This window comes from Andrographis paniculata, unplaced genomic scaffold (genome assembly GCF_009805555.1).
Source record: "Andrographis paniculata isolate CXL003 unplaced genomic scaffold, ASM980555v1 Contig70END, whole genome shotgun sequence".
Classification (NCBI taxonomy): domain Eukaryota; kingdom Viridiplantae; phylum Streptophyta; class Magnoliopsida; order Lamiales; family Acanthaceae; genus Andrographis; species Andrographis paniculata.
The window spans coordinates 426,371-498,459 of record NW_026137607.1 but is presented as its reverse complement, the minus strand read 5'-3'; the positions used below and the strand labels follow the sequence as shown (position 1 = coordinate 498,459).

The 72,089-nt window shown below is 31.3% G+C and overlaps 5 protein-coding genes across 5 annotated transcripts; 3 read left to right on the top strand and 2 right to left on the bottom strand.

Moving 5' to 3' along the window:
- The first annotated feature begins 11,751 nt into the window (after positions 1 to 11,751).
- On the top strand, positions 11,752 to 20,893 carry LOC127264422 (elongation factor G-2, mitochondrial-like). Its single transcript, XM_051293952.1, has 20 exons — positions 11,752 to 12,228; positions 12,547 to 12,768; positions 13,897 to 14,018; positions 14,093 to 14,243; positions 15,097 to 15,168; positions 16,843 to 16,938; positions 17,031 to 17,119; positions 17,246 to 17,312; positions 17,505 to 17,543; positions 17,710 to 17,770; positions 17,927 to 18,036; positions 18,129 to 18,203; positions 18,302 to 18,370; positions 18,455 to 18,576; positions 18,803 to 18,928; positions 19,209 to 19,329; positions 19,469 to 19,569; positions 19,706 to 19,766; positions 20,191 to 20,244; positions 20,331 to 20,893. Exons 1-20 carry the CDS (start codon positions 11,818 to 11,820, stop codon positions 20,433 to 20,435), a joined length of 2,274 nt encoding a protein of 757 aa, XP_051149909.1. The 5' UTR covers positions 11,752 to 11,817; the 3' UTR covers positions 20,436 to 20,893.
- A 4,652-nt stretch (positions 20,894 to 25,545) lies between these two features.
- LOC127264439 (low-temperature-induced cysteine proteinase-like) lies at positions 25,546 to 28,310 on the bottom strand. Its single transcript, XM_051293976.1, has 5 exons — positions 27,830 to 28,310; positions 26,631 to 26,866; positions 26,409 to 26,549; positions 25,881 to 26,330; positions 25,546 to 25,789 (listed from the first exon to the last, which is right to left on the bottom strand). Exons 1-5 carry the CDS (start codon positions 28,296 to 28,298, stop codon positions 25,703 to 25,705), a joined length of 1,383 nt encoding a protein of 460 aa, XP_051149933.1. The 5' UTR covers positions 28,299 to 28,310; the 3' UTR covers positions 25,546 to 25,702.
- A 17,848-nt stretch (positions 28,311 to 46,158) lies between these two features.
- Positions 46,159 to 47,484, top strand: LOC127264539 (probable WRKY transcription factor 7). Its single transcript, XM_051294120.1, has 3 exons — positions 46,159 to 46,850; positions 46,958 to 47,083; positions 47,170 to 47,484. The coding sequence occupies exons 1-3, from the start codon at positions 46,216 to 46,218 to the stop codon at positions 47,327 to 47,329; spliced, it is 921 nt and encodes a 306-aa protein (XP_051150077.1). The 5' UTR covers positions 46,159 to 46,215; the 3' UTR covers positions 47,330 to 47,484.
- Positions 47,485 to 55,221: 7,737 nt separating this feature from the next.
- LOC127264340 (uncharacterized) lies at positions 55,222 to 56,935 on the bottom strand. Its single transcript, XM_051293821.1, has 2 exons — positions 56,275 to 56,935; positions 55,222 to 55,724 (listed from the first exon to the last, which is right to left on the bottom strand). Exons 1-2 carry the CDS (start codon positions 56,933 to 56,935, stop codon positions 55,222 to 55,224), a joined length of 1,164 nt encoding a protein of 387 aa, XP_051149778.1.
- Positions 56,936 to 64,661: 7,726 nt separating this feature from the next.
- LOC127264295 (ethylene-responsive transcription factor RAP2-1-like) lies at positions 64,662 to 65,457 on the top strand. The gene has a single exon (XM_051293753.1). It carries the CDS (start codon positions 64,901 to 64,903, stop codon positions 65,363 to 65,365), a length of 465 nt encoding a protein of 154 aa, XP_051149710.1. The 5' UTR covers positions 64,662 to 64,900; the 3' UTR covers positions 65,366 to 65,457.
- The last annotated feature ends 6,632 nt before the right edge of the window (positions 65,458 to 72,089 follow it).

Here is a 72,089-nt window from a genome sequence, read left to right as displayed (position 1 = left end):
TGTAATAATAATAATAATAAAATATAAGGGTAGTTTTATAGTGATATGATTATTTATGAAAATGAGACTATTGTTTTGGGACGGACAAAATTGGCAAATATGACTATTGTATTGGGACGAAGGGAGTACTATTTTTTCTACTTTTTTTTTTACCCAAAAAAGTATGAATTTCTATTTTTATCTATTTTTCTTAAAACTTGTGTGCGGTCAAATGAGCACACAATTGAATAACAAATAGAGCATAATATATTAATATATTATAAATACTTAATTTATTTATAAAATTTCATAATTTAAAGTAAAATATTATTATATTTATATATTACATACACAAATTTTTATATTTAATATAAAAAAAATTCAAAGTGCACACACAAAATTTATATATATATTTTGTTATGATATAGGAACTCTTAGTTACTACTCCTTCGTCCCACAAGAATTGACGCTATTTTCATTTTTGTCTGTCTTGTAACAATTGATACCTTTTTAATTTTGGTAAAAATTATTAAATCAAAATATATTTAACAAATATAAATCAACTTAATTAACTACATAACATACAACAGGACTCACTCAAAACTTCTTTATTTCTACATTTTTCTTCAAAAAATAAATATTTAAAATTACACATCTTTTATAAAATTGATTTATGTTAATTATAAATAAAAAAAATATTTTTTTATTTACTTATATTATAGAAAATTTTATTTTCTATAAAATGATATTTATATTGCATATATTTTTTAATTGCTATATAATTTTTAAATATTTAAACATATATTTTAATTTTATAATCATATATATTAAATGTACTTTAAAAATATAAATATTATTAATCATACAACAAAATAATATAATAATATTATAAGTAATTATTATTAACTAATTAAACATCATCACCTTAAATACTTTGTTCATAATCAAATGATTCAATTTCGGTGGAACGGAAAGAGTACTATTTTTCAAATATTTAATGGATAAATTTCGGCCGAATTTAATGACTTACAAATTAGATCTTACAAGATAAATCGGATAAAGCGAATCATAAGTAGTAATAAAAATAATAAATTTGAGATCGAGCTGTTTAGAAATGATTTTTTATTTAAAAAATAAAAGGAAAATATAAATGGTCGCCCATTATAGTCTGAATAAATTATTGAAGTCGAAGTTCCAGTTCCCTATTCCTACTTTAAATAAATAAAATTAATTGTTAAGAATAAATGAATTTTAAATATAATTTAAATAAAATATAAATAATTAATTAATGCGTGGCATGGTCAATGTACTTTTTACTCTGCAGGAATCAACCGGCTCAGAAGAAAGTTTCCCATACTTTCACTTTTTCTACTCTTTCTCTGTATTGTACGTATTTCCAATCAATATTTTTATTTTATTTTATTTTATTTTAGTTTTTTAATTGATAATTACGTAAATAGAAATAAATTTGTCATTTTGTGTTATGGTATTTAGATGGGGATAAATAAAAAATAAAAAAAAAAAAAATACTGTGCAATTTTTATTGTCTATACATTAATTTTGTCCGGCTATAAGGGTGTCATTTGTTTTTGTATGTGTTGATCTTTGGATATTGATTATTATATCTAAACATAGTACAAATTAAGTAAAAATTTAAAAAATACTTTCATTAGTGTCTTATAATACTAATAGAATGACATTTGTACATAAAATCATACAAATATAAAAATATTTTTAATGTTAAGTACAATGACTCAAAATGTAACGTGACCCTTAAAGGTCGACGGAGAAAGTATATTTAATTATTTACCTTTATTTTTAGCTTTCATTCAATTTATGAAAAAAAAAAAAATACTCTCTCAATTCATTACTAAATTTTTCATTTTTCATTTTAATCTGTCCAAATCAAAATTTCTCATTTATGTTTTTAGGAAAAGTAACTATCAACTAAATATCAAAGTATTCATACCTTTTACTTTTCAGCGTTACTTTTTAAATGTAAAATACACGTTACATTATTTTTAACACTATATATCTATAAAATAATAATTTTCTTTAATTCACTTGCAAAAATCAAATGAAAAAATTACAATTGGATGGAGGAAGTATATACATAGCAAGTAGCCAAAAGGTAAGAATAAAAATTTGTACTATTAAAATAATAATTAAAAGGGTAATTAGTCATTTATATACAAGTAATAGAAGAATTTTTCATTTTTTATTCAAAAATATTTATTTTTTATTATAATAAAAATAATTATACATTAATATTAAAATACATTTATTTTTTATATGAATTACAACATATTATTTTTATGATTTAATAGATATATATATATTCAATCTAATATTACTGAAATAACTTTTGGAGAAAAAAATCATTTTTAGTTTCAATATAATCAAAATTCATCAATTTTGGTCTCAATATAAAAATTTTATCAATTTTGGTCTCAATATAACCAAACATCATCATTTGTATCCCAATATAAAAATTTTATCAATTTTAGTCTTAATATAACCAAAACTCATTATTTTTTGTCCCAATATAATCAAACTTTATCTTTTTTTGTCCCACCGTCAACAAACCGACAGAAAATATTGACGTGAAAGAAATCAAACCTTATATTTATATTCGAATAAATTGCACAATCTTGCAAATCCACGTCAGCATTTTCCGTCGGTTTGTTAACGGTGGGATAAAAAAAAATAAGGTTTGATTATATTGAAAAAAAAAATGATGAATTTTAGTTATATTGAGACTAAAATTGACAAAAAAAAAATTTATATTGGAACCAAGAATGATGAGTTTTGGTTGTATTGAGACAAAAAACATGATAGAGTTTTGATTATATTGAGATCAAAATTGATAAAATTTTTATATTGAGACTAAAATTGACGAATTTTGGTTATAATGAGACCAAAATAATTTTTTTTCCCTATATTTTGTTTTAAAGGAAAAAGATTAATGTTTCTTTATATTTATTATTAATATTGTTATTATTACATTTAATTTTAATTTATTTAGTAGTGAGGTTTCAACAGCTACGTGATGGCTGCTGTTGTACATACGTAACTGCTGCAATTAATTAGCCCTTTTTATAAGTGTATATGTGTGCATTTTTATTTATTTATTTTCAGTTGGCCGAATTTAATTTGGTAGAGATTTGCTTTATTATTATTATTATTGTTATTATTATTATTATTATTTTATTTTTTATTTTTTTATTTTTTGGTATACATTTATAATTTATTGATTATAATGTAGATGTGTGTAGAGTGATGTGATGCACTTTCACATATTTATTGTTAAATGAATTAAGAAAAATATTTTATACAATATAACACTTTAAATTTGCCTTTAATTTGTGTAACACATTAAACCATATTTTATTTGGGACCCAAAAAAATAAAAATAATAATAATAACTTCAACTATATATGTAGTTATTGTAACTGTGTAACAAGAAAGCATTTCAATCAATTCATATATTGTACAATATTTTTTTTTGTAAAATTTGGAGTTTGTTATAGTAATTTTAAATTTAAATTAAAATTTTTCAACTCATCTGCCACACATGGTTCACCTAGTGTGACTTTTTTGTCGGGTCTGATTTGCAAGGTATTAGATTCGGTCGGGGATTTACCCGTACTTTCGAGTAGCGACTGTGGGTTCCCACGTCATCAAAAAATATATATATTTTTTATTTAAACAAAAAGATAAAACTAGCACTTCATTTCAAGTCAATTTCAAATCACAGTTAAATAAACTTAAAAAATCTATCATAATTTTAAAAATTGTATTTAAATTCCCTCAATGTTGGATTTGAAATTATTGGGTTTGTTTAATTTTGTTTAGAATTTTTTTGATAGTTTATTTGGTTAATGGTTAAAGTTCGAACATAAATTTGAAATTATTTTATATGTTTTGAAAAAAAAATAAAAATCTTAATAGATTAAATTAAGTAACAAATGACTATTAAATAAACAAGGGTTTATTATTATTATTATTTACAATACAAACTAGGGTATGTTCTTTTTATTTTAGTAATACTATTGTAATTTTATTTTTGTATATAAAATATTAATTTTGTATATAAAAAATAATAAAATTTTATAATTTTTTTTTAAATATAAAATTGCATCATAAATATAAATATATTTGTTAATAATGATGAGTTGGGTGTGATGATGGAAGGACAATTATTATACTTTAATCTCTAAATAAATTTAATGCCCAGCTGGAAAATGCAATCCAAATGTAAATGCAAATGTGCAAATAGTGTGCTTTATATTTGTTTTTCAAAAGTATCTCCCTACCATATTTAATATTTTGATTTAAATTAATATATATTTTTAAAAGTATTTTTAGATTTGAAATAAAATTTAGTACATATTTATATAAAGTTCTCATTTTTTGTTATTTTCTAATTCTTACAAATATTAAATTAAACTTGCACTTTAATATATTAAATTAAAATTAATTTTATATTTAAAATATTATACTCCCTCCGTCGTATTGAAGGGTTATCATTTTTCATTTTCGTCCGTCCCAAAACAAGGTTACCATTTCATAATTTAGTAATTGTACTACTACCTACTCAACATAATAAATAGTCTTTCAACTTACAATATATTACACAAATATCATTACTTTTATGTTACACCATATGAGTATTTTTGTCTTTTTTACTACAATAAAATATAATATTAATATTGAAAAATTTACGTACAAAAGGCAAACGTCACCCTTTCAACGTGACAGAGAGAGTATTAATATTTATTCATATCAATAAACAAATTTTTATTACTATAAAGAATTAAACACACCCTTAGGGTTTGTTTAGTTGTGATATAAAATAAAAGTACTTGAATTGAACTATTATGTAAATAGTATTTTAATGTGATATTTCGTAAAAAAATAATTATATATTTTTATTGAAAACAGTTCAATGTGAATAATACTCCCCCATTCCATAAAAGATGTCTTATTGGAAGTGAACACGAGAATTGTAGAATAATAATATTTAATTGAAAGTGGATATAAAGCAGAAGACAAAAGACTAAAATACCCTTACTTTTTGAATGATTTTAAAAAGTAGGTTAGAGTAATAATTAGAAGTTGTTTGAAAAAGTAAGAATAATTTTGTTATAAAATAAGGACCATGATTACTAAATAAAGAAACAAAATAATTATTTTAAAATAGACAAAAATGAAAAAATAAAACAACTCTATTGGGACGGATGAAATATTGATTATAATTTGAAACCTCAAATAAACAAAACCAAACTTTCAGCCATTTGTGGAGAAATTAAAATGGAAATATAAATGTTTATTTTTTTACTATTTTAAATTCAAATCAATATTATTCACCTCATACTATTTATAATTAAACACTTCATCGGTCTACGTTTATATATTTCTATTTTGGGACGTACAATTATAAAGAGAACATTTCATTAAATACTTTTTTTTTCCACAAATACCCTTACTTTACATCACATATTATTTTTTTTTAAAAAAAAAGTAAGGGCAAAAATGTCATTACACTATTTTTAACTACTCATTATAATTAAAATACTATTATTTCTTAAACATCGCGCCAAAAGTAAATATAAACATTGTAAGTGAACGGAGGGAGTATATTTTTTTATCTCACGAAATATTATATCAAAATATGATTTTAAAAATATAAATTAAAATTTTATTTCAAATTATTTTCAAATCACAATAAAATATTCGGTTCAAACGACCCAAATTGCACAGTAACGATAAATTATTTGTTAATTGCTATTAAGTTTGACCAAAAATTTATAGCAAAAATATTTATAAATAAATATCTATAAAAAATGAAATTGGGATTTTCCAGTTGTAAGAGATAGACAAGAGACAGTGAATGTGGTAAGGAAATTAAATTAAATTAAATTTGTCTGCGTATTTATGTAATTATGGCTGCGAGTGTACTCTCTCTATCTTTGTCTTTATTATGATTAATTAACTAAATGGTAACCTTAACTACCTCGCATTAATTAATTCCCAACGTCATCATCAAAACCCTAAATCATTATTAGTTATTAATTATTAATTAATTCTCATCGTTCGGATTTTGTGCTGACTTACTGTAAGTGCAAATTTTCTTTTTTTTTTTCTTTTCAAAAAAAAAAAAAAAAAGAAAAAGGCTCAAATAGTAATTGTTAAAATGATTGCGTAGCTTATCAGGATTATTACTTCATCTGTCCTAATTTAAAATATTTATTATTTAAAAAAAAATAATTATACACTAATACTAAAATATTTTTAAATTTTATTTAAATTACAAATATATCATTACACAATGTACATACAATTACTTTATACATAAAATCAAAAACATAAAAACATAAAAAATTCTTAAATATTTTAACTAATTAATAAAATATTATTATGTTTTAATGTTCTACAAAAACTCAAAATATTGTTATATTATTATATTTTCACCAACTAATATTTTTTTTACATGAACATTCTTTAAACACTATTTGTTTAACAATATTCTTTTAATATATATATATATATATATTTTCTTAGTCCTTCAAATTTATATAAGTTTATTTGAGTATGGAATCAATAAATAATAGTAATATTTTTATATTAAAATAAGATAAGCGAAAAATAAAATAAAAGTTTATTATAAATAATTTTATAAAAGTTATAAAAAATCTGATAAAAAAAATAGTTTGATGAACATAGAAAAAATGATAATAAATTTATTATTATTTTGTTTCATGATATATAACTAGTTTTTCTTTTTAATAAGTAGGACAAATGATATATTTAAATTTATCAATTTTAAGTATATTTAACGAGTATAAATTAATACAAAATTTACTTAAAACTTATTTATTTTCATTTGTCTTTTCAATAAATAAATATTTTATTTATATTTAAAATTATTTTTTTCTATAAAACTAGTTTATGTTATATAATAAATAAATATATTATTTACTCTCTCCGTCTCAAACATCCTACAATATTTCTTTTTGGTATGTCCCAAACATCTTGCAATATTTTCAAAATAGGATATAATTAATTATATCTAATCTCTACTCCACACTTTATCCCCTCACATAATCCAAATTAAAAAATAAAATATATATTTCTCTCTCCGTTACATCACCTAATTTCTAAATTATCCCACTTAATACTACCCACCTAAAAATCCGTGCAAAAACAATTATTCCACCTTGTTTGGAACGAAGGGAATATTATTTTGTATCATATAAAATTTTATTTTATACGAAATGAAATCTATAGTGTATAGATATTTTACTGAAATATAAACATGTATTCCAAATTTTTTAATCATATATTAATTCATATTTTAAAAATATCAATAATACTGCTCATATAAAAATCGTTTTGAAAAGGATAGAGTGGCTCCATTCACCCAATATTTTTACATTTGAATTAATTTTTTATGTATGATATCAGAAATTGTGTCAAAAATATAAAATAAATTATTTTAGTTTGAATATTTGATTTTTTGACCTTTTGTAGTGAGTATTCAAAGTGTTTTTTTTTTTTTTTTTTTTACTTTTGTCAAAATATTTTGTATTGTTTATTATTATTTTTGAAAAATCATAATTGAAAAATAGTGTTGAGGTATAGCAGTATTTGTTAAAATATAAGAATAAAAAATATAAATTAATAAAATTATTTACTACAAATAAATTATGTATAAATTTAATAAAAAAACAGTAACATAAATTTGACTAATCGAAGAAATATTACATTAAACATATACTCTCCTATCGGCTAAATTTATTCTTATTTTTTTAATCTAATCGTAAACTTTACATTATTGCTAATTTTGACAAATCAAAATGTTTGTATTTAACTATTAATTTTTATTCAATTTTTATTTATAACAAATGTTACTACTATTATTTAATATTTTATATATTTTTTTTCTTCATTTTAATTGTCAAATTTATACCTCCAATTATTTTATACTTCATCTGTCCAACAATTAATACTTTATTTAGTTATTTTAAATATATTTAACGAATATAAATTAATTTATTTATACAATAAATTTCTGATCCGTTGTTTCTTCTTTACCGTGTCCCATCTCACACGTGTGTAACTATACACACATGTGAGAAGGGGCACGATTGGGACGAGACAATAGATCCCTTCCAAACCAAAAGACACTTGAGGGTGTGTTTGTTCGGGGGTTTAGATTTTAAATTGGGATTTGAATAGTAAAAATTTTGAATTTGAATAGTTGTATGACGTGATATAAATAGGTGTTAATATGATATTTTGAATGTAAAATTTATTTTTAGTATAATATAAAAATAAAAAAATAAGTATTTGATTTGATGTTTTTTTGGAAAAAAATAGAATAAATAGTGAAAATTAAATCCAATTCCCCAAACAAACACACCATTTGTTGTTCATTTCTACTTGTCTCTTCTCACATACAAGTCTGATTCTGGCTTTCAAGGGTCCCGGACAAAACAAAAATATAGGTCCTAAATATATATAAATAATATTTTATATTTATAATAAAAATTTAAATAATTAAATAAAATATTTCTTTTTTTAATATTTTTAGGTGGAAAAATAGCATTAAAAAAAATCCAAAATTTTGTAACCATGTAAATTAGAACCCATGACATCCCCATTACAAAATAACATCACACCACATAATTACATTCCTTCTAATTTTAAGTAAATCAAATAAGTTTTTATATAATACTCCCTCCGTCCCATATACCGTGCCTAACTACAGTGTAGACACGGTATTTTAGGAGGGGTCTGTTACATTGTAGATACGGTATTTTAGAAGGGGTGTAATTAGTAGATAATTAAGAATGTATTAGTGAAAATAATTATCCTATAATATAAATAATTATAAATTAAGATTAAGATTAAGATAACTAATTAGTTTAATTAAAAAATTTAAAAAAAAAAAAATTAAAAAGTTTAAAATGAGATTAAAGTGTATAGTCATTTTTCAAAAAGGAAAGTAACATGGTATGTGGAACGGATAGAAACGGCAACGTGGACATGGTACGTGGGACGAAGGGAGTATATACATTTCATATTGTTGGCTAAGGAAATCCAACGAAACAAAGTAGCAGATATTTTGAATTTGATGAGTGGGCCTGAGATTATATATGAATTCTTAAGCTCTAGAATTGCTTAAAAAAAAACTCGAAACATAAACAAGAGACGAGGAATTAAAGTTTAAAAATAGATTAGGACTTTTTTTTATTATTATTTATCTTAGATCTTTTTTTTTTTCTTATCTACTCCTCTTATCCTTTCATCTGCGCCGTTTTCGAACGGTTGCATTCGGTTCCTTATTTGCCGTTACCTCATGAACCTTAAAGAACCGGAGTCGGTTACTGTCAAATTATGCATCATTGCAGTTTTCGGGTAATCCACCATCCGCTCGGCACGATCTGGTCCTACAATCGTTCGGCCTAGCACAATATGAACGATCTGTCAGGCCATTGAACCCTCATGCTGTTTTTGCCGAATCCAAATCCCCTAACCTAACACTACTGACCTGCCTTGATCCAGTGGGCCCATGAAGCGAAACCTTAGCCATCATTTTCTATACTCAAATTTCTTGTATCTTTTTCATTGTGTATTTTTCACATATGTGTAGACACGGTGGAGAGGACAATGAATATTATCCTAACCACACGACACTGGATCTATTGTCTTCTTCGAGTGTATCTCTATACACACATGTGAGATGAGACACGAGAGATTTAATAGAAAATAACACAAAGGCTCCCATCTCTACCAAAAGAACGCCGTGTCTCCTCAACAGTGGGAATGAGACAACAGATCCGAATCTTTTTTTTGGTTACGCTTAACTTTTATTATTTTAAATATGAAGTATTTATTCTTTAATAAAATGTACAATCTTTATATATATATATATAAATATGTTAAATAAGAGGGTCTGTTTACTTGTGGGGTTTTTACTCTAATTTTACTATTCTAATTTTTTTTTTTTTTATTCCAAAAAAATCAAATAAAAAAATTATTTATTTATTTATTATATTACACAAAAATTAATTTTACCTTCAAAACATAATTATTCAAAATCAAAATCCAAAATCATAATCTTACAAATAAACACATTCTATCTGAAGTTAAATTTAAAATCTCATGTTTTAAAAATTATTTAAAATGAACAAACCCATCTATATATTTAGATGTAAAATGGGTTTTGTTTGATTTTTATTTAAAATTGGAGTTTTAATTTGAGTTTTTTATTTGAATATTATTTTTATTTTATATTATATGAGATCAAAATAATATAAAAATAGTAACAATTGAAAAATAATAAGAAAAATAGCAATTAAACACAAATTAAATAGTTAAAGTTAAATTATAAATATATATATAAATAAACACACACTCACTCCTTTTTGCATATGAGAAATGAATACTAGATAATTGATTAATATTTTAATTCACAACTTTCAATGATATGTCTCAATAAAATAAAAGAAACAAGAACATTTATATATTACTATCTCTATTTCTACGAAGGAGGAATTTTACTCTAGAGTTTATTATTATTATTTTTTTTAAAAAAAAATATTAAATCAAAATATCTATTTTTATATTTAAAATATTATGTTAATGTATATTTAACTTTTCAACTAGATTGTCATAATGGAACGGATTAACCCACAATTCAACATAACTAGTAAATAAAAAGGGTTGTTTGCGGGCCAACCTACGGCGGAGCGGATCAAAATTTCATCAGCCCAACTCAACCTACCGGCGGGTGGCGAGCTAAACGGGCTAGTCCACGGGCTTTTTAAAAATATTAAAAGAATATTAATATTATAAATATTTTCGTAATTAATATTTAAAAATAGCTAAAAATAGTTTTATTGTAAAATTTAATAATAAATATTTTAAAATAAATAAAAAATATAAAAATTCTCAATTCTAAATATTATTATTGGTGTATTTAAAAAAATTAATAATAAGAAATACTTCATTTTAAAACTAAATCATAATTAATTTTATGAATTTGTAAAACTATAAAATAATAAAATGAAAGACGAACAAAATAAATGATGAAAAATCAAAACAAATAACAATGTCATGAATAACATAGTTAGAGAAGAAAAATAATGTGTAGACAATATTGATAATTTATTTAAGCTAATGATAATATACATTTTATTTTATTCGTTTTAACTTATTTATAATGATATGTTAGTAATTTATAAAAAATTAAAATATATTCTTATATTAATATTTGATTAGTTTTATTATAATTTTTTAATATGACAGTAAAAAATGATAAAAAAATACATTTAGTTTAGACGAATGAATACTAATTATTATATTTACTTGACCCGCGGGCTAACCCGCCCGACTGCGGGCTAACCCACTCTCAACCCACGGCCCATACAGGTTGGTCTATTTACACCGGCATTTTAACCGACTTAAAAAATCACAACCCAACTCTCCTTGAAAAGTAAGGCGGCCGGACGGGCCAACCAGACTGACTCTAACCCATTTTGACAGCTCTATTTTCAACCCCATATCCTCTTATTTTCTTCAATTTTATTTCTCTTCGCACTTTCCTTTATATATATATTTAAAAAGAAATTAACAAACCGCCGGTTCGAATAAAACACCGGCGGTTCACAATTTTGAGAATAAAAGAACTGAAACCGAACCATAAAACCGGCCGGTTCGGAACCGATTGGTCAAGCCCAGGCAGCAGCACACTGTTTCAAAACTCAAATTCCGTACTTTGATTTAAGGCTTCAACCGGGGAGGGGGTTTTAGGATAAAACCCTCGACAAAATGGCTACACGCGCCGCCCGTTCTTCTACCACGCGCCTCCTCTACACGTTCTGCACCACAGCCATCAATCCCGCGCACCAAACCCCTAACGGCGCCCTGCTCTCCGGAAGCTGCCATGTTCGATATTTCTCCGCTGGCAGTGCTGCCGCCGCGCGGATTAGGGAAGAGAAGGACGCCTGGTGGAAGGACTCCGTGCGAAAGCTTCGGAACATCGGGATTTCGGCTCACATCGATTCCGGTAAAACAACTCTGACAGAGCGTGTCCTGTTTTACACGGGTCGGATCCACGAAATTCATGAGGTCAGAGGGAAGGATGGGGTTGGAGCGAAAATGGATTCCATGGATTTGGAGAGAGAGAAGGGGATTACGATTCAGTCTGCCGCCACTTACTGTACCTGGAAGGATTATCAGGTCGTAAATCAAATTTATGTGTTGCTGCAAGTTGATTTCTATCATGGAGATACTTCGATTCAACAGTTTAGATTTTGCAGTTTGAAGGCTATAAAGTTTCTGTCTCAGGAGTGAGAAACTGTTCTTGATTTGAATTAGGCTATGAAGCTGATAATTAACTAGTTGAAGCATCAATGATAGTTTCTATATTGCATATCTAACGTGAAAGTCTATTTTTAATTTAAAGCTTCTCAGAAATTTGAGGACATGCTTGAGGAAGTTTTGTGGATCATAGCATTTGTTCCCATCTTTTATTCATTATCTTGTTTGTTGTTCCAGGTTAACATAATCGATACACCAGGTCACGTTGATTTCACAATTGAAGTTGAGAGAGCTTTACGAGTACTTGATGGTGCCATTCTCGTCCTATGTAGCGTCGGTGGTGTGCAGAGTCAGTCGATCACTGTTGATAGGCAAATGAGAAGATATGAGGTTCCAAGGGTGGCTTTCATAAACAAGCTTGATCGAATGGGTGCTGATCCATGGAAGGTTTTGAATCAGGTTAATTATATACCATATTTCAATTCCCTTAGTATTTAAGAACTGATCCAAATATATTTTATAAATGATAATGAATCAATGTATATTTTTCAATAGTTAGCTTTTGGATATAGAATAAATGAGGTTCCGCTTAAGAATTACTAACAAACGGATGTATTTACTCGGTACAACTCTCAAAAAGGTTATTGAAATTGAAACCAACTACTGGTCTTATACCATCTAAAGTAAATTAACACCAGTGGGTTCAATGCTTCCTCAAAAGTTTCCACGGTGAGGAATAGCAATAACCATACCTAAGTGAGTATATGGTCTCCACCAAAACGAGGAGTGCTATATGATGAGTTGAATATGTCAGACAAGGAAATTATTTTTTCTTTTGTGCTAACTGTGAAATTATTGTAATTAGAAGGTGATCAATCTCATATATATTGAGCTGTTCTTCATATCAAATGTGTTGAATAGCGACCTCACAGTTTATCATGTTATATTTGTTTGTCTTTATACCAAGCCGCATGTCCATCATGTGTTGGAGATTCAAAGATGAGATACCCTTTCCCTTGATAGCATGTTAATTGAACACCTTATTGAAAGTTATCGTTGAAGAATGAGACACAAATATAACTTGCCTCGGAATAATATGGATGAAATGTAATTTTTTTTTTATTGAATGGAACTTATAATCCCATTGCTTTTTGTTTGGGTTGTGATATGAAGCCATAATTTATGCCCCCTGATCCACAATTGGTGGTTTCTTTTCTGATGGGCTCAGTAACAGGCCATGCTGATTGTTCCTAGGCCATCGGACTCAAGCTAGTGGTATTAGGGCACAAAAAGAAAGGTTTCTTGTTCAAAATTCTATTTTTACGATGAAGATTTGTTCTATAAGCAAAACCTTATGGAAAAAGAACCACCAGTTGTACATAAGATGGTATTGGAGGAAGTAAAATAAATTGAAACATCTTTAGTGTTTCAACAAAGTGGTTACTTTGAACAATGCTTATTTGTTTCTTCTGTTTGAACTTACTTTTAGTTTCCTATAGTTTTTTGTCATGTTGACAATTATTTCATTTTGATTGAATAAACAAATGGAAAGTTCCAGGAAAAAGCTTCTCATTTATCTCTGTACAGGCTAGATCCAAACTACGACACCACAGTGCTGCGGTTCAGATGCCTATTGGTTTGGAGGATGATTTCAAGGGGCTTATTGACATTGTCAATATGAAAGCTTATTACTTTCATGGTTCCAGTGGGTCTGTTTACTACTTGCAACTGATCTATGGATGCATATCTACATATTATTTATATAGCTGCACTTTTCTTGCAGGGAGACTGTTGTAGCTGAGGATCTTCCTTCTGCGCTTGAAGCACAAGCTCTAGAAAAGCGGCACGAACTGATTGAAGTAGTTTCAGAGGTTGATGATAAGCTTGCTGAATTGTTTCTTAGTGACGAGCCCATATCGGCTGCTGATCTTGAGGTAGATCATGGCATTGCCTTGACAATGTTCGGGAAAACTACTTAAAGATCTGTTAATTACCCGTTTTCATTTTATTTTTCTGTTAATTACCTGTTTTCATTTTATTTTTCACAAGGAATTTGCCATATTTTCTATTAGAGCACACCAAACTTCCGAGTACTGTGTTTTAGTGTTTACATATGATAATGCATAGGAACATATATGATTCTACGAAAAGATTTAAAAGGTCTACCCTATCTTTTGGATCTGGTAAATGGTTTTATTTTATTTCATTTTTTTATTTTTTCCAGGTTCTGTTACCAATGCCAAAAAGTGATCTACACTTGTTTTGATCTTGAACCAATGAAAATTTCAATCTAGCTCTTAAGGCTGCTTATGAGTCTTTCACTACAAGCAACAGTGAACACATTTCTCTAATTTAATCTCATCTCTCAAGTCTTAACTAAGTTGAAATGTTGCTCACTGTTCTATTGGCTATTATTATTTCCGTTCACAGTTCATCATCATGAATGTTGTGGGTTATGAAGAGCGATTGTGGTTGTGCAATGGTTGCTCTTTATAATGTAGGATGGCCTCTATAAATATGATTTATTACATATTAGATTGGGTATTTTTCAATCAGATATTAGATGTGGTATATATTTCATTATAACAAAAACATGATACAGTTGTATATTTGCTGATATATTGTAGGTTGAAATGTCTTTACAAAGAACCAGTTTTTGTTGTCATGGGTGTACTTGCATTTATGTTTTTGGCTTGTCATCTTTGTAGAATATTGCATTCCTTGTGTTTTACTTTAGGACCTACACAGCTGCCTCATTCTTGTTTACCCAGCCTCTTTTTTCAACAGGAGGCAATTCGAAGAGCTACTGTAGCACGGAAATTTGTGCCTGTATTCATGGGTAGTGCATTCAAGAATAAGGTAAATTTATTTGGTGCTAAGGTCTTATATGCCCCCTGCATTTTATGTTCCAGTGCTAATCTAGATTGTTTTGGTGGTTAATAAAGTTTATACTTTCCTTCGTTGAAGTAATATTTCCCCTTATCACTTATAAGATGGTGCTGCATTGACTTTAGAATTTGGAACTATTATTTTTATGCTAGAATAAATGGCAGAAGGTTCTTAACTCCTTAGATGGATTTTGTGATAAATGATATATCCTACCAATATTAATCCAATTGAGTACCAGTAACTTAGAGCTATTCAATTATTTGATGTTCCTATTATGCATTGGCCATAGTGATCAAGAAAGGAGGGAAAATGAATTATCCTGGATATCCTTTGACACCACAATATATGAATATATACACAACCTAAAATCTGAAAAAAAAAAAAGAACAAAGAAAGAAAGATTGAGAAGAAACTAAGGGGCACTAAATATTTGTAAATATCTAATATTCGTCCTCACCTTGAGCTACATATCATAAGCTCCGTTTTGTCGGTTGTCACATATGTATCTCACTTTTGAATCTCCCAAGACACATGTAACCAAACCAGCAAGTTGATTTTTGGATTAGATGTATGAAAACACTTGAATGAGACAAGTTTACTAACGCACAAAATGCCATCCTCCTCAATATGCTTAGTTCTTTCATAAAAGTCGGATTGGAAGTTGCAACTTGATTGTTAAACCTTCATTGTGTTTACTTGCGTTTTCATTTCTAGTTTCGCAGAACAATCCAAACCTAAAAAAAAAATCAAAACGTGATCCCATAGGAGATGCATGTTGTAAACAATTTCTATTAGATTTGACCAAACTAGGTCAAAGGGGATTATGCAATATGTTCTTGTTCTCTTGAACAATTTCCTCTATGAATATGGCAAGTTGTTTCAACGATATATTGAAATTTTCTTTTAGTCACCCAATTTTGTTGTGGTGCATGAGAACAAGACTTGATGTTGAAGATATTAGAGAGTAGAGTGTTTTATTTTTTGCATTAGTAAATCAGTAGCAAAGGCAGAAGTAGGATAATACAACAAAAGGATAGTAAAAATTTTATTTTCGATTCTTTTGTATCATTTAAACATGAAATAGCATCAGATTGGAATTAGCATGACAACTTTGAGCTATCCCTTCTGACCTTTGTCACCACTGACTTCTGGTGTGTGGTTCTCATGTGCTGGTGTATGGATGTATTTCTGTTCATATTATTTGGTTTATGAGTTAAGACATTGGAGATGGGTTGGATGGAGAAGAGAAAAGATAACATATTGCTGATTTGGAAACCACTCGCAAAATATTGCAAGTACTAATTGAATTATCCATGCAGAAGGTGACTGGAAATTTTGAGATGGAAACAAGTGTGAAGCTGTGATTTTGAAGGAAATCTATTTTTTTGTTTGTTTGTTTTGTTATGATGATAAAACTAATGTTTCCCATTTATCTTTCCCTGAAGTATTTGATAAGTAACATTGATCTTATCTGGACTCAACTTTCTCTTATGCTTATACTTGGCTTTTGGAATTTTACTCCTCTAAACTGGCTCAATAATATCACATTTCAAAGAGGATAAGTAAATTTAGTTTTGTTGGCAATTTTGGTATTTGCCTTCTGAAATCACAGGATACATGCTTGATGTGATTGTTATTTGCCAGGGGGTTCAACCACTTCTTGATGGTGTACTTAGCTACCTGCCCTGTCCGACAGAAGTCAGCAATTATGCTCTCGACCAATCCAAGAATGAGGAAAAGGTGTTATTTTACTATTAGAAGTTTGTATCTTGTATGAATGTGTTTCATTCGTATATCTAGCAGCGATCTCTTGTAATATTTTATTGTTTCAGGTCTTATTATCAGGAAGTCCTGCTGGGCCTCTTGTTGCTTTGGCTTTCAAGCTGGAGGAAGGTCGATTTGGCCAGTTAACATATCTAAGGTATTTTTTTAATAATTCATTATTGTGTTTGCTTATTAATCACCACAATTTGTATAGTGAACACATGTCTTCATATTTTATAGGTTATTAACTTTTAATACTTTGGTTGAATTGTTCATTGTGCAGAATCTATGAAGGTGTAATAAAAAAGGGCGACTTTATAGTAAACATAAACACGGGAAAGAAGATCAAGGTAATCTTGTTTATAGTCAATTTAATCTTATGTCATGCACTTTCAAGATATTGAACAGATGTATGCTAATATTAAACTGCTATTGAGTAGATTTTTTGACTTTTATGAATTTACATTGTCCCAAGTAAAGTTCAGTTTTGAAGATAGTGGTCAAATGTTTGTGATCTGATTTCCTTTCTGACATTGTTATAGGTTCCTCGATTGGTTCGGATGCATTCTAATGAAATGGAGGTTAGTCCATGTACAGATGCAATGTGACATTGTTTGTTTGTAATAAAGGGCTGTTTAGAAAATGGACTTGAATTTCCATTAATACTTGATGCATGTAACCATTCTAAAGTTTATGAAACACGTAAGGTGTAAATATGAGAAGTTTCCATCAAATTACTTTATACAGGACATTCAACAAGCTCATGCGGGACAGATTGTTGCTGTATTTGGTGTTGATTGTGCTTCAGGTATTACTGCAAATCCATGTATATCGTTTTCATAATGCTTTAGAGTCTCTAAGGATGATTCAGAGTGTTTCACAGGAAGTCCCGTTTTATTCATAACTAAATTATGACAGTTCTTGAGAATTTATCGAGTTTACTATTTTTGCAATTTATTCCTAGGTGATACATTTACGGATGGATCGGTTAGATATACTATGACATCTATGAGTGTGCCTGAGCCAGTCATGTCATTAGCAATATCTGCAGTTTCTAAAGATTCTGGTGGAAATGTGAGTTTTTCTTTCCTTTGTCATACAATTTAGTGAGATGATTGGTTTTGTCAGTTTGTATATTTTCAGAGCCTTATATCTTTGATTGACAGTTTTCAAAAGCTCTGAACCGCTTTCAGAAGGAGGATCCAACTTTTCGTGTTGGTTTAGATTCCGAGAGTGGCCAGGTATGATTTATTTTTGTATTTGTATTACAATATATATGCCAATCAATTGTGCTGAATGTTTGTGAGGGTAATGTTTTCATTGCATGGTTGCTGATTAGACGATTATTTCTGGAATGGGAGAGCTTCATCTGGACATATACGTGGAGCGTATGCGAAGGGAGTACAAGGTTTGTTGTTTTCGATTATAGTTGCCTATATAAGGTTTTAACAAAAACAAATTTTGAAAATCTACTCCCTCTGTTGTGTTAAAGGTTGATGCAACTGTCGGGAAGCCACGGGTGAACTTCAGAGAGACAATTACTCAGCGTGCTGAATTTGATTATCTACATAAAAAGCAGAGTGGAGGACAAGGTCAATATGGAAGAGTGATCGGGTAAACTAACAATTTTATCTTCACTGACAAGTTTTTCCTGTATCCTCCCACCCAGTTTACTCCTGGTTTTTCTTCAGTGCTGCTTGGTTCAACAGTTGTCTTTTGATATTGTTTTGCTGAATTAAACTTTTGTTATGAGTAACAGGCTGCCATTAAAATGAATTCGCAATGAATCTTATACTAGACATCTGGGATCTCGATATTACATCTTTTCACTTCATGGCAGGTATGTGGAACCCCTTCCACCAGGCTCGGGGACTAAGTTCGAATTTGAGAACATGCTTGTCGGACAAGCTATACCTTCAAATTTTGTGCCAGCTATTGAAAAGGGATTCAAAGAAGCTGCCAACTCGTAAGTTGTGATTTTTTTTATTTTAAATGTCAAGTGGTTCCCTGGAGTTCCTAAAATCTGTGGATACCCTTCCTTTTTAGCCTTATCTTGGATTTTCTGCAGTCCTTGTTTACTTCGACTATGATAAGCAACATTTAGAGGTTTCTGTGAATGCCGAGTTGTTTGGTATAACTAAAAGTTCAAAAATCATCCTTGATCGAGCACTACACGCCTCTCTGTTCTGAAAGCAGCTTGAATTTCTTCTATATGGTATAATATTTATGAACGATTGTCACTGCAGGGGTTCTCTTATCGGCCATCCTGTTGAAAATATTCGTATTGTTTTGAATGATGGTGCGGCTCATGCTGTGGATTCAAGTGAGCTTGCTTTTAAGTTGGCTGCTATATATGCTTTCAGACAGGTAACGTCTTTTTAATTCCATAACAACTACAACACTTGCATGTTCTCTTTTTGTATTGCTTTTGCCCGGCTTCTGATGTTGAATCCTCTATCTTAAAATTGCTTAATTTTAATATTATTATTTCCCATGAATCCTATAGTGCTACACTGTTGCAAAACCTGTTGTATTGGAACCGGTGATGAAGGTTGAGTTAAAGTTTCCGACTGAATTTCAAGGCACAGTTACTGGTGATATTAACAAGTGAGAATTCCTCAGATTTTGCTCTCTTGATTCAAATTGCGAGTCATAACTTGTTCAATTTTAGAGTTTTAAGGACATTTTGGCATGTGATACGAGAAGCTAAATGTGAGTTCGTGCGATCTATTGTCACTTGCAGGAGGAAAGGCATGATTGTTGGGATTGACCAGGAAGGAGATGATTGTGTAATAACTGCACATGTACGTAAAATTTCTTATACTCTGTATACTTCCTCTGGACATTTGCTATTCATTTTTGTCAAATCATCCATCAGTCAGAATGTTTTTAAGACTAATAGAATTCTTTTAAAGTTTGGTCATTGTTGAATTCTACGCGGGGAGGTTACTTTAGTTTTAATTTGCATCTATATTTCAACGGCCGATGCATTTCTTTCTTTATTTTTTAGTTATGTATTGGTTGTGGCTAGTATGTTGTTAAATGATTTCTTTCTGCTGGGATGTTTTGCCTTCCAAGTTGATTTATTCTACCGACCTAATTTTATCTAACTAAAAAGTTCCTTATCTGAGAAAATATTACCTTTTTTTTTTTTTTTTTTTTTTATCATCAATAATCGATGTTTCTCTTTTATCTCACAGTTAATTCACAACTCTTTTTTGATTCCAGGTACCTCTCAACAATATGTTTGGCTACTCGACCTCCCTTAGATCAATGACACAGGTGAATCATTTTAAATCAAATGTTCAAACTAGCCGAAACTTGATTTAGTTTTTAGATTGTTGGTTAGATACGGAATTCTTATGCAGGGGAAAGGTGAATTCACAATGGAATATGTAGAGCATGCTCAAGTTTCGCAAGACTTGCAAACGCAGTTGGTTAATACTTACAAGGCTACAAAATCAACCGATTAGCTACATCACATTCCTCCAAGGCAAGTAACAGTTCCCTATGATTTATTTCTTTACTTGTCCATGGCAGTGACATTTTTTTTTGTTGGGAAAGCGGTATAAGTTAATCCTTCATTTTTGGGAAGCCTGTAATAAGGCTTATATATATATATATATATATTTTCGACAAGAATAATCAGAAGAGGCGTTGTAGTGTGTGTTTATCGGTTTTACAAAGTGAGTGCAAGCAGAACTAAGACAGCTATAGCCTTATTAAAGTCAGAGGCTGCAAATCTGATCAAGTAAAACTCTTCTTTTTTTCTTTTTTTTTTTTGATCTGAAAGTAAAACTCTTACTGTTTGTCGAGGTTCTTATTGTTATTTGATTCACTAATCGAATTGCTGCGGTGCTTGTTAAATTAAAAGATGCTGCAGAGAGTGTTTGTTGTAATAAAATTTGCTTATTTTGGGATTTTGATTGTATCTTCATATATGGTAACATTGATCCTTTTGATTTGGTTATATTATTGTATTATAACTTGTCTGTCCATCAACAATAAGTATGGAGAGGGAAGATATTTGTATTTAAGATGTGGATGCAACAGAGAAAGTAAGGGTGTGGTTGTTTGGATTTTGAGTTAGAATTTGAATATTAAGATTTGAAATCTTGATCGATTTTGGCTAGATATAACCCATCTAAAAAATAGATGGGTAGAGTTTTTTAAATTCAAATAAAGTATCTAGAATGAAATTCTAGATTATCTTTTTTATTTTTCATTCAATAAAAAAGAATGTTAATACTTAGTATATATTTGTATGATTAAATTGGTTGCTTGAAAGAAAAAGTCAGAAGTTGAAATAGATAAGATTTGATTTAGATACAATACAAAGAAATGGAATTTGATACCCGTAAGCAAACAGCGAATCTGTGGTATTTGAACCTGAGTATCCAGGAATAAGCAAAATATTTGATGGAAGGACAGAAATTTTAATTGAAATAATTATACTCCTTTTGTTTCAATATAATATTTTTGTTTGTCGTTTTGTCCGAGTCTTATAATATTAATATTATTTAAATTTAAATTTTCGTGTACAACTCAATTAAGATTATATTAATTAAATGGAGAGCATATCATAATAGATATTGATGTGTTCGTTTGTCATATTTTATTGAAATTTAATTATTCTAGTCAAAGACTTTACCTACTGATCTTAAAGAAACCAATCTTACTGCACCTTGCTTTTTTAAAGTTTTCAATAAATAAAGAAGCAACTTATTATTATTATAATAATAATTTTACTATACCTAGAGGCTAGAGCAGTCAATTTGGTCTGTTCCGAACCAGATCCTGTATTTATGATTCCAATGCCCTGGATCGTTTAATATATATTGATAGTATATTATTTATTATATGATTATATATTCTTTATTAATCGAAATCTTAATTTTCTAAATCTAATCCAAACTGGCATTGTTCTTTTTCTCCCTTTGAAATGTAATCATCATCAAAATGTTTTTGAATTGTTAAAATTATTTTATTTAGGTTTGTTAATTTTTGATTTGATGAATTAATATATTTAAATTTTTATTTAATCTATCCTTTTAATATTAGAATTTTATTGTTAATTAGATAAATTTATTATTGTTGATGCAAATTTTCAATAAAAAATAAAATTCGAAAATAGAAATTATCTTCGAATTTGATAAAATAAATGCTTGAGGAATTCCTAGGCACTGTAGGATAGAAAAATAAAAAACTACAGACTGAGAAAATAAAGTGGTGATCCCAAAAGCAATTTTCTTAAATTTGATGTAGATATCATTTTTCAGAACAGATCTGAATCATTAAATAACCCCTTAAAGAAACAGTTTGAACCGTCGTCTGCTCGGTTACAGCAACCGCCGTCAACCGTCCACCAGGTCCTCTTCTGTTGACATGTGTTTTAACCGACTGATCAACCGCTCGCGCCAGTTACAACACTCAACTAACTCGGCCGTCCGCTTCACAAAACCTCACCGCCTTAAATGGGCGGCTGGCCCGACCGGCTACTCAGCTGCCCAAAATAAACCCTGACTCCTTACACGGACTGCAGGGCAACTTAGACCAAACGACTCATTGGTCACCCAATCAAGCGATCACTATCTGGTTCCTTCAATCGGCTGAACAACTATTCGTCCAGACGACTCATCAGTCACCCAATCAAGCGATCACTATCTGGTCTCTTCAATCGGCTGAACAACCATTCGTCCAAACGACTCATTGGTCGCCCCATCAAGCGACCACTATCTGGTCCCTTCAATCGGTTGAATAACCATTCGTCCAGACGATTCGTTGGTCGCCCAATCAAGCGACCAACTGACCCTTCATTCGCCCGACCAATTAACAGACTTTTCCTTTTGTCCGACCTCTTTTTGACCGACCTCCGCATCAGCCGTCTCATCCTTCTTCGCCCGACTTCCTCTTTTAACCGACCTCCGTATCGATCCTCTCTTCGCCTGGCTTCATTTCGCCCGACCTATATACCGTCCGACCTAGATGCATATTATTTCCTCTATGTCTGATCTTATTTTGTCGGACCTCCGTGCTCGACCTTATCATGTCCAACCTCAGTGTCCGACCTTATCATGTCCGACCTCCGTGCCCGACCTTATCATGTCCGACCTCAGTGCCCGACCTTATCATGTCCGACCTCAGAGCCTGACCTTATCATGTCCGATCTCCGTGCCCGACCTTATCACGTCCGATCTCCGTGCCTGACCTTATCTTGTCCAACCTCCGCGTCTGCCATCTCATCTTTCTTCGCCCGACCTTCGTCCCGACCGACCTCATCTTGCCCGACTTTCGTATCGGCCGTCATCTTTCCTTGTCCGACTTTCTTTTGCCCGACTTCTGGCCCGTTTAGCTTATATTTAGACTCATCTAAAATTTTACTGCTATTATTATTATTATTATTATTTGTGGTCAATAATTATATTTAAGTCGCAAGCAATCGTAAATTAAATTAGTGAAATATTGGAAGAAATAATATATTGATTTTAATTTGATCTAAAAGGTACTAGACTGAAGACTGGATCCGGCTGAGTTGGATCCGAAAATCAAATTGACTGGTCGGATCTAAAATTTAAGGATCTGGACCGGATCCAATCCGGCCTTATTATACCCAAATAGCCAGCCAGAGCCCAGGAAGGTGGAATTTCCCAAAAAATATTTTCATAAAAAATATATTATTTTTAAAAAATAAAATTTTATATAATATAATTAAAGAAAAGAATATATATTTATTTATAATTAATAGAGTATAAATTAATTATAACTTATTTTAAAATATAAATAAAAAATATTTCATCCGTCTCATAAGAATAATATTTGTTTTTTATACATAATTTTTTGAAATATTAGTATTATATTAATTTATAATAAAAATATAAAAATATTTATATTAGTATTGTAAGATATAAAAATAATAATAATAAATAGTAGCTTGTCGCACTACAAAAAAAAATATATTTATAACGGAATTTCGTTCCTAAAGTTCACGTAATTAACGTAATTTCATCACTAATTCCGTCTCTAATATCATTAGTAACGAAAAATGTAGATTTAGGAACTAAAAATCTTCATTACAAAAATGATATTTTCTTGTAGCGTCGGCTGCACTTGGTTGTCTTTTTTTTGGTTGGATACACAAGACAAAAAGAATTAATTGGGGTGGTCAACTTGATTTTCATATTTCATGCAGAGACAAACCATACCAAGGATTTTAATTGTCTAGTCTTGCATGCCATGCATGGTTGCTTTCTTGTATGTCGTGAATGAGAGTTTTGATTGTGTCAAAGGTTTGAGAGTTGAGTTTAGAGTGAGAAAGTGAGTTTAATGCTCTTAACCCCAATCATTCTCTTCTCCATGTTCTGAGTGTGTGTTTAGCACTTTTATCCGTTGGAGGAGTTATTGGAGTTTCAATTAGGAGAGATGTCAGTACGAGCTTGTGACAACTTAAACCTGCAGAAGAATTTTTATAGGTAATCATTGTTGATGTATGCAGGGACGAAACTACACTAGGCTTGGGCGGATCAATTGATCCCCCAAGCCAAATTTTATATGATTTTTATAGTATTAAAAATATTAATTTTTATGTAGTTATATATAATTTGTCCCTCCAAAACTATTTAAATTCATATATAATTATGTCGTTATTATTTATTTAAATTTATTAGCTAAATATTAAATAAATTATAACATTTTGCCCCCGGGTTATTTAGATGCTAATTTCGTTCACCGGATGTATGGGTTGAAAGCATTATGGTATGTCTTTGTTCTTTAATCAACACTGATTAGTAGAACTACTCTTGGATTGATATCCCTTTGTTTACAACCAAATCGAGTAAACAAACTCTTGTCTCATTGATTGCTTTGTATTTTTGCATGCATACTGTTGGCAAAAGGGTGTTATAATTATAATATAACTACGTTTCGAGAGTTGACTCTTATTTAGATATTCGAAGGAGCTTTGGTGCAATACCTATTCCCCAATTCATTTAAACCTTCAACAACATGAATTAATAGTACTCCCTCTGTCCTGACAAACATGTCTTTACACAAGTAAATTTCATATTCCAATATTACTATTTTCTATTTTCGTCTGTCACAAAATATAATTATTATTTTCTAATTTAGTAATTGTACTACCTACCTAACATAATAAATACTCTTTTCAACTTACAATATATTACATAAATGTCATTACTTTTATATTACACTATACTAATATTTTGTCTTTTTTACTACAATCTAATATAATACTAATATTAAAAAATTTACATATAAAAACAAATGTCACCCTTCCAATGGTAAGAGGAAGTATCAGTGATGAAGAAGCTTCATGTCGATGGATGGACAGACAAACGGCTAATAGGATCGAAGAATTTGAGAAATTCGACAAAATTGGGAGTTAAAAGTGTCGGACATGTCTTGCATTGCTTCGAAATGCAATGCATTGAAGAAGCGAAGCTCGGGTGCCCAAGTTTGGTGAATGGGAGAGAAGAGGTTCGATGTGAATTTTGATGGGATTTGGTCGGGAAATATGATTATACACTTTGATCAGGGATGAAATTTCAATGCAAAAACTATCGTGATAACATTAATTAATTTCAAGAACATTAATAATAGCAGCAGAAGTAGCATCTTACAAAAACCAAGGATCAAAGGGTTGTCCAAAAAAACAAAGCACAATTTGTTCATAGAAAAGCAAATAGAAAGAACTAACTTGACTGTACATAAATTACCAGTTGGTTCAAGAACTGCTCCTTCCGCCGGAATTCCTGATCGGGTTCGCGAGAATTTGCGTTATCGCCTTCGTCGCCAACAGGCTCTCCTTCCTCTGCATCGCACAAAAATACCGCAATAATAAACACGACAAAAAACGCAACAAACAACGCGTAAACGACAAACACAGGTTTAGATTTCCTTACAATCGAACAGGTCCCGGCTTTGATGTCGCAAACAGGGTAGTCGTGCGGGCAGCAGCTCTGGTGATCGTCACAGCACGTAGCGCCCTCGAGCGGGCAGCAGCTCCAGGCGAGGCAGAAGTTGCCGTACTCGTAGGCGCAGCAGCAAGTCGTGCCCTCAGGGCATTCGTAGTATTTGTCGCAGACGGTGGGCGGCGCGACGGGTGACGGCGGGGAGGGTCCTGGGTTGGGTGGGTTCTGCCCGGTTTTGATTGGGTACGACGGCTCCGATGTGATCCCGCATAGGCCGGATTTGTCAGGCACGTTTCGCGCCATCCGGATGTAGCCCTCCTCGCCCCATCTCGATCCCCACGAGTTCTTGACGATCCAGTAGTCCCGTCCATTTTCTGCGCCGTATCCAACAACTGTCACGCCGTGATCCAGCCTGGTGCCGCATTTTCCGGTGAAAACGCCCTGAAAAGATACGAATCGAATAATCGAATAAAATAAATTTTACGATGAAAACATCACATCAATTAACCAGAAACTTACTGATTCATAGAGCTGGAAGTCCCTCCCGCCAGCTTCGATTGCAACGGCTACCGGCTGGTGCGCGACGGCCTTTTTCAGAGCTTTCTCGCTGCGGGGTTTAACGTCTTCGTAGCCGTCTATCGACACAACTTTCGCATTTTTCTGCGATAAAATCAGACATTTTGAAATAACTGGAATTTTGATTTTTAGCCGGGGATGAAAAAAGGGTAAGGATTTTGTTACCCTGTATTGATCACATTTGCCATCCTTGGCTTTGTACGGATAGTCTTCCTCAGTGTCGATGCCGCCATTTTTTATGATGAATTCGAAAGCGTAGTCCATAAGACCGCCATTGCAGCCTTGGTTATAAGATCTGTCACAGTCGACAAGCTCTTGCTCCGAAAGTGAGGTCAAGTTTCCAGTCACAATCTGGTTTATACCTTCGACTGTAGCAATTGTAGAGAAAGCCCAGCAACTCCCTTCAAGAATTATTAAAATTCAATACAATTAGAATAGTTATGGATGAAAATCTTATATATATATTTTTTTGTTAACTATAAAAAAAAAAAAAAAAATACAACTCATATTACCGACGGAATATATATAGACAGGGGAATGATTACGGTGCCGAATCTATAATATATACAAATAACACACATTCTTATTGCACAAATATAATATATATAAACAACACTTATTCTTATTACACACCTATAATATATAGGAACAACATATATTCTTATTACACACAGCACACTGAAATCAACTGTTGTGTATGCTATATGTAATCATAAGATGTGCTTATAGTTCATGTATTGTATTTATATTATACTGATATAAAAAAGATTTCCTATGTTGTTTATTACTATATATATATATATATATATATGTTTATCTAACACATACGATGAATCTAAACTATCAATACATAATTTCACTTAAAATAGCATATTCTATGTCAATTAAAATTATGTGCTACATTTTCTTATTTACTATGTGTTGATTTGACCATATATATCTAAATATATTTGTTTAGAGAAAGGATTTTGAATTTTGGAATTTAAAAATAACAAAAAAAATTAGTAATTAATGTAATGTAATGTATATGGCAGTTCAATCACTTTCCGAGAACTATGAACCAAAGTTAAACTAATCAAATTCAAATTCAAACCTAAGGCGATTATAGCGGCAAACCATCAATCGTTAACCATCTAAACCTCAATCTTTTGATTCTGTTTCCTAGAAGTTCTCCAACAATATGAACATGGAACATTCTAGAGATGCATCGGTTTAATCTGAAAATCCTAATGTATGAGTTGCAGAAATCGTCCGAAACAAGGAATCGACAAAACAGAGAAATAGGTAATACTAGAAAATTAAAATCGATAAGTTCATTGTGTTTGACTTGAAAGTTTGTTCAAAAAGGGGGAAAAATTGCTTACCACAACTGCCTTGATCCTTGACCGGAACGACGGCGCCATTTTTCCTCCAGTCGACGGAATCCGGCAAACTGTCGCCGACCTTCGGATCGTAACGGCCGGTCATCGCACCAGTCAATCGACGGTTTCCGTCGCGTCTGACGCCGAGATACATTTTCCGATACTCCTCGTTAGTCGAATCAGCGAACCGATTCAAACCGAGTTTGAAACTCCGATTCGGTACGGCGTTCTGCTCGTCAATGTACCTCAGATTCTCCACAAAAATCCCGAACCTCTCCTCCTTCTCTCCGAGATCGTTGTAACTCTTTCCATGCTTCACCAACCACGCCTCGTACAGCGACATCAACGCGTCGTGTGAACGCGAGCCTCCGCCGTGCGTCGCGTCGTAGGAGATGATTGACATGTCCGACGCCCATGATTTCGCCGCGAACAATGAAACGCAAACGGATAGCAGCAAAAGTAGTCTCGCCATGATTAGGTTTTCTGAGAGAGCTTTCGTGGGGAAGAGGAAGACGAAACTTATATATATATATAGATACATACATATATATACATACAATGTTTGTACGTATATACGCGAAAATTAATGAATAATTCTAAAATGGATTTGATAAAATGGCTTATCGAAAATTAAAATACTCTCCAAAATGTTGAAAATGCATCGAAAATTGAAATTAGAATAATAACTGAAAGTTATTATCTAATTATTGCTCATACATTTTGGGTATATTTTGAACATTAAAAAAATTTAAATATTATACTCTCTCCGTCCCATAAGTAACTATCTATTTGTTTTTTTCACTAATTTTAGGTATATTAATATTATAATAATATATAGTAGGCATAAAGTAGAAATAATTAAAATAATTTTATTAGTACTGTGTGATATAAAAATAATGACATTTGAAAAAAAAAATGAAATTGAAATAATATTTGTAATGTTAGGTACATAATACAATTACTACTAAAAAAAATAAATACTTTATTATAAGACAGATCAAAATAAAAAAATTGATAAATTATTAAGGCGGAATATAAGGTTTGTTTCTTTACACTATAAACATAGGTTTATGTTATCCGTACTCTTCGTTTTACTAAAAAAATATATATTTTTATTTCACAAAATATCACATTATATATTATTTTTATACCAAATTCAAATCATATTTTTTCCAAACTTATAAAAAAAAAACATACTCATGTTTTTTTTATTATTATTTAATTGAATATTAACTAATTTTTTTTTATAAAAAAAATATTGTTTAAATACGTGAAATATATATTTTTTTTTTTATTTTTGAAATTATATTATAAACTTAAATTTTAAATAAGCATCTAATCCCTATAATTTATCAGCTAAATTTTGGGTATACTTTGAACGTAAAAAAATTAAATATAATAAGTTTCATTTAATTGAATATTGGATAAATTCTCTAGGTGTGTTTCCTTTAAATTTTTGCTATTTGAACTCTATAATTTTTTAAAAGAATAAATTTTTTTATCTTATAAAACATCTCATGCGTTGAACAATTCTAAATAATTCTCTTTGTTTATAATAATCAAGTAGTATAATCCCATGCAGTTCTAAAATTTAATTGAATTTTTTTATAAATTGATTTATTTTTTTTAATTACTATGCAACCATGGCATTTAAAATTTTACCTATGTCGAGCAATTTAAAATCTTCAAATATTCAAAATCTCCCGCAATGCCAATACTAAATCTAATTAATTATTGAACTATAAAAATTGTATACTTAATATTTATCCGACCTTGTTGTCTATGTTCTTCATTTATTTTTTCTTTCTCGTCATTTTCAATAAAAGTATTATAAACATGTAGAATATACCAAACAAGACAACCTTAGTAAAATTCATACTAAATAATCCAAATTCTTCCAAAATACTACCGATTAATGCGTATATTAGCCTTAATAATCCTAGCCTATTAAATTATCTCGAAATTTTTAAAAATATCCAAAATAATCTCAGAAATTTCAAAATTATTAATGAATTTACAAATTTCGAATCACTTTGAAATTGTCTCAAAATTTATAACGGTACGTTTGTTGCAAAAAAAAAAAAAAAAAATAGAATTATAGATAAATGATAGTATAAAATAGAATTATAAAAATATGAGAATTGATTTTTTATTTGATAAAAGGGAAAATTCATTTGTGAAAAATAAAAAAAATAAAAATAGTGACTTGGATAAAACAAAAAGTGGATTTAAGTGAATGAGAATCTATAGAAAAAAAATAGTCTTGGTGATTTGTTATAAATAAATTACTTATAAAATAATTTTTAAGATCTAATTAGTATAATTTTAAAAATATATACAAATTAAATATTTAAATAATAAACTAGATGTGATATTTTATAATATGAGGATATTGTAATTTAAAATAAGTTATAAAAATTAAATAATACAAAAAGTAATAATAATAATAATAATAATAATAATAAATAAACATATTTTCATTTTTTATTAATTTTTTTTTATATATTTATTTGTATATAGGAGAGAAATAAAATAAAAAAATATATATCATTTAATTTTCAAATTTGATTTTTCTAACTCAAATTAAAATAATAATAATAATAAATTAAAATATTTTCATTTCTATATCTTCATTATCCGAAAAAATAGAAATATCTTTTACTGTGTTATAAATTACATGGTAATGGTTACAGTACCTATAATATATGCAACCAGTACATGATGTCCTTATTACACACAACCTATGTATAATATATATTGTGTATAATAAAGATATGTGTTATTTGTTTATAATTATAAGTGTGTTGTATAAAAGTTCTATCGTGTATTAAAATTAACTGTTGTATTTATTGTATGAGACTGTAGCATGTATTTTTATTTCATATATTGTATTTGAATTATATTAATACATAAGATCAGTGTATTATCTTTAATAATATTGTATATTATCTATTAGTATATGATGTGTTATTCAGCACCTGTGTTTAATTTTATATATATAGTAGCTGCCGCCAAATTATATATTTTTACTATTTATCTACTTTGTATATATATATATATATTTTTTTTTTAAAAAAAAATACAAAAATTAGAAAATCAAGAAAAACACGCAAGAACGTAAGAATATGATGACAAGGATCAAGATTACTTGTGTCTTGGTTGTCTAAGTTAGTTATTTGCAACAGTAATTTTAGGATGCTAATTATAGATAATATATTAATTTCACATATTTTGAAAAGATCTTTACAATTATAACTATTTTTTTTTTGAAATTATATATATTTTTTCATAGTTTATAAAAATAACTTTTACTTAAATGTTATGATTTATATTATATACGATTCCATCTACAATATTTATTTACTTTTATTTATATAGTATAAAAATAATTTTATTATATATATTTATTTTATAAATTATAAATAAATAATATATGCAAAATTGATTAAATATATAATTACATTACAATATTATTTTAAAAATATTTTAATTATGTATACACCGGTGAGAGCATAGATTTAAACGCTAATATATATATATATATATTATATAGATACGTAAACTAAACCCTAACAAGTTAGACCCGAAATAGATCCAACAGTCAAAATAGACAATGGGCCAACAAAGTGGCAAATATGAATTACACATATTAAAATAAAATTAACCGACACATCAACGAATGTCTAACCAACTTTATGCAATTCAATTTATTAATTACTAATATATAATTAAATCTTTTGCATAATAATAATAATATTTTATTGTTAAATATAGTGTGTAAAAAATATTTGTACAAATTTATTATTTGTATTTTATGTATAAGGTAATTATATATTTGTAATTTACCTAAAGGTTCATCCAACCCGACCCATTTCAAGTGAATTCGATTTGACTCGGTTCATAGCCCTATTCTCTCTAGTGGGTTGGGCCGGGATGATTGATTATGTTTTTCTTAATTAATTTATGTATAACTTCATGGGCCGGATGAAGCCCACATAAATTTAGTTAGTTTCTCGTTTCTTTAAAAAAAAAAAAAAAAAAAAAAAACCTAAACTGTGGATAATTGGAGGGCATATAGGTAATTTTACTCTGCGGTAAGGACTTTGGAATTTTAGTTATTTCTATTTTATTTCTATTGTATTTCAGTATAATACTAATATTTCTTAAAACTCCGTGCAAAAAGCAAATTGATATATATTTATGGTACGAAGGGAGTATTCTCAGTCCGGTAAATAATACCCTCTCCGTCCCACATAATTTGTTCTTATTTTCTATTTTCGTCAATCTCACATAACTTGTCATTTTTTTTGAAAATATGATTATCCACTTTAATCACATTTTAAATTTTATAATTTTTTAAATTTTAATTAAATTATTTATTTATTTTAGTATTAATTTATAATTATTTTTACTAAATAATAATTATTTTTACTAATATACTTCTTAATTACCTACTAATTATATTTTACCTAAATTCTTATATATATATATAATATAACACCCAAAATATATAGGAAGGAGGGAGTATAGGTTTGATTGAGTACGAATACTTAAAAAATAATGATATTTTAATATTAAAGAAGTATGACGAAAAAGTAAAATTAGAATATTATTTTAAAATAAATTTTTAATGTTATACTCTTTTGTTTTAAGATAATTGATCTATTCATTATGACATATTATTTAAAATAATAATAATATTTAATTAATTAATAATAGTAAATTATAATATTATTTTATTATTTTTATATAATATTAATAATTTTAAATAAATTTAATATATATAATTAAAAAATATAATGTGTTTAAATATTTTAATAATTATATTATAATAAAAAATATACGAAATATGAATATTATGTTTTAAAAAATAAAATTTTATATAATACAAATAAAAAAATTATTTATTTATAATTAACATAAATTGTTTTTTTAAAAAATAGTTTTATATATATATATTTTTTAAAAAAATTAAAAATAAAGAATTTTTCAATTAGTCATAATATGTTACTTAATTAATTAAATTAATTTATATATATATTTTAATTTAAGTAAGATTCACTCAAAATGAAAAAAAATACTCCTCCTTCCCATAACAAAGTATTTATTTATTTTTTTAGTAAATGTACTTTCTACCTAACATTAAAAATACCCTTACAATTTACAATATATTACACAAATGTCATTACCTTTATATCACACGTACTAATAAGGTTATTTTAGTCATTTTTATTTTATTCTTACTATATTTCAATATAATATTAATATTTTTAAAATTACGTGAGAAATAAATAAATATTTAATTTCGGGAGGGATGGCTAATATAAATTGGAATGAAATTCTAAATGCTATTATTATTCAAATTTAATGTGTCTGAGTCGTAACAGAAAGCATTTCTTAGGAAAACACGTATGTCTCTCTTTTTCTTTTAATTATTATTTTTTAAGCATAATTTTCTATTTCCTTCTTGCCAATTAAGTCAAGCATCATTGCTATAAAAAATTAAAAATAAAAAATAAAAAAATGGAATATGTATTGTACAGACAACCGGACATGGTACTTAATTAATTTATGTAATAATATTAGGTATACTAAAATCGATAATTTAAATCTACCGTTCAATCTTTTTTTAGATTGTTATGAAAAAATACTTTTGTTTTTTTAATTAAATATATATATTTATGTATTTTTATTATAAAAAGCAAAATATTATTATTAATCCTTCCGTCTCGCCTACTATATCTATATTGTTGTTTCTATTTGTCACACATCTCATGTCATTATTATTTATTTTTTTTGGAAAATAATTACACATCTTAATTTTATTTTAAATTTTTTAATTTAATTTTTTATAAAAATTTTAATTAAATTAATTAGTTATTCTAATATTAATTTATAATTTCTTATATTATAAAATAATTATTTCTACTAATATATTTTTAATTACTTAAAAATTATATTTATTCTAAATTTTTATGGCTACGATAACCGTAGATATATAATATGGTACGGATGAGAGTATTATTTATTTTTATTAATATTTGTATTTAAATATTAAAGTACCATATTTTAAATGATGGAGAAAGTAAATTAATTAAATTAAATTTAGGAAAGCAGGGAGGCACATTTAGCTATGGGGATTAATAATGAAAGGACGTGTTTGTTGACAAAGTAAAGTCAAAAGCAAAACAGGTGTGGGCAGAACAAAACAAAGTCGTTTCCCTTCAAAGAAAAGAATCCCATGTGACCTCTCCCCTGTACCCGTTTTTTTCCAAGCAAACACGTCCTATATAATGCAGCTACCGGTTCCCGGTAAATCCTATGTCACGTGGGCTCCCAATATATTTTGGGTTTGTTTCGTTTATTTTTGTTTTATTTTTTCAGTTTTTAATCAGAAAAGAAAAAAAGAACTACTTCGATGTTGTTATTTTTCATTTTTGTCCGTCCCAAAATAAGATTACTATTTTTCTAATTTAGTAATTGTACTACCTACCTAACATAATAAATATCTTTCAAACTTAGATTATATTATACAAATGTCATTACTTTTATATTACACAATACAAATAGGGGTATTTTCATCATTTTCACTAAATGAGGATTCGCGCACGGGCGTATATTGCGAACGAAGATTCGCGCACGGGCGCCGACGGACCAGCGTCATCGTGAGAAGTCCAACAAGCGCTATCGTTTGGAAAAAAGAGAACTCGTAACAAGGATTCTATAGGTGAACCTGCGAAAGGATCATTGTCGATGTCTGTCCCGGCAGGCAGCAGCGAACTCGTGACCCGATGTACGAATGCAGCACAGCCGTCCATCGAGACAGAGTTGGCGTCCCAAAAAACTCCTGCACGGATTTTCGTGAATATGTAGTCATAAAAAATGTATTTTCAGCGATGCACGTCGCGGCCAAAAATTGCGAATGACGACCTTGTCCGGCGTTCACGGTCCCGTCGTCCAGCCGTATATTGCGAACGAAGATTCCCGCACGGGCGCCGACGGACCCGCGTCATTGCGAGAAGTCCAATAAGCGTTATCGTTTAGAGAAAAGAGAACTCGTAACAAGGATTCTATAGGTGAACCTGCGAAAGGATGATTGTCGATGTCTGCCCCGGCAGGCAGCAGCGAACTCGTGACCCGACGTAAGAATATCGCACATCCGTCCATCGAGATAGAGTGGGCGTCCCAAAAAACTCCTACACGAATTTTCGTGAATACGTAGGCATCAAAAATAGTTTCCCTACGATGCACGTCGCGGCCAAAAATCGCAAACGACGACCTTGTCCGTCGTTCACGGTCCCGTCGTCCAGCCGTATATTGTGAACGACGATTTGCGCACGGGCGCCGACGGACCCGCGTCATCGCGAGAACTCCAACAAGCGTTATCGTTTAGAGAAAAGAGAACTCGTAACAAGGATTCTATAGGTGAACCTGCGAAAGGATCATTGTCGATGTCTGCCCCGGCAGGCAGCAGCAAACTCGTGATCCGACGTACGAATGCCGCACAGCCGTCCATCGAGACAGAGTGGGCGTCCCAAAAAATTCCTGCACGGATTTTTGTGAATGTGTAGTCATTAAAAATGTATTTCCTGCGATGCACGTCGCGGCCAAAAATCGCGAACGACGACCTTGTCCGGCGTTCAGGGTCCCGTCGTCCAGCCGTATATTGCGAACGAGGATTCGCGCACGGGCGCCGACGGACCTGCGTCATCGCAAGAAGTCCAACAAGCATTATTGTTTAGAGAAAAGAGAACTCGTAACTAGGATTCTATAGGTGAACCTGCGAAAGGATCATTGTCGATGTCTGTCCCGGCAGGCAGCAGTGAACTCGTGACCCGATGTAAGAATGCCGCACAGCCGTCCATCGAGACAGAATGGGCGTCTAAAAAAACTCCTGCACGGATTTCCACGAATACGTAGGCATCAAAAATTGTTTCCCAGCGATGCACGTCGCGGCCAAAAATCGCGAACGACGACCTTGTCAGGCGTTCACGGTCCCGTCTTCCAGCCGTATATTACGAACGAGGATTCTCGCACGGGCGCCGACGGACCCGCGTCATCGCGAGAAGTCCAACAAGCGTTATCGTTTAGAGAAAACAGAACTCGTAACAAGGATTCTATAGGTGAACCTCCGAAAGGATCATTGTCGATGTCTGCCCCTGCAGGTAGCAGCGAACTCGTGACCCGACGTAAGAATGCCGCACAGCCGTCCATCGAGACAGAATGGGCGTCTCAAAAAACTCCTGCACGGATTTCCACGAATACGTAGACATAAAAAATTGTTTCCCAGCGATGCACGTCGCGGCCAAAAATCGCTAACGACAACCTTGTCAGGCGTTCACGGTCCCGTCTTCTAGCCGTATATTACGAACGAGGATTCTCGCACGGGCGCCGACGGACCCGCGTCATCGCGAGAAGTCCAACAAGCGTTATCGTTTAGAGAAAACAGAACTCGTAACAAGGATTCTATAGGTGAACCTGCGAAAGGATCATTGTCGATGTCTGTCCCGGCAGGCAGCAGCGAACTCGTGACCCGACGTACGAATGTCGCACAGCCGTCCATCGAGACAAAATGGGCGTCCCAAAAAACTACTGCACGGATTTTCGTGAATATGTAGTCATTAAAAATGGATTTTCTACGATGCACGTCACGGCAAAAAATCGCGAACGACGACTTTGTCTGGCGTTCACGGTCCCGTCGTCCAGCCGTATATTGCGAACGAAGATTCGCACACGGGCGCCGACGGACCCGCATCATCGTGAGAAGTACAACAAGCATTATCGTTTAGAGAAAAGAGAACTCGTAACAAGGATTCTATAGGTGAACCTACGAAAGGATCATTGTCGATGTCTGCCCCGGCTGGCAGCAGCGAACTCGTGACTCGACGTACGAATGCCGCACAGCCGTCCATCGAGACAGAGTAGGCGTCCCAAAAAACTCCTGCACGGATTTTCGTAAATATGTAATTAGAAATGGATTTCCTGCGATGCGCGTCGCAGCCAAAAATCGCGAACGACGACCTTCTCCGGCGTTCACGGTCCCGTCGTCTACCCATATATTGCGAACGAGGAGTCGTGCACGGGCACCGACGGACCCGCGTCATCGCGAGAAGTTTAACAAGCGTTATCGTTTAGAGAAAAGAGAACTCGTAACAAGGATTCTACAAGTGAACCTGCGAAAGGATCTTTATCGATGTCTGCCCCGGCTGGCAGCAGCGAACTCGTGACCCGGTGTACGAATGCTGCACAGCCGTCCATCGAGATAGAGTGGGCGTCCCAAAAAACTCATGCACGGATTTTCGTGAAGATGTAGTCATTAAAAATGGATTTCCTGCGATGCACGTATTGGCCGAAAATTGCGAACGATGACCTTGTCCGGGGTTCACGGTCCCGTTGTCCAGCCGTATATTGCGAACGGGGATTCGCGCACGGGCGCCGACGGACCCGCATCATCGCGAGAAGTCCATCAAGCGTTATCGTTTAGAGAAAAGAGAACTCGTAACAAGGATTCTATAGGTGAACCTGCGAAAGGATCATTGTCGATGTCTGTCTCGGCAGGCAGCAGCGAACTCGTGACCCGACGTACGAATGCCGCACAGCCGTCCATCGAGACAAAATGGGCGTCCCAAAAAACTACTGCACGGATTTTCGTGAATATGTAGTCATTAAAAATGGATTTTCTGCGATGCACGTCACGGCAAAAAATTGCGAACGACGACCTTGTCCGGCGTTCACGGTCCCGTCGTCCAGCCGTATATTGCGAATGAAGATTCGCGCACGGGCGCCGACGGACCCGCGACATCGCGAGAAGTACAACAAGCATTATCGTTTAGAGAAAATAGAACTCGTAACAAGGATTCTATAGGTGAACCTACGAAAGGATCATTGTCGATGTCTGCCTCGGCTGGCAGCAGCGAACTCGTGACCCGATGTACGAATGCGACACAGCCGTCCATCGAGATATAGTGGGCGTCCCAAAAAACCCCTGCACGGATTTTCGTGAATATATAATTAAAAATGGATTTCTTGCGATGCGCGTCGCAGCCAAAAATCGCGAACGACGATCTTCTCCGGCGTTCACGGTCCCGTTGTCTACCTGTATATTGCGAACGAGTATTCGTGCACGGGCACCGACGGACCCGCGTCATCGCGAGAAGTCTAACAAGCGTTATCGTTTAGAGAAAAGAGAACTCGTAACAAGGATTCTACAGGTGAACCTTCGAAAGGATCATTATCGATGTCTGCCCCGGCTGGCAGCAGCGAACTCGTGACCCGGTGTACGAATACCGCACAGCCGTCCATCGAGACAGAGTGGGCGTCCCAAAACACCATTGCACGGATTTTTGTGAATATGTAATTAGAAATGGATTTCCTGCGATGCACGTCGCATCCAAAAATCGTGAACGACGATCTTCTCCATCGTTCACGGTCCCGTCCTCCAGCCGTATCTTGCGAACGAGGATTCACGTACGGGCGCCGACGGACCCGCGTCATCGCGAGAAGCCAAACAAGCGTTAACGTTTAGAGAAAAGAGAACTCGTAACAAGGATTCTATAGGTGAACCTGAGAAAGGATTATTGTCGATGTCTGCCCCGGAAGGCAGCAGCGAACTCGTGACCCGACGTACGAATGCCGCACAGCCGTCCATCGAGACAGAGTGGACGTCCCAAAAAAACTCCTGCACGGATTTACGTGAAGATGTGGTCATTAAAAATAGATTTCCTGTGATGCACGTTGCAGCCAACAATCGCGAACGACGACCTTGTCTGTCGTTCACGGTCCCGTCGTCCAGCTGTATATTGCGAACGGGATTCGCGCACGGGCGCCGAAGGACCCGCGTCATCGCGAGAAGTCCAACAAGCGTTATCGTTTAGAGAAAAGAGACCTCGTAACAAGGATTCTACAGGTGAACCTTCGAAAGGATCATTATCGATGTCTGCCCCGGCTGGCAGCAGTGAACTCGTGACCCGGTGTACGAATACCGCACAGCCGTCCATCGAAACAGAGTGGGCGTCCCAAAACACCATTGCACGGATTTTCGTGAATATGTAATTAGAAATGGATTTCCTGCGATGCACGTCGCATCCAAAAATCGTGAACGACGATCTTCTCCATCGTTCACTGTCCCGTCGTCCAGCCGTATCTTGCGAACGAGGATTCACGTACGGGCGCCGACGGACCCGCGTCATCGCGAGAAGCCAAACAAGCGTTAACGTTTAGAGAAAAGAGAACTCGTAACAAGGATTCTATAGGTGAACCTGAGAAAGGATTATTGTCGATGTCTGTCCCGGAAGGCAGCAGCGAACTCGTGACCCGACGTACGAATGCCGCACAGCCGTCCATCGAGACAGAGTGGACGTCCCAAAAAAACTCCTGCACGGATTTACGTGAAGATGTGGTCATTAAAAATAGATTTCCTGTGATGCACGTTGCAGCCAACAATCGCGAACGACGACCTTGTCTGTCGTTCACGGTCCCGTCGTCCAGCTGTATATTGCGAACGGGATTCGCGCACGGGCGCCGAAGGACCCGCGTCATCGCGAGAAGTCCAACAAGCGTTATCGTTTAGTGAAAAGAGAACTCATAACAACGATTCTATAGGTGAACCTCCGAAAGGATCATTGTCGATGTTTGCCCCGACAGGCAGCAGTATACTCGTGACCCGACGTACGAATGCCGTACAGCCGTCCATCGAGACAGAGTGGGCTTCCAAAAAAACTCCTGCACGGATTTTCGTGAATAAATAGTCATTAAAAATTGATTTCCTGCTATTCACGTCGCGGCCAAAAATTGCGAACGACGACCTTGTCCGGCGTTCACGGTCCCGTCGTCCAGCCATAACTTGCGAACGATGAGTCGCGCACGGGCGCCGACGGACCCGCGTCATCGCGAAAAGTCCAACAAGCGTTATCGTTTAGAGAAAAGAGAACTTGTAACAAGGATTCTATAGGTGAACCTCCGAAAGGATCATCGTCGATGTCTGCCCCGGTTGGTAGCAGCGAACTCGTGACCCGATGTACGAATGCGACACAGCCGTCCATCGAGATATACTGGGCGTCCCAAAACACCCCTGCACGGATTTTCGTGAATATATAATTAAAAATGGATTTCCTGCGATGCACGTCGCAGCCAAAAATCGTGAACGACGACCTTGTCTGGCGTTCACGGTCCCGTCGTCCAGCCTTATATTGCGAACGAGGATTCGCGCACGGGCGCCGGCGGACTTGCGTCATCGCGAGAAGTCCAACAAGCGTTATCGTTTAGCGAAAAGAGAACTTGTAACAAGGATTCTATAGGTGAACCTGTGAAAGGATCATTGTCGATGTCTGGCCCGGCATGCAGCAGCGAACTCGTGACCCGACATACGAATGCCGCACAGCGTCCATCGAGACAAAATGGGCGTCCCAAAAAACTCCTGCACGAATTTTCGTGAAGATGTAGTCATTAAAAATGGATTTCCTGCGATGCACGTCGGGGCCAAAAATCGCGAACGACGACCTTGTCCGGCGTTCACGGTCCAGTCGTCCAGCCGTATATTGCGAACGAGGATTCGCGCACAGGCGCCGACGGACCCGCGTCATCGCGAGATGTCCAACAAGCATTATCGTTTAGAGAAAAGAGAACTCGTAATAAGGATTCTATAGGTGAACCTCCGAAAGGATCATTGTCGATGTCTACCCCGGCTGGCAGCAGCGAAATCGTGACCCGACGTACGAATGCCACACAGCCGTCCATCGAGACAGAGTGGGCGTCCCAAAAAACCCTGCACGGATTTTCATGAATATGTAATTAAAAATGGATTCCTTGCGATGCACGTCGCGGCCAAAAATCGCGAACGACGACCTTGTCCGGCGTTCACGGTCCCGTCATCCAGCCCTAAATTGCGAACGAGGATTCGCACACGGGCGCCAACGGACCCGCGTCATCGCGAGAAATCCAACAAGCATTACGTTTACAGAAAAGAGAACTTGTAACAAGGATTCTATGGGTGAACCTGCGAAAGGATCACTGTCGATGTCTGCCCAGGCAGGCAGCAGCAAACTCGTGACCCGACGTACAAATGCCGCGCAGCCGTCCATCGAGACAGAGTGAGCGTCCCAAAAAACTCATGCACGGATTTTCGTGAATATATAGTCATTAAAAATGTATTTCCTGCGATGCACGTCGCGGCCAAAAATCGCGAACGACGACCTTGTCCTGCGTTCACGGGCCCGTCGTTCAGCAGTATATTGCGAGCGAGGATTCGCGCACGGGTGCCGATGGACCCGCATCATCGCGAGAAGTCCAACAAGCGTTATCGTATAGAGAAAAGAGAACTCGTAACAAGGATTCTATAGGTGAACCTGCGAAAGGATCAATGTCGATGTCTGCCCCGGCAGGCAGCAGCGAACTCGTGACCCAACGTACGAATGCCGCACAGCCGTCCATCGAGACAGAGTGGGCGTCCCAAAAAACTCATGCACGGATTTTCGTGAATATGTAGTCATAAAAAATGTATTTTCTGCGATGCACGTCGCGGCCAAAAATCGCGAACGATGACCTTGTCCGGGGTTCACGGTCCCGTTGTCCAGCCGTATATTGCGAACGGGGATTCGCGCACGGGCGCCGACGGACCCGCATCATCGCGAGAAGTCCATCAAGCGTTATCGTTTAGAGAAAAGAGAACTCGTAACAAGGATTCTATAGGTGAACCTCCGAAAGGATCATTGTTGATGTCTGCCCCGGCAGGCAGCAGCGAACTCGTGACCCGACGTACGAATGCCGCACAGCCGTCCATCGAAACAGAGTGGGCGTCCCAAAAAGCTCCTGCACGGATTTTCGTGAAGATGTTGTCATTAAAAATGGATTTCCTGCGATGCACGTTGCGGCCAAAAATTGCGAACGACGACTTTGTCCGGCGTTCACGGTCCCGTCGTCCAGCCGTATATTGCGAACGGGGATCCCCGCACGGGCGCCGACGGACCCGCATCATCGCGAGAAGTCCATCAAGCGTTATCGTTTAGAGAAAAGAGAATTCGTAACAAGGATTCTATAGGTGAACCTGCGAAATGATCATTGTCGATGTATACCCCGGCAGACGGCAGCGAACTCGTGACCCGACGTACGAATGCCGCACAGATGGACATCGGGACAGAGTGGGCGTTCCAAAAAACTCATGCAGGGATTTTTGTGAATATGTAGTCATAAAAAATATATTTCCTGCGATGCACGTCGCGGCCAAAAATCGCGAACGACGACCTTGTCCGCCGTTCACGGTCCCGTCGTCCAGCCCTAAATTGCAAACGAGGATTCGCACACGGGCGCCGGCGGACCCGTGTCATCGCGAGAAGTCCAACAAGCGTTACGTTTAGAGAAAGGAGAACTCGTAACAAGGATTCTATAGGATAACCTGCGAAAGGATCATTGTCCATGTCTGCCTCGGCAGCCGCTGCGAACTCGTGACCCGACGTACGAATGCGGCACAGCCGTCCATCGAGACAGAGTGTTCGTCTCAAAAAACTCATGCACGGATTTTCGTGAATACGTAGGCATTAAAAATGTATTTCCTGCGATGCACGTTGCCATCAGAAATCGTGAACGACAATCTTATCCGCCGTTCACGGTCCCGTCGTCCAGCCATATATTGCGAACGAGGATTCGTGCACGGGCGCCGACGGACTTGCGTTATCGCGAGAAGTCCAACAAGCGTAATTGTTTAGAGAAAAGAGAATTTGTAACAAGGATTCTATAGGATAATCTGCGAAAGGATCATTGTCCATGTCTGCCTCGGCATACAGCAGCGAACTCGTGACCCGACGTACGAATGCGGCACAACTGTCCATCGAGACAGAGTGGGCGTCCCAAAAAACTTCTGCACGCATTTTTGTGAATATGTAGTCATAAAAAATGTATTTCCTGCGATCCACGTCGCAGCCAAAAATTGTGAACGACGACCATGTCCGGCATTCACGGTCCCGCCGTCCAACCGTATATTGCGAACGAGGATTCGCGCACGGGCGCCGACGGGACCCGCGTCATCGCGAGAAGTCCAACAAGCGTTATCGTTTAGAGAAAAGAGAACTTGTAACATGGACTCTATAGGTGAACCTGCGAAAGGATCATTGTCGATGTTTGCCCCGGCAGACAGCAGCGAACTCGTGACCCGACGTACGAATGCCGCACAGCCGTCCATAGAGACAGAGTGGGCGTCCCAAAAAATTTTTGCACGTATTTTTGTGAATATGTAGTCATCAAAAATGTATTTCCTGCGATGCACGTCGCGGCTAAAAATCGTGAACGATGACCTTGTCCGCTGTTCACGATCCCGTCGTCCAGCCGTATATTGCGAACGAGGATTCGCGCTCTGGCGCCGACGGACCCTCGTCATCGTGAGAAGTTCAACAAATGTTATCATTTAGAGAAAAGAGAACTCGTAACAAGGATTCTATAGGTGAACCTGCGAAAGGATCATTGTTGATGTCTGCCCCGGTAGACAGCAGCGAACTCGTGACCCGACGTACAAATGCCGCACAACCGTTCATCGAGAAAGAGTGGGCGTCCCAAAAAACTCCAGCACGGATTTTCGTGAATATGTAGTTATCAAAAGTATATTTCCTGCGTTGCACGTCGCAGCAAAAAATCGCGAACAACGACCTTGTCTGCCGTTCACGGTCCCGTCGTCCAACCGTATATTGCGAACGAGAATTCGCGCACGGGCGCAGACGGACCCGCGTCATCGCGAGAAGTCCAACAAGCGTTATCGTTTAGAGAAAATAGAACTCGTAATAAGGATTCTATAGGTGAGGACAGAAACGACAACGTGGACATGGTACGTGGAACCAAGGGAGTATAAACTAATTTTATAAACGAAGTAAAAATTTTAATATAAATGAAAATATTTGTTTTACGAGAAATAAAATAGAGAAATAAAAAAGAAATAGTAGACATACATGATGTATTATATTACTCCGTCCGTCCCACATGCCATGTCCACGTTGCCGTTTTTGTCTATCCCACATACCATGTCACTTTCATTTTTTGGAAAATGATTATACACTTTAATCTCATTTTAAACTTTTTAATTTTATTTAATTTTATTTTATTTTAATTAAACTAATTAGTTATATTAATTTTAATTTATAATTATTTATATTTATAGGATAATTATTTTTACTAATACATTCTTAATTATCTACTAACTACATCTCTCCTAAAATACCGTGTCTACAGTGTAGTAGATACGGTATGCGAGACGGAGGTAGTATATACCTATATAGTTAATTAAATTAATTTATATTTGTTAAATATTTTTAATTTAATAAGTTTTATCTAAAATAAGAAAATGTCAATTGTTATGAAATAAACAAAATATATATATATTAAATGGGACGAATGGAGTATTTAATTTATACTATACTTCATCCGTCTCAATTAAAATTACTATTTTTACTATTTTTGTATGTCTTAATTCAAACTTTTTTTTTCCTATTTTAGAAGAAATAATCATATATTAATGTTAAAATACTTATAAGTTTTTTTTACTTAAATTACAAATATAAAATTACACTTATAATTATTTTTTTACATGAAATCAAATGATAAAATATTAAAAATCTATTACATTTTTACTGACTAATAAAATAATATTAATTTTTAATTTACTATAAACCACAAATAGCCCTTTTAATTTGGGACAAAAAAATATTTTAAATTTAAATTAAATACTCCCTCCGTACATCACGAATCTATTCATTTTGCTATTTTATTCCGTACCTTACCGATATATATATATGTTTCCCTTTCTTTTTAGTAATTATAATTTCATTCAAATATAAAAATACTTTTATTATTCATATAATATTACACAAATAAAATTAAATAATAGTATAAATATTACGGGTATGATAGTCCCTATAAATGTCAATGGCAAAATGATCCATTTTCCTTTTTTTGTATGATGACTCATTTTTATTTTTGGTAATTTTATCAATTTTAAACATACTTAACACATATAAATCAATTTAATTAAACTTCTAACATCTTTACACGTAGGACCAACTCAAAACTCATTTATTTTTTTTATCTCTCTTCTCAATTAACATAATTTTTTTTATCTATATTTAAAACTCCTCATTTTTTTATAAAATTAATTTATGGTAATGATATTATATAAAATTTTATTATCTACAAAATGATATTTATATTGCATATATGTTTTCGAAATATAATCTTAAAATTTTTTAAAATACCAATAATATTATTCATATAAAAAATAATAATCTAATATCATAACTTATTATTAAAAATTTACTAATATACACTATCTAAAAAATCGTGTCTTTAATAAAAGGGTTCATTCCTCGCAGGACGGAGGGAATATAATATTGATAAGATTAATTTAGATTTATTACCTTTATTTTTACTATATCATAATATAATAATATTATTTCTAAAACTCCGTGTAAAAACTAAATAGATAGATAAGTATGAGACAAATAGAGTATTAAGATACTAAAATCTATTAGGGTATGTTTACTTGAGGGATTTGATTTTGAATTTTATTATTTTAATTTTTTTTTTAAAAAAATATCAAATCAAATATTTATTTTTTATTTATTATATTAATTTAAAATTAAATTATATATTTAGGGTGTGTTTGTTTTAGGGGTTTGAATTTTGAATTGAAATTTGAATAGTAAGAATTTTAAATTTGAATAGTTGTATAATGTGATATAAATAGGTATTGATGTGATATTTTGAATATAAAATTAATTTTTAGTATAATATAAAAAATAAAAAATAAGAATTTGATTTAATGTTTTTAGGGAGAAATTTTAGATGAATAATAAAATTTTATCAAACTCCTACAAGCGAACACACCTTTAAAATATCATATTAGTATATATTTTATATAATATCAAATAATTATTTTAATTCAAAATTTTACTAAACACGCCCTTAAATATAAAAAATAAACGAATAGATTTATAATAGACTGAGGGAGTATTTAAAAATAAAAGTTCAATAAGTACAAATTTACTTTGTTTGTGAAAGGTCAACTCTGCCTCACTGGCAGCCATTCAATCAATCAAACTCTCCTTTTCTCACCTTTGTTCGTATCGGACGGCCCATAATTGCTGCTTTGACTTTTTGCGGCCCATCGTCATCAATTCCAGCACCGGTTTGCCCGTTAACCCGTCCCCACCGCCATTAATTATAGTTGGTCAATACGCTTCTCCGTATCGTCCTACGTGTCATCATTTCATTGGCTATTCCCTTTGACGTTAAGCACCCCATTTTATTAATAACAAAACAAATATTATATTATACATATATATATCAATTACATAAATATATCACTTTGACCCTCTTCTCTCTTTCTCCCTTTGTTGTTAAATGATTTGCAGAAAATGGCTGTGGATTTGATCTCCGGCTACAGCTTCGCGGCGAAGATGGAGGAGACGGCGGCGAAGGAGGCGGCCGCCGCCGGAGTTCAGAGCGTCGAGAAGCTAATAAAGCTGCTCTCCGACGCCCACCACCGGAGCTTCTCGAAGTTTCCGGCCGCCGATTACCAGGTCGCGGCGGACGCCGCCGTCCATAAGTTTAAAAAGTTCATTTCTTTGATAGACCGGACGCCGCGAACTGGTCACGCTCGGTTCCGCCGTGGCCCGGTTTCAAAGCCTGCGAAGAAATCACTCGAACCGGCCGGTCCGTTGAAGGGCGAGGAGAATGGCGCCGGCGCCGGTTCGAAAATTTATTGCCCAACGCCGGTTCAACGGCTGCCACCGTTACCACCACCGCCGCCGCCGCCGCGGAAGGAGTCGTCGACAACGATAAACTTCGCCACGCCGGCGACGTCGTTCGTCTCGTCGTTGACCGGCGACACAGACCCGTCGATGTCGTCGGGTTTCCAGATCACGAATCTGTCGCAAGTTTCCTCCGCCGGACGGCCGCCGTTGTCGTCGTCGTCGTTGAAGCGGAAGTGCACCTCGATGGACGAAGGCCACCCCGGCGGTTCCTCCCGCTGCCATTGCCCCAAAAAAAGGTAAAATCCCCAAATCAAAATCAAAATCAAATCCCTAACCGTAACCCTAATTTTCAAAATGGGCATAACCAATTAATCTCAAAATCCCCCAATTTCTTCAAATTCAGGAAATCCAGAATAAAGCGAGTCGTAAGAGTTCCTGCAATCAGCCTGAAAATGGCCGATATTCCGCCGGACGATTATTCTTGGCGAAAATACGGTCAAAAGCCGATCAAAGGCTCTCCTCACCCACGGTTAGTACTTTCTCCTCAAATTACCATCTCCGCCATTAAAATCGACCTCTGCAAAACCCTAAATCAACGAATTTCGAAATCTACAGGGGATATTACAAGTGCAGCAGCCTCCGAGGTTGTCCGGCCCGAAAACACGTAGAGCGGGCCTTGGACGACCCGACAATGCTAATAGTGACATACGAAGGAGAACACAGTCACGCCCTTTCCAATACAGAAACGCCTGGACCGGTTCTCGAATCATCCTGATCGTCCATATCATCCTCATCATCGGACGGCCCAGATTCGCCGCCATGGTCAATGCCAAGAAGAAACCGTAGTTAGTGGGGCCCATTATGTTATTTATTTTTGACTCTGCTTCTTTATTTTTATTTTTATTATTATTATTATTATTATTAATATTATTACATGCGTTGAATATATGTTAAAAAAAAACAGAAGGAAAGAAATGGGAGATTGCAAATGCAGGCTGTGGATATGGTGGAATTTATGGTTTAAAAAAATTTAAAATAATTCAATAATTGGGTTTGGACTTTACTTAAATTGTTTATTTATTTATTTCCATCATTTTTTTTTTAAATATTCAATTTAATTAAATTGGTCGCCTTCAAAATTGGCAAATGGGCAGTTTAGTAAAGCTGTAAGGATGGCCCACTCGTTTTTTTTTGGTTTAAAGTAAAGTCCCAATTCTCCAATAAAATAATTTTTATTTCTTTTTTCTCCAATAAAATAAATTTGGGTCAATATCATGTAGTAATAGTATAGTGTATTAAATAAAGGGTGGAAATTATAAATTGGTTAATACAGCAGACAAGTCGTGTGTGGGACGGTTGACAAATTAACGACGTAACTATTTTTAAATACTCTCCATCTACTCAATTTCAAACGGATATAAATAATTTTGAAGCCATTTTTTTTTTTAAATTTAAAAAAGACTATTAAACTTTTCGAGTCAATACTCATTTTGTTATTGTGTAAAAAAATATACAAAAATAGTACTCCATCATCCCTTGTATATGTATTTGTTTGTTTGTTTTTTCGCATGAAAATTTAGGAATATTAATATTATATTTAAGTGTAATATGAATAAAGTAAAAAAAAATTAAAATAACTTTATTAGTATACGTGTGATATAAAAGTAACGATATTTGTGTAATATATTATAAGTTATAAGAGTATTTTTAACGTTGGATTGGTATAAAGTACAATTTCTAAAAAAAAATTGAATACTGAAACATACCAAAAAAAGAAAATTGATTGAAAATTTTGAAAAATTTGAAATGAATATTATATTTTTACTTTGTTTTTTTGTTCTTTAAATAGGAGAAAATTTGAAAAATCTTCTTAAAGACACCCTTAATGTATTTTACCCTAATATAAAATTGTGACATTTCTTATTATGATTAGGGTAAATTATTTTTTTAGTCTCGTAACTGGATTTCCTTATCATTTTAGTCTCGTAAATGGAGCATGTCGCAAACTAGTCATATAAGTAAAAAAATTTCGTTGTTTTAGTCCTCCGGCGCAGAAGACATCCGCGTGGCTCGCCGGAGAATACATGTCCGCCGGATCAGCGACACCTGGCGGACATGTGGATTTTATTATTTTTTTTATTTTTTTATTTTTTTAAAAATTTATTTAAAATTTTATTTGCTTTTTTTAATTTTTTTATTTGGTCCAATTGGAAAAAAAATTAAAATAATTAAAATAAAAAATAAAATCCACGTGTCCGTTAGGTGTCGCTAACCTGGCGGACACGTGGCTTCCGGCAAGCCACGCGAGCGTCTCCGACGACAGATGACTAAAATAACGAAAATTTTTCACTTATGGGATTAGTTTGCGACAAACCTAAAATGATAAAGAGTCCAGTTACGCGACTAAAAAATAGTTTACCCTTATTATTATTATTATTATTATTATTGTTATTATTATTATTATTTCAAAGTAACCGATTAATATCTTATCAAGGTATATAAATTAAATGAAGGATGTGTTGGATTTTATGAATTTTTGGAGGGTTGACCAATTGTCAGAAACCCCAAATAATACATAAATTATTCCTGAATATATATGATCAAGGCAGGCATGCTCATTTCTGAATTTATTAATTAATTTATTTATTTTTTAGATTGGAAAAGATATATATTCCTTGTTTGTTGTATTTATGTGAATTTGATAATTGATAGTGAGCCCCTGAGTCTTGACCTTGTATTTATTTATTATGTTACATAATTATTTATTGATGCTGCAGCTGTCACATGCCCCAATCTTGAGAACAACCCCTACTATTTATTAATACCCACCCATCACTATATATATTATTAATAAATAATAGTATTAACTTTTATATAAAAAAAAATTAATAAAATATTATATCAAATATTCAAATTTTTTTATTTTATTATTATTATTATTATTATTTTTTTTTTTTTTGCATTTTAAAATTTTTTAAAAAGTATAAAAGCATTTGTCTCAACAGATTCATTTTATGCTATTAATATTGGGACTCGTTTTATTTATTTAGGGTGTGTTTGTTTTAGGATTTGGTAGAATTTATATTATTCCAATAATTTTTTTTTTCAAAAACATCAAATCATCAAGCATTTATTTTTTATTTTTTTCTATTATACTAAAATCAATTTTACATTCAAAAATTCATATCAATTATTATTTTTATCACATCATACAACTATTCATATTCAAAATTTTTATTATTTAAATCTCTATCCAAAATATAAACCCAAACAAACACACCTTAATGTGAAGCAATGTGAATATACCGTACGACAGTTTCCCTGTAACCTTGAGACTCGTTTGACTCAATCTTTTATTTATTATATTATTATTACTCTATCCGTCCATTTCTTTCTTTTTTTTTTTTTTTACATAATTTTAGAAATATTAGTATTATATTGAGATATAGTAGGAATAAAGTAAAAATAATTAAAATAATCTTATTAGTATGTGTGATACAAATGTAATGACATTTGTGTAATATATCTTAAATTGTAAGGGTATTTGTAATGTTAGGTAGATAATACAATTACTAAAAAAAAGAAATAGATACTTTGTTATGGGATGAACTAAAATAGAAAAATAGATACTTTATTATGGAACGGAGGAAGTATTATTATCCGTTCAAACCGAAATATTTACATAAAAGATGACTCAATGGTAAATTTATTCAGGTTAAATATACTTGTAAAATATTATTTAATTTAATTAAATTTATAATCTTTTGCATATAGTATTTATTCGAAAAAAAAATTACTTCATCCGTCTTGTTAAAAGGTTGTCATTTTCTATTTTCGTCCATCCCTAAACAAGGTTACCATTTCTTAATTTAGTAATTGTACTACCTACCTAATATAATAAATACCCTTCCAACTTACACTATATTACACAAATGTCATTCCTTTTATATTACACAATAGTAATAGGGGTATTTTTGTCTTTTCCATTACAATTTATTATAATATTAATATTCAAAAATTTACGTGCAAAAAGTAAACGGCAACCTTGTTCCGGAACGGAGGGAGTATTTATATATCTCATTGATATACAAATATTTATATATATATATTTAAAACTTCTTTATTTTTTTTATAAAATTAATTTTTATTTTAATTATAAATAAATAAACATATTTTTTTATTATTATATAAATTTTTAGTATTTATAAAATAATATCTATATTGTATATATTTTATAAAATAATATTAAAAAAATACCAAATCAAACACTTATTTTTCATTTTTATATTATACTAAAATCAATTTTACATTCAAAACATCACATCAACACCTATTTATATCACATCATACAACTATTCAAATTCAAAATTTTTACTATTCAAATCCCAACTCAAAATCCAAACCCAAACAAACATACCCTAAATTTACTTAACCAAAGAAACATATAAGTCAATGACAAGAAAAGTGATTTTATGATTTATTTTTTTTTAATCAATTGAAAAATCCACTCATTTGAGTGTTCCTTATTTTGCTTTATTTTCCTTTTATGTATGGTGTTGACTTAGATTAATATATTGTAATATTATATTCTCTCTGCTTCATATTTATTTATTCGTTTATTATTTGTACGAAATTTTAAAAATATTAGTATTATATTGGAATGTAGTAGAAATAAAAATGAAAAGACTAAACTAATTTTATAGTATAATATAAAGGTAATGACATTTATGTAATATATTATAAATTGGAAGTATGTTTGTAATGTTAAATATATAGTACAATTACTAATAAAAAATAAATATTTTATTATAAAACGAATCAAAATAAAAAATAAATAAATTATTAAGGGACGAAGGGACTCATGACATATCATTTTTGTTAAAATAGCATGTGTCAATTATTCACTCTCCCGGTCTGTCACACTAGGATGTGTTTGTTTGGGGGTTTGGATTTTGAGTTGGGATTTGAATAGTGTTGGGATGAGAATAAGGTGTTTCACCGGTATACTTTCGAACACCTATTCAAATGAGCCAACTTCTGAAACGTAGTTATATCACAGTTGTAACACCCTACTGCCAACTGAATGCATGCGGAAAATACAAAGCAGTAATGAGACAAGGGTTTGTTTACCCGGTTCGGATGTTGATGACTCCAAGTATGAACATATTCTTAGCTTCACGAAATTGTGTATTACTCGAATTTCTGTATAAAAACCATCATAATAACCGATTAATGACATACATTATTGATCTATATACTTGGCATGATCCAGAGTTCGTTGTTGAGATTATTAATGATTCTTTGCCATTTTTAAGCGGTAGTCTGGTGCCAGAAAAGCTAAGGCATGCGCCACCAGCGACAGCCACCTCCGCTCGTAAGCGCTCAAAATATCTCCTGGAAAAGACTAAGGCATGAGAGGCAAGCGGTAGTTTCCACCGCTCGCAAGCGATAGCCTCTCTCGCTTGCAAGCGACAGCCCATATACCCACCGCTGCAGATTATCATCAGATTCCAACTAAGTGTTCCAAGTGCAGCGGAAAAACCATTTCATTTCCAGCCAGCACAAGCGAGCCTAGCTGCGCTGATGCCCTCCAACTCTCTGACAAGCGAGAAAGATCTGAGCCATTGCAATTCAATGCAATCAAAGCAAGCACCCTGGGAGTTACGGCCAGCAACTGCTTCAACAGAATAACTACCAGCAACCGCCTAACTGCCCAGTGGTTGGAACCGCCCAGCAACTGATTGCAACCGTCCCGTTTAACCTGCTATAAATAGGGCCAGATATCTCTATATAAAAAAACTCGACAACTTCGATTTTGGAGTACTTCTAGCAATTACATTCTGCATTCCAGTCGTCTTCTTGTCTTCGAGAGCTCCAACCCTGTAAGAAAGTTCTCCACAGGAATGGCCAAGAGAGTAAGGATTTCCCTTCTCCCTTGGCCAAGTATTCACCGCTTTCAAGTATTCCACTCGGTCCCCGCTTCCGCTCATGGCCCGATCATCTGGTTACCGCTGGCACTTCATATTCCACCCTCACTTCGCTCGCTTCCGCTCATTCACTCTTATCGCTTTATTTACTGCTTTTAATATATTAGAAGTTTTGATCCGCTGCAAGAGGATCCTTTCATGCCATTTTCGTCGTTTTTTTCAAGATCTTCACATGTGAAATTCATGAATTAAAATACTTGTGTTCGACCTGGAAACTCATCAGTAAAAAGAGTATTAATAATTATGATAACTACTCAGGGTCTACAATCACATGATTTACTATATTTGATCATTTTCCTATATACATCACTCACTGATTTTCGAATATAAATTCCCTGTGGATTTGTACAAATTACGAAATGCAATTTTAGGTTATCAGATACAAACAATCCTACATCTAAGGGATAGCAATCCAGGAGAAGTTCACTAATCAGTGTTGATTAAGAACATAGACAACCACAACTCCTTCAACTCATCCTCCTAACATGGTTTACCTTGGAAATTTCCTCCACAGGCTTATGTTGTCACAAACTCGTGCCGACAACGACCACGGAGCAGAGTTGCTCAGAATCTGGACGCCTCTCCTAATCGGAACTCCGATTTCTCCTTCCTCCGACGAGGTCTCCGGCAGGATAAAAGTGTCTAGCACTCACTCAATACATGGAGAAGAGAAAGGTTGGGGTTGAGAGGATTTAACTCACTTTCTCTCACTATACTTCACTCTCAAAACCTTCCAATAACCACACTCTCTCCTCACAATTATCTATAAAGCCATCTTGCTTTGCATGTAAAACAAAACCAATTAAAACCCTTTGCACATAAATGGAATGATGTGTCTCTGCATGAAGTCTGTAAAAGGTTGACCACCCAAAATATCAATTCTTTTGTCTTATCTAAGCTTCTCCAATCGAGAAGAAAAGACCTAACAGTGTTGCAGACAGTCTGTTGCAGACAGTCTGTTGCAGCAACCTAATAAAGACAGGTTACTCCAAATGGAAACAATAAAAGGCAGCAGATAAAGAGATCGTACAGGTGCCCATATGCCAAAATAAGTTGGGGAATTCTTGTTCTAACAAATAGTAAAAATTTTGAATTTAAATAGTTGTATGATGTGATATAAATAGGTGTTGATGTGATATTTTGAATATAAAATTGATTTTTATTATAATATAAAAAATAAAAAATATGTATTTGATTTGATATTTTTGAGGGAAAAAATAAGATAATAGCGTATTTAAAATTCAATCCCCCAAACAAACTCGCCATAAAAATAATTGAATTAGGATCGGGTCCTAGTTGAATTCCAATTCATATATTATTCACATATATTTAATTACATTCAACATTTTGTGTGTATTTTATACATTTTTTTTTCCCAAAAAAATAGATTTTTTTTAAAAAAATACTCCTCCGTTCACCTTTATGGGTTATGTTTACCTTTTGTGTCATGTACTTAACATTAAAAATATTCTTATATTTGCATGAATTTTTATATAAATGTGCTTCTATTAGTATTAAAAGACACTAAGGTTGTGTTTGTTTGGGGGTTTGGATTTTGAGTTGGGATTTGAATAGTAAAAATTTTGAATTTGAATAGTTGTATGATGTGATATAAATAGGTGTTGATGTGATGTTTTGAATGTAAAATTGATTTTTAATATAATATAAAAAATAAAAAATAGGGGTTTGATTTGATATTTTTGGGGGGAAATTTTTGGATGAATAGTAGGATTTTGTTAAAATCCTACAAACGAACACACCCTAATAGAATTATCTTTTTAATTTTTTTAAATTTGTACTACGTTTTGATATAATAATTAATATTCAAAAATTAATACGCAAAAAGTAAATGAAACCTTAGGGTGTGTTTGGTATAGAGAAATGAGATCAAAGAAATGAGAATGGTCTCATTTCTCTTGTTTGTTTGAGTTAGAAAAACAAAATTTGAGAAATAAATCATTTCCGATTATCTATTTTCATTTATCTCATATATGCAGAGAAATTAGAGAAATAATATAGTGGTATATATTTTTTTAATTTTTTAAAATATTTTTTGTACTATCTAATTTTTATACATATTATTTTAATTTTACAAAAATCAAATTTAATTTATTGTTAAAGTATTTAAATTTTACTATTTTTTAAGAAATTATACTAAAATATAAAACATCGTATATAATTTATAATTTTTTTAAAAAAAAAAGTCACCAAAAATATTTTTCATGAATTTTCATTAGTTGAATTTTTTTTATCCAATTAATCATTTATTTATTGTTTGATTAATTCATATAGCTGCATTTTTTTTATACATTTCTCAATTGAATTCTCTATTTTATCAAACAAAGAGAATTAATTTTCATTCTCTATTAAATTCTATTTCTCTTTCATTTCCATTTTCTACTCTTATTTATCTGCAATTCTATTATCTATACCAAAAGGACGGAGGTAGTACTATATTACATCCATTTATTAAAATAAAAAAAAAAATCACTTACAAAACTACTTTCCCACATATTCCAATTATAAAACTAACATAACAAGCATACGAAAAAAAATAATAATAATAAATAAATAAATAAATAATATTCACTCTATCCCCTCATCCATTTTAGTACTTTTGGTTCAAATACAAAATATCAAATTTTTTTCTAACTAAAAATAGACCTCACTACACAATACTCTAGATTTTCTTGTACGGCACCGCCGGCGATCGCCGCCCCGAAATGTCCAACACAATCTCGAAAAGCTCGGCTTCTGACTCCATATCGGACGTCTCCGCCGCGCCAGCCCTACTTCCGGCGGCGGCATTGCTGCTGATTCTCGCCGTGCTTAGCTGTCTCCATTGCGAGTCAATTCTTCCGATGGAGAACATGTCGTCGGAGCCAAAAGATGTCGACCTCCCGTGATGATTAAAGATGCAAGGATTGGGCGATCTTTGCATGTTTGCCGCCGTGTATTTGAACATACATTGTCCAAGATTGACGAGAACCGCAATGTCCCCGTCGGAGGCGAGTGCCGGGTAAAGAGGATGCCCGAATTCCGGCGAGTCGCAATGAACTTCGTACACCAGATGTGAATCTACGGTGAAAAATACCCGCTTTTGCGACGGATTGTAGCCGCACCCGATCACTTGCCCGGCGGCTTCCCATCGTCCGCCTTTCCTCGGCCGCGCAAGTTTGTTTCCTACAAAAAATATAATGAAAATAAAAATAATTTTACTTAGATTTGATACGATTCTCAAAAATTATATTTAATCAAAAATATATTGTTGTAAAACATATTGAATCATTGTACCATTGGAAATATGAGATTCAGAGCGCATCCAGCGATGAAAGATTCTCATATCCATACTATAAAAATTAAGACATAATATTACAGGACATAGGCAATAGTCTACGTGATAGATAGTAAAAATATGTATTTTGACTTATCTATAAGTATAAAAATATTAATTTGATAAAAAATGATCGAATTAAGATAAACAATAAATTGACGGAATAAATGGTAAAAATATATATTTTTGCCTATCTATAAATATGAAAATATTAATTTGATAAAAACTGATCGAAGGAGTCAATCCATTTGATCAACAAATACAATTAATGACGCCTTTGGAGTTCAAGACCCCGAGGCTCTATGTGGCTCAGTTACTGCATAGTCTCCATACAACGTACACTTATATGCTAATGATATATAAAATATTAGTCAATTTTTCAATGTAATAAGATTATACCATCGAAAAATAGATCGCCGGCCGAATTGAAGCCTACGGATCCTCGGCGGCGACCAGGGATTTTTAGCGGCATAGCGCCACCGGGTATAAGCCCCATCGAAAACGAAACCTCGTTTTCAGCCGCATTGATGTTATCGTTGTCATTGTCATTTTCGCCTGGGACAATTGTGATCTCAAAATATGCCTCCGCCGGAAAAATCGAATCCGTCGATTGCGGCCCTGGCAACGGCAATGCTGCCCGGGTGACCGTTATCGCCCCCGCCGGAGAAATTTTCTTAATGCCAGGATTCAGCCTGACTCTCTGCATATAATCGGCCGAACCTTCCGGAAGCTCCCAACCGACCTCGGCGTTCCGGTAATTCACATCGTCGCCGGCGGCGAGTCGGAGCGACGGCGATGACGTCAGCTCCGTGAAAGCAAATCGTGGCCATCCATAATCCGTCGCTTCTCTTACGAGCGTCGGATTGTCTTCCCATTTGAAATAGACGCCGGAATTGTCGCCGGCGGCGATTGGACAGTGATTTCCGGTGGAATTCGTCGCCGCTGGGGAAGTCCGGCGGTGCTGCCGGAGGAGGAATAGGCGGCGGCAGATTAGGGTAATTGTAATTCCGAGCATTACTCCAAATCCGACGACGAAAAAATAATCAAACCATTGCTTCATTACTGCGTTTTCCGATCTCAATTTTCAAATCGTCGACGGCGACGGCGAGAGATGAGTTGGTGTTGTGTTCTTCAGTGAAGATTGATTGTGGCCATTAATGGAATTGAACGAACAGTTCGATAATGGCGGCAGCGAAAAACAGATAGTAAGAGATTTTATTGGCTTTAAAATTAAAGGCAATAATAATAATAATAATAATAATAATAATAATAAATCGCGTAATTCCCTACTAATTAAGAAAATTTTAGTAAATTTTTTCCATCATTAAATTTAATATATATATATTTTTTTAAAATTTTAAAATATTATATTATTATCCAAATTATCAATATTCAGATAGGTCGAAATAAGGTTTGGTTTAGATAGAATTTTTTAAAATTATCCACTCTCTACATTTGGAAAGGAAACATATGATTTTTACTTCCTAAAGGCTGATTTGGAATTTTACAGTATGATTAAAAAATAATATTATTTTCATCGAACTCTAAGAGTTTTATTTATTTTTTTATGTGTTGATATTTGATATTAATTATTATATCAAAATATAGTACAAATTAAGAAAAAATTGCAAAAATATTTCTATTAGTGTCTTATAATACTAATAAAATGATATTTGTACAAAAATTATACAAATGTAAAAATATTTTTAATGTTAAGTACAATGACGCAAAAACTAACTGCGATCCTTATAGGCGGACGGAGTAAATAGTATTTAATTAATTAGAGAAGAAAGTGCATAAAAAATTTGGTCATTTAATTTTATATATAAAGTAATTGTATGTATAACGATATATTTCAAATTTAAATAAAAATTAGAGGCTATTTTGATACCGTATATTGTTACTTTTTTTTAAAAAAAATAAGAAATAGATACTTTTGAGTGTGATATGCAAAAAATAGTAAAAATGGTATTTTGAATTGAGATGGAGTGGTATATGAAATTTAATCAATATTGTATTTTAATGGTGGTGACGATTCCGGTGAAATGTAGCACCGTGCTGATAGCACATCGTGTATTAACAGACAATACACAATATTACTACGGACAATACACAATATTATTATGGATAATATACAATATTACTACGGACAATACACAATATTACTACGGACAATACATAATATATATTAAGGGTGTGTTCGTTTGATGGATTTTGACAAAATCTCACTATTCATCAAAAATTTTTCCCCCAAAAATATCAAATCAAACACCTATTTTTCATTTTTTATATTATATTAAAAATCAATTTTACATTCAAAACATCACATCATCACCTGTTTATATCACATCATACAACTATTCAAATTCAAAATTTTTACTATTCAAATCCCAACTCAAAATCCAAACCCCCAAACAAACACACCCTAAGATAATACAAATACGACACTTAAACTAACAACACATGCAACAGTTGATTTTAACACATGATATTAATTCTATATAACACATGTTATAAGTATAAACAACAGCACATGTATGCGTGATATGTAAAATAAAAACATGTGTTATATGTAGTTTTTATCGGTGCAAATTAGAAAAATCTGTAACCCCTCCCTTTAATAATAGTTGATAGTATTAATATGTAAAGTAATGTGAGAATATTGATGTAAATAAGTATAAATGTGAAAATATTTGTAATGTGTAGCAAGATTCATTAATACTTTAGAAAATAAAATAAAATAAAATAAAAATAAAAATAGATATTTTGTGTTTGGATAATAAAAAATACTATAAAATATATACTTTATCAAGTGGACGGATGAAGTAGTAAAAATTACTTCCTCTGTCTCGTATTATTTGTCCCTATTTTTTATTTTCGTCTGTTTCACATAACTTGTCATTTTTTTAAATATAATTATACACTTTAAAGATATTTATTTATATTATTAAAAAAATTATTTAAAATATTTTTTTTATTTGTATTAAAGATGCAGTATTGTGTTCGTATTTACAATCAATATAAGTTTTAAACAAAAAGAATATTTAGTGTAAATTTTATATTAACACAAAGGAATTTCACGCAGTAAATAAAACACAGTGTTTTATGCATATTTACTAAAATAGTGTTATATAATTTAATTTTTTTTATATTTTTTTTCTATTGAAATTGTATTGTTTTCAAATATAAAATGGCAACAAAGTAGGCAGTTCTTGCGGGATTGTAACTAAGTGGTTAAGCATTTATCTACATGTTCCTCGATATATATATATATATATATATGTTCTTTTTTATTAAATAATATACTCTCTTCGTCCGATTTCAAAATATTTTTTTTATCATTTTTATTAATCTCACTTAAAATATTCATTTCTTATTTTTAAAAAGTAATTCTACGAATATATTATTACACACTTAAATTATAAATATATTATTACAAATGCTATTATTTTATACAAAGAATAAAAATATCAAAATTTTTTACACATTTTCACTAATTAATAAAATACTATTATTTTTTAATTTATTACATAATTCTAAATGACTCATTTGAAATGAACCGGAGTGAGCATTAAACTATTATTTAAATTAAATTTTAAACCTAAGAAAAAAAATCAAATGAAACAAAATCTACCACCGAAATAAATGGGCCTACAAATAGTGGGCCGAAAATTAATATCCGGCGTCACACAGTTCTCTAATTACTTATAATATTAAATGGGCTCAAAGCCCAATAAGAACTTTCACATATAAATGGGCCTCATTTTCTAACGGGAAATAAAAACATTATTTTATTGTATTTTTAAAGTTTTTATTATTCTTAAAATTTCAAACACAAAGACATCAAATGTGTAAATAATATATTATAATTTATAAAATTATTTTTCGCATTTAAATTAAATATTTGGATTGCGTGTGGGAAGTGAGTGATGAATATAAAAAATAAATAATTAAAGAAAAATGGAATGGGTTGTATTTATTAATGGCTACATTTCTGTTTTTTGGTTATAATATTATTTTTATTATAATAATTAAATAAATGGTGCCATGGTTTGGTCACTATCTTCTCTCTGCGGTTAGTGAACAACTCCAACTGACTCTGACCCAACCAATTTGCTCTACACAGTACTATATATATTCTCCCTCTCTCCAGATTTCGTGTTTGCTTCATTATAGATACGGTATTTTATAAGGGGTGTAATTAGTAGATAATTAAAAATATATTAGTGAAAATAATTATCCTATAATATAAATAATTATAAATTAAGATTAAAATAATTAATTAGTTTAATTAAAATTAAAAAATTTAAAATAAGATTAAAGTGTGTAATCATTTTTCAAAAAAGAAAAATGATATGGTACGTAAGACGGACAAAAACGGCAACATAGACATAGTATCTGGGACGGAGGGAGTATAATATATACTCACTCCATCCACTAAAATTAGCACAATTTGATCTGACACAAAAAATTAAAAAAAAAAAATTAGTTTATTAAAAATGTGATATATAGTTGAGAGTGTTTTTAAAAATTTAATTAAAAATTAAAGTAAATAAAAAAAAGATAATATAATAAAATTGGTGGTATTTGTTATAAATAACTGTTGAATAGAGGGTAATAATAAAATGCTGATTTTTTTATTTTGCCAAAATTAGTAATGAAATAAATTTAACGGACAGACTAAAAAGAAAAGTGAAAATAAATTTGGCTAATGGAGATAATATTTTTTAATATCACGTGATTGTCAATGTTTTACATAAATATTTTATTTTAATCTTTTTATTTAATACATATTGCGTTCCAAACGATGTGTCTTATTGGATGTTGGTACAAAGAATGAAGAATAACAATATTTAATTGAAAGTAGATATAAAATAGAATGTAAAAAATTAAAATATCTTTACTTTTTAAAAAAATTTTAAAAAATAAATTAGAGTAATAATTAAGAATAATTTAAAAAAATAAGAATAATATTATAATAAAATAGATATCACTGTTACTAAATAGTTAAACAAGACAATTATTTTGAAACGAAGGGAACTTCACGAGTTATTTTGGATAATACCGAAAATTAATAAAATTTTGAATTAAAGTTACTATTTAATATAATATTAGTATATATATATATATATATTGCTTCCTCCCTCGGATATTTTATCCGCGTTACCGTAGATAGGGGAATTTAGAAGGGGTATAATTAGTAAATAATTAAAAATATATTAGCAAAAATAATTATCGTATAATAAAAATAATTATAGATTAAGATTAAGATAATTTATTAGTATAATTAAAATTTAAAAAATTATAAATTAAATTTTTAAAAATAAGATTAAAATGTATAATTATTTTTCAAAAAAATAAAATGACAAAATAAATAGGACGAACAAAAATAAAAAAATAGACATGAGAAGCGGAACGGATGGAGTATAATGTATTAAATATACTCCCTCCGTCCCAGAAATAAGTATCCATTTGTTTTTTTGCATGTAGTTTTAGAAATATTAGTATTATATTATGATATAGTAGGAATAAAGTATAAATGACTAAAATAATCTTATTAGTATGTGTGATATAAAAGTAATGACATTTGTGTAATATATTGTAAGTTGTAAAAGTATTTGTAACGTTAGGTAGATAATACAGTTACTAAAAAAAAATTGATACTTTATTATGGGACGGACTAAAATAAAAAAATGGATACATGGAACGGATGAAGTAATATAAATAATAGTAATGTATAATATATATACTTTTAAAGTCAACATATTTATATTTATTTAAAAATATTTATTGGATTAGGATACATTAAATGCCAGTCTGACAGCTTCATTCAGATTCCTTCCGTGAATAGAACGGAACTATATTGGATTGTTTGGTTGGATTTTAGGGTGATTATATATGTTTAACTAAAATTAATAAATGCTATATTATATTTTATCTGTTTTAAAATAATAGTTTTATTTTATCATTTTATCTATTTCAAAATAATTTTTCAATTTTTATATTTGTTACTAATTCTCAATTTTTTAACAAAAATATTTATATTTTTTTCACAATAATTACATAAAATATAGACATTTGATATACTTTTTCATCAATTATCAATATAATATTATTATTTCTTAATTTATATGTTCATCCCAAATGTACATACTACCTCCGTCCCCACATACCGTGTCTGCTACACTATAGACACAGTATTTTAAGAGTATTATAATTAGTAAATAATTAAAAATGTATTAGTGAAAATAATTATTTTATAATATAAATAAATATAAATTAAGATTAATATAACTAATTAGTTTAATTAAAATTTTAAAAAAATAAAAAGTTTAAAATGAGATTAAAATTTGTAATCATTTTCCAAAAAAGGAAAGTTACATGGTATGTGAGACGGACAGAAACGGCAACGTGGACATGGTATATCGGACGGCGGGAGTAATATTTAGTTATGATATTATTTTATCCTTTTATTTTATTAATAATGTTGATATTTTTAAAAAATAAATTTAATAGGAGTATATATGATTTTAAAAATTATGATATATTTAAAATTTTTAAAAATTATATCGTAAGAAAAAATATATATACAATATTAATATTATTTTATATAAAGAATAATTTTATTATTATATAAATAAATAAAAAAAATAAGTTTATTTATTTATAATTAATATAAATTAATTTTATAAAATATATGGAGTTTTAAATGTATATAAAGATTTTGAGTAAATCCATAATGTAAAAATGTTATGTATTGTAGTTAATTAGTTGATTTATTTATGTAAAAATATTTTTTAAATGATTTTTTTGATATAAAAAAATAGCATCAGAGTTTGAACACATGATCTCACAGTCACAAGTTCATTCCTACACCACAAAGCAATCCCTTGTAGGACTAAATTATTTCGATTATTCAATTTTACGAAGAATTGCTTATCCAATAATAATTTTCTTGGACGTCATAATAATAATAATAATAATAATAATAATAATAATAATAATAAAACTATCTCCAATAATATTTTCTATTTTTGTAGAAATTATAGTATTATTCTCTATTTTTTAAGGTTAATTATAGTAACTCATCTCTAATTATACATATATTTTATTTTAAATTCTTTTTGTCTGATTTATATATATCAATTTATTTTTTATTCTTTGTAATATTAGATAAAATATAGGAGTATTTAATTATTAAAGTAAAAAACAAATTTATTGAAAAAACAAAATGAATACACTTTAATTGACAGATAAAAATAACAAAACAATTATATATAATTAAAATGAAAAATAGTATTTTAATTTGATATTTCAAAAGAATAAATAATGTATTTTAAGAAAAAAAATCATTTAATACAAGTAATAAAAATGAAACAAGTTAAACATATGAAATACCATTTCGTATAAAATCATCACAATTCCTGACACGTAATAAAAAAATAAAAATATATAAATACTCCCTCCGTCCTAGATAAGATAAACGCATTACCGTAGATACAAAAGTTTAGATAAAATATAATTAGTAAATAATTAAAAAATGTATTAGTAAAAATAATTATTATTTACTAAAAATAATTATAAATTAAGATTAAGATAATAAATAATTTAATTAAGATTAAAAAATTTAAATATTAAATTTTAAAATATAATTAAAGTGTATAATTAATTTTTTAGAAAATAAAAATAAATTATGTGGAATGAAAAAAAAAAAACTTATATGAGACAGACAAAAATATTAGTCAACTATAAACGCAAACCAACAATACTAAGTGCCTTGAACTTGTAAAATACCGTTAAGACTGAAAAATGGATAAAATAAAAAATTATTTTTATACTAAGAATACTAAAAAATTAAAAAGAAAATGATAAACCCAAAAATATAATTATATTATTATTATTACTACTTCGTTATGGATGTTTCTTTTAAAAAAATCACACATGTTCCCAATAGTATTAAAAGTTAATTATAAAATAAAATAGTGGTGTATTAGTAAGTTTTGATAAAATATTTGAGTTTTTTTTTTTTTTTATTTGAAGTTAATAATCCAATTATTTATTTTGCATTATTTTATTTTTATAAAATACTAAATTAAAATATTATTTCAATTAAAATTTTAATTACTATACAAATTTTAAATCAGATCAAACAAATAGAATATTTTACTCTATCCTACAGGTAATATGAGACTATTATTGTATAATAAAAATTATTATAAATTAAAATTAAAATAATTAAATAGTTTATTTAAGATTAAAATATTATAAAATATAAAACTTAAAATATTATTAAAATGTATAATTATATTTTAAAAAAAATAATGTGAACTAACGAAAATAAAAAATATAAACAAATTATGTGAAATCGAAAATATATTGTTTTTTTATTAAAAACTATTTTTAATATATAATTAAATACACATAAAAAATATAAAACAAACAGTGCCTTTTAAAAAAAAAAAAATTATTACAGCGTGCACATGGATTCAAGTATTAAAATAAATAATTAATTAAATATAATTAGGGATTTGGATAGGCGTGTGTTTTCATAAAAGCGTGCAATAGGAACACACGCGTAAGGTGTCGGCCAACCTTGTTTCTAGTCGTGCTTATCCATTTAAAATTACTCCCCACCATTATTTATTTTTCACAATTAATAATAATAATAATAATAATAATAATAATAATAATTTATTCAAATTTATTTTTTATTTCTTTTAATAAATAATAGTAATAGTTTATGATATATATCCAGTGGACTGGTCACAGTCTTTACATGAACCCTAAACGGAATTACGATACGACGCCGTTTCGCGAGCCCTTCAACTGAGTATAAATTAAGGCGCATGGAAACGGATGAACCGTTTGTTCTGCTATCGTGAGCCGCTCCCCTGGGATTCTCTCTTCCCTTTTTTTTTACCCAAATATCTTCAAAACCCTAATTCGAGCATGGCTTAACCCTACCACGAAATCGGCCGAGAAATTGAATCGACAGGAGCGCGAATTTCTTCGATCGAGAGTTTTAATGGAAGGCGGCTGCTGCACGACGTCGACGTCGTCGGCGACGGAGATTTCGAAGAGGAAGCCGAGGCAGCACCAGGAGAAGCCGTACAGAGGAATAAGGATGAGGAAGTGGGGGAAATGGGTGGCTGAGATTCGAGAGCCGAATAAGCGGTCCAGAATCTGGCTCGGCTCCTACTCCTCCCCCGTCGCGGCGGCGCGTGCCTACGACACCGCCTTGTTCTACCTCCGCGGCCGCTCCGCCCGCCTCAACTTCCCGGAGTGCATCGTCGAAGACCTCCTCGATCAGCAGCGCGACCTCTCCGCCGCCGCCATCCGTAAAAAGGCCACCGAGGTCGGCGCCATGGTCGACGCGCTCCAGAGCGGCGCCGCCGCCGCCCACTCGCGCCCCGGACCCGATAACCACCGGGTTCAAGTCAAACCCGATTTGAATGAGTACCCGAGCCCGGAAACTTCCGACGATAGTTAACCCGGTTCGATTGTATTATCATTATTATTATTTTATGTTTTTCTTAGAGTTTTGATCTTTCCTAAAAAAAAAAAAAAAAATGAAAATGAAAATTACGATAGTATTATATTTGCAGAGATGAATTGGGTAGTAAAACATTGCATTTTGTAATATAATCCAAAGGGATTATATATTATAAATATAGTATTATTTGTTTATTGTTAATTGTAAAATTAATGAATATTTATTTTAACTGTTTGATTGAAAATGGTTATGATAAAAGGATAAGGCTTAGTCCTAAGGTTTCAGTGGGCACACCATAAGTACATAAAATTCATATAAAAGAATAAAAATTAAATATTATTCAGACAGGAAAAAGATGGAACAATATAAAAAATAATTAGTGGTCCAGAGTTGTTCCATTATTACAAATATTATTTATTTATGATTATAAATAAATAAGGCAGCTAAAATTGCATGAAATGGTTTAATATGGACAAGTGCAATGTCTGTGAATCCGTGTGACGTTTGGGGGACCAATCATCATGGAGCAGGGCTGTGCCTGTTTGGCTATTAATATTTGACTTTATTAAAAAGGCTTCATACTTATAATATACTATTTAATCCTCCTACCGCCTCAATATAATAGTTTTATTTAATATTTTTATCTGTTTTAAAATAATAGTCTTATTTGCATAAATAATCATATTATTATACAATTGTTAATACCTTTTACACTAATATAGTTGCAAGGGAAAAAATGACTTTTACCTATATTTTTTACCCATTATCAATATAATATCAATATTTCTTAAATCTCGTGCTCAACACAACCAAGACTATAATTCCGGGACGGAGAAAGTAATATTTTATTAATTAAAAAATATAGTCCCTCCGTCCCGAAACTAAATATTCATTTGCTTTTTGCATGTAATTTTAGAAATATTAGTATTATATTAAAATATAGTAGAAATAAAATAGAAATGACTAAAATACCCTTATTAGTATGTGTGATATAAAGATAATGATATTTGTGTAATATATTGTAAGTTGTAAGGGTATTTGTAATGTTAGGTAGATATTACAATTACTAAAAAAAGGAAATAGGTACTTTGTTATGGGACAGACTAAAATGGAAAAATAGATACTTTGTTATGGGACGGAGGGAGTATATAAGATGATTTATATATATATATATTATTTTATCTGTATAAATTTATTATATATACCTATATTTTTAATTTATATAGTTAAAAAATATTTTAATATTTTTCAAATAATGGAAAATAGTAAAAGTGGTATTTTCAATATTGATAATAAGAAAATTAAAACAAAGTTAGAGCCAATTTTTTTTAATATAAGAATAGTTAGGATGTTGATTGTAGATTATCATAATAATACATATATAAGGTTATATAATATTGTATATATAATAGTATAAAAATAATACTTATATAATATATTAATTTAATTAATTTTTTTTAATTATGTCTCATTTTTTCACAAAGCAAAAATTATATATATAAAAAAATATATATAAATTTTTATTAAGAAAATGAAAATTTTATACTAAAATATTTGCAGGAAAGCCGTTAGAGGACAGCTTTATCCAACAGCACAGTGACTGACATAGATTGTCGTTTGTCCCAAATATGCTCTCCCCAAAATATATATCATTCAAATAAATATTTTTATTTATTAAAATACATTTTCATTTAAATATTAGCTATTCCCCATTTTTTGTCCATTTTAAGATAATTGGCCAACTTTATTACGCATAAAGTATTTAATATAATATTATTTTATTATTTTTATATAATTAATAATATTAATAATTTTAAAATAAATTTAATATATATGATTAAGAATATTAGAATATTTATTTGAATTATTTAAAAATTATATCTCGATAAAAATATATACAATATGGATATAAATTTGTAAAGAATAAAAATTTCTACCATAAGTAAATACTTTTTTTAAAAAAAAATTTAAAATTAACATAAATTAATTTTATAATAATGGAGTTTTAAATATTAATAAAAATATTTAATTTTGAGAAGAGAGATATAAATAAAGAGATTTGAGTTAGTCGTATATTCTCTCATTTCTAATACAATAGTCTTGTTTACCATTTTTGTTCGTTCCAAAACAATGGTCTTATTTTCATAAATAATCATATAACCATAAAACTATCATTATTTTTTCATTATTATTACACAATTGTCACTACTTTTTACATTAATACACTCACAATGGCAGAAAAGTTATTTATTTTTACTTTTTACCACCTACCAATATAATATCAATATTCTTTAAATCTCGTGTCCAATACAATAAGACTATACTTTTGGGACGAAGAGAGTATGATGTATGATGTTATATGTTATATAATTAATTATGTCGATTTTATTTTTGTTAAGCATGTTTTGATTTAATACGTTTTAATCAAAAGACAAATATGTCAATTGTTATGAGATAAAATAAAAAATAAAAAATATGTCAATTGATATTGGATAGATAAAAATAGTACATGTGTCATTTGTCTATTTCATACTATAATTTATTTTTTTAAATAAATAATTATACACTTTAATTGTATCTTAAATTTTAATTTATAATTTATAATTTATTAATTTAAAAATTTACTATTTTAATTTAAAATTTTATTATTTAAAAAACCACAACTAAACTATAACCAAAAAAATAAATACGATCCAAAAGTTCGATTCAAACTCGACATGAAAAATAAGAATTCGGACGTTAGGCCCAAAGTATTTTCGAACCGGGCTAGTCTAACATGGTTGAAATCTAATCCAAGCATAAAACGATTGATCAAATAAAATTTTAATTTAAATATTTAATAAAATAAAATAAAAATTATAAACTAATATTTAAATTTTTATTTGTCAATCAAAACTATATTTTTTAGTATAATAGTATCAATTTAATTTAATATGATCTATTTATTTTAATAAAACAGCAATACAAAACAGATCTAAAACAAAATAAATAATAAAAATAAAAAATTGGACTAGCCCAGCCTATCATGACTCTAAACTGGGCCCTGCTTGGGATTGGTTTTCAGGCCCAATTTAAAATCAGGCCGTGCCAGTCCAAAATCGTCACCTTTAAATTTATTTGTATATATCACATTATTTTATTTTATTTTTTAATTTTTCTTATCATTTTCAACTTCTCATATCTACTAATTTTAGAAAAATACATCATCAAATTTGAGAACACTTTGAAAGCAACAAATGGATTTAATAATTTTTAGGAAGGTTAAAATTTAAATTTAAACAAATTTTGTAGTAATATTAAGATTATTTAATTAATTTATTATTATTTTTATTTGTGATATGTTATGAAAAAATATTTATTTATTTATAGGTATTTTTTTATATTATCAAAATAAAAGTTTAAAAAGTTATGATAGTATTTAATTAACTAGTAATATAAAAAAATAATAAATGGTGTAAATTTCAAAATAATAAAAATAAATATGTAAGATGAATTATAGGGTCCATACTGATGTTTTTTGGATTTAATGAATAGTTTAGTAATTAGAGAAAATTAGGAATTGAGTGAAATGCTGATGTAACATTGATAAAAAGAAAAAAAAAAGAAATTGGTGAGATGGAAAAAATAATATATATATTTTATTAAAAAAAAAAAAACAGAAGCAAAAATACAATATAAACATTTATCCTTAACAAATCTATTATGAAATTGGGCTTTCTTTTAATGAGGGCTTTATGGGCCTAGCCCAATAGCATCAGCCCAATATTGTATTTTTTTAATTTTAAAAAATAAATAAAAATTATTTGTGTGATGTTGGACACTGAAATTGTGAAATTATGAATAATTGCAATTAATGGTATAGGCTTTTTGCAATGAGGTGACAGGTAATGGTGGAAAAAAAGAGAAAGGTGATATGGCTTTATGGGAAGAAGGTCAAATATGATATTTTCAATTTTCAATGTTCACATATTTTTGTTTTAATTAAATATTTGGAAGTGTTACCACCTCAAAAAGTTTTTTTTTTTTTTTTTTTTTTTAAGAAAAAATAAATTATAAAATCATGCAAGAATATCTATAATTAAAGTGGAAGCACCCAACAAACAAAAAGTAAAATGCCATTTTAACCCTAACAATAATAAAAAGTCTTCTTCCTATGGAAAAAAACACCCAAAAAGTAAAAAGAAATAATTGAGGGTCATATTTTTAGTGGTTGTTTGGACTGTCAACCATTTACAGAAATATAAATAAATTAATTAAATATAGGGGCCTTCTAACAACCTTTGCACCAACTTTTCCATACACGACATGACAATTATCATATATATTATAAAATTTTGTAGGATGATTTTTATTATATTTGTATCATTATATTTTTTACAATTAATCACTACAAATTAACAAATAAAGTTGAAAAAATACAAACTTCAACAACACCCAATATCTCCACTATATCTGACAACAGCGGGGTTAATTAACTAATTTACCCATACTCTATTGCAATATTACCGGTAAGTAAAACTGTTTAAAATAACGAATATTACACTAATAAGGATATTTACTCAATATTCTCAGTATAACTGACAACAGTGGAGTTAATTGACTAATTAACCCATACTCTACTACAATATATCAGTAAGTAGAACGATTTAAAATAACAAATATTACATTAATAAGATATTTACCCAATATTCTCAGTATAACTAACAACGGTGGGATTAATTGACTAATTTACCTATACTCCACTGCAATATTATCATTAAGTAGATCTGCTTAAAATAACAAATATTACACTAATAAGGACATTTACCCAATATCCTCAGTATAACCGACAACAGTGGGGTTAATTGACTAATTTACCCATACTCCACTGCAATATTACCAGTAGGTACAACTGTTTAAAATAACAAATATTACACTAATAAAGACATTTACGTAATAACAAATAGTCATCCGTACACCTTCTCATATATATATATATGTTCAAGGATATATAGGATATATATATTATAAAATTTTGTAGGATGATTTTTATTGTATGTATATTGTTGCTATAGTTTATTCATTCGTGTTTTTATTCCTTTTCCCCACTATTTAATTCAATTTAATTTTAATATAATCACAGTAAACATACAATTTTCCAATTGTCATATAAAAAAATCACTTGAATTAAATAGATATTTTGCCCTGATTTTTGTAAAAACATGCTGCTTTATTATAAAATTTCACATGAATGTATGATATGTCATATGCCATTACACAAAATCTGTACAAAAAAAGGGGAAAAAAAAAATCCCATTATTTTATTCAAAATATTGTATTATTCATTATACACTCAAAATATTATTTTAGGTATCGGCTAGTGTGACTTGTCTGTCTGGTCTAATTTGCAAAATATTAAATACAATTGAAAATTTATCCAATGTGCACTTTCGAGTAGCGATTGTGAATTTCTGCGTCATAAAAAATAAAATAAAATATTATTTTAGATAATAGTATACAAAAAAATGTTATGCCTCTATTTATATATATTCAAATATTACTTTTGATAGTATTTATCTGCAATAATATTTCAATTTTTTATTTTTCTTATAAAATATTATATCGACTACTTTTATCTTACATACATTCTATAGAAATCAAACTTAAACTGTGTTGAACTATAACAACTAAAAAAACAAATAATTGCTTATATACTTTTATTATAGTATCTATGTGCCTGTGAGATCTTTCAGAATTGTTTAATTGATATAGAAACTTGTGAGGTTTTGGATTTTGATTTTGATTCTAAATAGTAAAATTTTGAACTGAAATAGTCGTTTGATGTAATATAAATATGTATTGATGTGATGTTTTGAATGTAAAATTAAATTTTAGTGTTGTTGATGTAATTTTTCAACAAAAATAAAGTAAAATTCAAAGATATAGAAAATATCCTTAAACTTGATTAATTAGTGCCTGAGATTAGGAATCTCTAAACACTGTATGGTACAGAAAATAAACTGGAAAATAAAAGACTGAAATTTAAAGTGGTGATCCCCAAATCTGACTTTGCTTTGTTGAAGTTGATTGAAGATGCCTTGCCAAATGATGATCCAAACCCTTAAATATTCCCTGAGAAACTGTACTGAAAACCGTCGCCCGAACGGTTACAACGTCTCCTTTCCAACCGTCTTCCAACCCTTCTCATGGACCAAAATTATCACTATATTTCATTCTTTAAGCCGACCACAGACCTTCCGCCCTTTTGGCCCGACTGCCAATCTACAACCGTATTGGTCCGACTGCCAATCCTCCCGACTTGCAAACCATCTGACTTGTTGGTCCAGCCACAGAGTCCCGACCTGAGGACCTCCCAACCTGAGGACTTTTCGACCTGCGGACTTTCCGATCTGAGGACCTCCCGACCTGCGGACTTTCCGTCCTGATGACTTTCCGTCTTGAGGACCTCCCGACCTGAGGACCTCCCGACCTGAGGACTTTCCGTCCTGAGGACTTTTCGACCTGAGGACCTCCCGACCTGAGGACTTCCCGACCTAAGGACTTCCCGACCTGAGGTCTTTCCGTCCTGATGACTTTCTGTCTTGAGGACCTCCCGACCTGTATTTTCCTTAGAAATAAACCTATTTTCCTTGAGTTCCCCACGGTGTCCTTCAGCCAGTTCAATCAACTCTATTGCCAGGCCCATTTTTTCTTTTACCTTGGGCTTTTGAACCTAATTCTA

Excerpts from the sequence above, each read along its gene's own strand:
- LOC127264422 (XM_051293952.1), top strand. The coding sequence starts at position 11,818 with ATGGCTACACGCGCCGCCCGTTCTTCTACCACGCGCCTCCTCTACACG. Across the intron at positions 18,204-18,301 it reads TAGATTCCGAGAGTGGCCAG|ACGATTATTTCTGGAATGGG; the intron begins GTATGATTTATT and ends GTTGCTGATTAG. Across the intron at positions 18,371-18,454 it reads GTATGCGAAGGGAGTACAAG|GTTGATGCAACTGTCGGGAA; the intron begins GTTTGTTGTTTT and ends GTTGTGTTAAAG.
- LOC127264439 (XM_051293976.1), bottom strand. The coding sequence starts at position 28,298 with ATGGCGAGACTACTTTTGCTGCTATCCGTTTGCGTTTCATTGTTCGCG. Across the intron at positions 26,550-26,630 it reads GCAAATGTGATCAATACAGG|AAAAATGCGAAAGTTGTGTC; the intron begins GTAACAAAATCC and ends ATTTTATCGCAG. Across the intron at positions 26,331-26,408 it reads ACTTCCAGCTCTATGAATCA|GGCGTTTTCACCGGAAAATG; the intron begins GTAAGTTTCTGG and ends GTATCTTTTCAG.
- LOC127264539 (XM_051294120.1), top strand. The coding sequence starts at position 46,216 with ATGGCTGTGGATTTGATCTCCGGCTACAGCTTCGCGGCGAAGATGGAG. Across the intron at positions 46,851-46,957 it reads TGCCATTGCCCCAAAAAAAG|GAAATCCAGAATAAAGCGAG; the intron begins GTAAAATCCCCA and ends CTTCAAATTCAG. Across the intron at positions 47,084-47,169 it reads AAAGGCTCTCCTCACCCACG|GGGATATTACAAGTGCAGCA; the intron begins GTTAGTACTTTC and ends CGAAATCTACAG.
- LOC127264340 (XM_051293821.1), bottom strand. The coding sequence starts at position 56,935 with ATGAAGCAATGGTTTGATTATTTTTTCGTCGTCGGATTTGGAGTAATG. Across the intron at positions 55,725-56,274 it reads CGGCGATCTATTTTTCGATG|GAAACAAACTTGCGCGGCCG; the intron begins GTATAATCTTAT and ends TATTTTTTGTAG.
- LOC127264295 (XM_051293753.1), top strand. The coding sequence starts at position 64,901 with ATGGAAGGCGGCTGCTGCACGACGTCGACGTCGTCGGCGACGGAGATT.